Genomic DNA, 72,089 nt, shown 5'->3' on the forward strand with positions numbered 1-72,089 from the left:
AATTATACCAGGCCAGAGCCCTGAATGGCTTTGTGCAGTGAGGCACTTGTCAAGTTCTAGAAAAAATGCTTCCAAAGTATTCATGGTCTTTCCTACCAAACTAAGTAAGTGGTGTTTGGATATTAAGTTTGTTTTTCAATGGTTATTAGACATCTTAAAGTAATCTTTGATTTCTTCCTGCATGAAATAGTCAAAGGAGAAATAAATTTAAGAAACTGAATTATCCAGATTATTGTCTAAGTTTTCCGAATCTGATAGAATACAAATATATTCTTTAAACTTCATCTGTAATGCAATTAAAGGTAGTGACTTGAAACCCCTAAGTATTGAGCATCTACTATACTTTGTGCTTAATATTAATTATCTGATGTAATCCTTGCTATGTGTTTATGAAATAAGGTTTACTTTTATTTTACTCCCATTTACAAATGAGGAAACTGAGATTTTAATTTGTTCAGTCACTATGCTAATAAGTGGATGATTTGGGATTTAAATTCTGATCATTCTTACTCCAAAGTATTTTAAAATATATGTTGTGACATCTTGCTGCTGGGATACTGATCAACCTTTTTTTAAAAAAATAAAATAATTTGCAATAGAACAAGGCAAAGTAGAAAGTATTAGATAGCAACACAGGTAGCGACAGTTTATGAAACTTTTCTTTCTGATGTGTATGTGTACAGCCTGTGCATAATGATCTAAAATTAAAATGTATTTCTTACTGTATCACAGTAAAAAAGAAGTTTGAAAAATATTGCAGTCTATACTCTTGAATCAAAATAATCTGTGACAATTATAATGTGCAAAAAAAGAAAACCCCTAAAATAAAGTACTATAACTGGAAGATTTAATTGATAACTTCCTCAGCTTTAGAGGCTGTGTGGACTATTTTTCATTTTCTCTTTCACTAGATATATAAGCAGATATCTCTCAGATGATTCTCTGGATTCTGCAACTCAGAGCTTGACCAACAACTGTGTGGTACTCAAGTATACAAAAGATCTCATTTGATGCCAAGTAACACTGTGAGTTAGGGCTTATATAAATATTAGAGACAGAAAACTAAACTTAAATATTTTCCCCAAAGTCATCTAAGTAGTACATCATGGAACTAGAAACTAACTGTGGACCCTGTGATGTCATGTCCCCTTCCCACACTGCCTTTAGATGGCATATAGCAGGTTTTGTATGTACACATAGCTGTCAGGTTCAGAGCAGAAAACAGGACACTTAAGAAGTGTGAGACTTTTAATAGGTGAATTGTATGATATGAGCATTATATCTCAATAAAAACTGATAAAAATAATGCACAACTACATCTTAATTTTTTAAAATCTGTTTACATATTAACTCTAACATTTGTAACCTAACATTTGTAAGCCTGTCACAGGAGTAAAATTGTGGTTCCACATGCCACATATCCAAATATTTAAAGGTTATAAATTGAGTGAACAAAACTGTTAGCTAAAATATGTCTTTCTACTTGCTTTGACAAATGTACCTCCAAATTACAAGTATATTTAAAAATAAATAAAACAATAATTTTTGAATGACTGAAAGGCAATAAAATATGAAGGATGCCAAAATTTAAGTATTGTTACATTTATCTGGATTTTCTGATGGAGCAACATTGTTTGTATGAATAATAAAATAAAGTCATAAAATTTATAATTTTTATATATTTATACCATAAAATATATTTTCTTGCCTTCATTGCTGCAAAATCACCAATTACATGATTATAATTAAGACATTCACCTCATTTATGTTCTGATCACAGTAATGATTTAAAGAGTTAAAAAAATAAAATGTGATGATATTAAAAATGTAGAGAATTTACATTTATTGTTGCCAAAAATTATAGTGTCAATATTATTTTTCATTTGTTTTTAAAAATTATTATTTTCTATGATATACAAGATATTAAAAGTCTAAACTACTAAAAAAGTGTGAGTCCTTAGAGTGTCATGAGTGTTGATAAGATGCTATGCTTTTTATACTATATAATCACAAAATTGCTGTTATTTGATCATTTTTATATATAAAAATAGTAATAGGTACACAAACATACATCTTTCTTGATTTGACAGCACCAACAAAATAAATTAGTGCAATCATTCAATTTAAAAAGCATTAAGTAACAGAGCTCTGTAATCCCAAAATTACCAGTTTGTCAGAGAATGAAGACTCTTCCAATGCTCCTGACCTTAGTGGGAGTAGGAAGAAGGAATGAAATTGGGTCTATAGTCAATAAGATAATAACTGATGGAGGAGGAAACTTAATACAATGGCGATATATGATAATGAGGAACTTCAATTGTTTATTGCTTTTTATAAATATTTGCTCCTTCTGAACTATATGAAACATTCTTTGTAATTGGAAGAATAATTTGATTTGAATGTTCATTTAATTGACTCATCTGAATTCACACATAGGAAGATCAGTTTTATTGTAACTATATGGTTATTTACTAATCTAGTCAATTTGTTGAGTAGAGGCAATCCGAAAGGCAATACTATACGTAGGACATCTCTAGAAACATTGCAATGCATAGTTTAGTGCTAAATATGTAATAGGCATGTATATAAAAATGATCCAAATGTATATTTATACATGATGTATCTGTTTAATTGACTAAAACATATTTAGATGCACAAACAAGAAATCAATGTGAAGGAAATACCATATGTATGGTGTTTAGGAAAATACTAGTGAGAGAAGCATGAAATTCTATATTTAACTATAACTCACAAATTTTCACTTGCTTTGGAGATGGCTTTTCTGGAAATACTAATATAGCATTTAGCTACTACTATCTTCATTTCTATTTCTAGGAGCTAGTATCAGGAGATGAAATGCTACAGGGTTATTGTTGGCAAAATACTAGGTGTTTCAGATGTCAGTATTCACTGGTAGCATGTGAATTTTATGAGGATAAAGAGTTGAGAAATTATGTCTCTGTGTTATATATAAAGTTATGTCACGGTTAGAATTATTTATCTGCCACCAATCAATCTCAAAATGCAGCTGTAAATATAAGGGAAGACAATTGGATTTAGAGTTAGAAGACTATACTGAAATAAAAAAAAAAAACTAGAATTTACTAGCTGAGTTGCATTGACAATTAATTAGGCTTCAGTTTCTTCCACTGAAAATTGTAGATGATTCTTCCTTTATACAGGATGTTGTAATAGTAATTTCAAGTTGAATTATAAAATTTCTGATATTTGATCATTTTTATATACAAAAATGGTCATTTCATTTAGATCGACCTAATAGCAATAGCTACACATTTATTGAATCTTCTGTCTTATAGGCACTTTGAATTGTTTTACATGTTCTAGTAGGTTACAATTGTGGCTTCAAATTTTTACTTCTCCCTGTATCTGTGCCCTTTGCAATGTACATTTTTAGTGTCCTCCTGTCAGGAGTGGGCTAACCCAACCTGTCCCTTGTGTCTGGGCTCACCAACTTAACTTACTTTTTGTCAATGGAATGTTAGCATGGGTGAGCAAGCACAGAGGCTTGAAATGAACTTTAGCAATGGGGCTTGACCTCTTGTGTCCTAAAAATATATCCAGGATAGACTGTTAGGGAATGAGACACATCTAGAACAGAGTCAAGGATGCTTAATTATCCCAGACTAGGCTACCTTAGATCAAATGACATCCAGCCAACTCTGAGACTTATTCAGACTAAGTATGATTAGTGTAGCCAAACTCTAGCCAACCTTCAGCTATAAACATTTAGTTGTAAACCAATAAGGATTTCTATCAGTATACATATTATTGTGACAGTAACTAACAGATATAAATGATTATCTCATTCCATTTGTATAACAAATCTATGAACACTATTATCATCCTCACTGAAACTGAGGGTCCTTATGACTTTGATTAAATTTACTTTTAAATCTTGGCTCTAGATATTATATCCCTTTCTCTCCATGCCTGTCAGAGACCTAGCCTTTTCCCGTAGTATTCAGCAGAAGACAGTAGTCCGGACCTGACTAATGGTCACAGGATGCAGATGTGTGACAGGCTAAAGATAACATCTTTACCTAAATTATGTTTCAGCTCCTGAGCTCTAAGGTGGAATGACCCCCTGGCTACTTTCCCATAAGGCCAGACAGAAGGATGCTGGAAAAGACCTCAGAATTGTCCTCAAGATCTGAGGAAATGATTCATTACCCTAACCTCAGCTCCCAGCATGACCCCAACCCCCTAACATGCAGTGTCTTGAAATTTTGCCCAATCTGTAACCCACACACCATCTGCAAGTTTGGGCTTTTGAGCATGAGCTTCCTGTTCTCCTGGAAGGTGCCATTCATCAATAGCCAATATTTCTCTACTGCAATTCTCAGTGTTTAGTGTTTGGCTCTGCTAGCGCTGGGTAGATGAACTCTTTCTGTTCTGTAACATCACGGGACAAAAGAAGGCACTGTGACCCAGAGAAAAGTTTAGCAAATCACCCTGGGCATACTAACAGACAATAAATGACCAAGGAAATGTTTGAGATTAGGAAGCCTGGCTCCAGAGGCCATATTCTAACAAGTACACTAAACAGCTTTGTTCTTATGAAGATGAAATGAGATTTTTTAAAACGTGCTTTGTCAATGTTAAAGCACACTAAAAATATGTTGTTATTATTATGAAGCTTCAACTCCTTTTCAAAGATGCTGTAAAATTCTAGCTAAGTTTTTCCTTTGTCTCATAAAAAAAAGAAACCCTAGGCAAGCATTAGATGATTTAAAATGCACTATTCTTTGATATGCCAGTTATATAGGAAAAACTGATGAATGGCGAAATTTCACATGCCATCTTCCTTCTGAATCAGTGATAGACTGCTGCTATTTTCTAGGCAACTACCAAGTAAACAGAAAAATAAAGCCATGGTTTTCTTGGCAAGTGCCATTAAAAATAAATTAAGTTTACAGTAAATGTAATCTGTAGCATAGATCATACAAGCAAAAAACTTGAAGGGGAAATGAAGGCATTAATAAGATATTTCTTAATTTTATGAAGCGTTATACACATCAGACCACCGAACCAAAATAACCTAGGGGAATAGCAATGAAACAGGGCATTTATTCTTTAGCTTTGAGGAGGCATGCAAATACAAATGGTGCAAAACAAGAAGCTGATTATGCCTATAAACTGGAATAAACATAAAAAAGAAAAGTCAGGAGATGCTAATAGGCATTAGGTTTATGAGATGTGACTTTATTTACATGGGATATTCTATATAGGCTTGAATTTTAAAAATTCCATTAGATTTTTCGTCTTTACATATATTGAACCCCCTCCCCAAATTAATTAATTTCTTCAAAGCATAAAACTAGACAGGGGATTAAGAGGTACAAATTGGTAGTCATGGGATATAGAGTATAGCATGGAGAATATAGTCAGTAGTGTTGTAATAACTACATGTATGGTGTCAGATATGTACTGGATTTATTGGGGTGATCACTTCGTAAGTTATACAAATGTCTAATCACTGTGTTGTACTAATTTAAACTAATATAATATTGCACATCAACTATAATCGAAAATAAAAATATAAAAATTTAAAAAAATAAAATGAATGCTGTAGTAGGTGAAATGAATAATGGGGAGAACTGGAAGGAGACAGGACTCTGTGGAAGTGCTTGCCTAAGTTAAGTAAGGGATGACCAGAAGAAGGACTTTTTAATTTGGGAGGCTTTTGTCTGCAGTATTCTTTTTATTATTTTTAAAGAATACAGAAATGACACTTTTTAGAAAAGAGAAAGAAAAAAAATGAACTTAAAAGAAAAAACAAAAAGGAGCCCAGTAGAAATGGATTAAACAGAATAGGAAAATAGAATTCTGCTTTGGAGAGCATAACTAAGACTTAAATGATTTATGCAAAACCTTTTGTTTCATAAATGTCTCCAAAAAATGCTAGCTTTGATTTAACTGGTTCTTATTTTAATCATTTGCTTCTGCTGTGATAATTGTCACCTATCTGTCCTTCTTTGAATATAAAGGAAATTTAGAGGGAAAGAGAGAGAACACTCAGAAGAGGTTTGCTCTTGTGTGTCTTTACTTTCTTTAATATTCAGCTTTAAACACAACTATTCAACAATTCATTCATTGACAACTATTCAATCATTCACACAAACATCGACTGAGTGAAATAACTTCTCATTAGGGAGTTGGCACACACAAATTCTGTTTAGGGAAAGGTGATGTAGATTTGGATAGCATTTTTCCCCCTGACAACTATACTTTAGTAACATTCCGCCATCTTTTTCATGTGAAGTTCTGTGACACAGCCTCCTCATAGTGTCAGATAATGCAGGTTGGTCAGATAATGTAGCTTTAGATAATTCCTACTGAATTTCGCCTTGTTATCATTGCTTCATTGACCTAGCCTGTCGATAGTTTTGAATCCTAACAGTATACTTCTACAATGCTATTTGCAAATTTTTAGGTATTTTTAAAAGTCATTGAAAAAAATTTCCACAGGCCAGATGACTAAACAAACAACAATAACTGTCACTCTATTACGTGGCCACTGGACACGTAAATTGATATCACTTCTTTGGAGAACTGCTTTGAAATACTTATTAAGTTGAACATGTGAATTCCCTATAACCCATCAATTATATTTCAAGCTATAAATACACAACAGAATTGTGTGTCTGGTTTTAAGCAAGGTACCTGTACAAGAATAATCATACCATCAATGCCTGCAATAATCCAAACTATATGTCCAGCCACCGTAGAATAAATAAATAAATTGTGGCATCTTCATATAATGAAATACTGTACAGCAATGATAATGAACAAACTACAGTTTGTATGCAACCATATGTATAAATCTCAAGAATATAATGTTGAGCAAAATAAGACAGAAACAAAAAATACTGCATAAATCCGTTTTCTTGAGTTCAAAAAACACACTAAAACTATACTGTATAGATAGGGATGGATAGTTACACGGTCAAGCTATTTTTATAAAAAGAAAACAAGGAAATTATTATCTCTAAGGTGGGAGAAGTGGGAGAACAGCGATGGCAAGAGCATGAACAGTCTCTGAAGTGCTGGCAATTTCTATTTCTTGATGTTGGTTATGTTTATATGGATGTTCATTTTATGATTAATTACTGACTTCTATCTATGTATTTGTACACATTGCTGTGTGTTTTATTTTATAGTAAAAATGATTAAAAACAAATGGTACTAATTAGAATGTTACGTACGGAAGCACCCCTATAAGATCATCTGGTTCATCTCCATTCCTTTAGCCTAAGCTACCATTAAACATCATACTTTTTAAAACATATGCTTTTATATAGAGCAAATCTTTTGAATAAACTAGTTAAAGGCTTGCCTGATATCTGTCCCTATTATTATTTTCTGAACAAGTGACATATTACTAGGCTAGAACCATATTTCAGAAGATATATGTATCTATCTATATATGTATATATATACACACATATATATATACACAGATAGATATATATAGATATAGATATCCAAAAATTAAAGACACTGAAAAATAATGACTAAGATATATAAGACAATTAACTCTTCTTAAATCTCAAAAATTTTAATGATAACTAAGAGCTAATTCTGAGGTGAAGGTCTTTTAATCACTTACAAATAGGTAATAACCATATTTCATTAATCCTAAAACATATTTTCTCGCACACGTGAAATCAGGGTGCATCTTATAATCAACTGCATCTTCAATCTTTGTCAGCCCAGATCAAAGTTAAAGTCTTTGAGAGAGAATTTCATTTGCTTTTGCCAGCCAACTTCAAGCACTACCCACCTGAGACCATTTTAAATTAAAGTCTCTGCTTGAGGTTTTTTTGGACCATGCTGGCAGTGTGAATTCAGACCTCAAACCCACATGAGTGCTGTCTAGTTGTTGAAATTCTCCACCCAGTGCCAAGTTTGAGACATTAAGGTTCCCTTGCTGTTCCTTTCTCTGTGGCCACTCTACTGGACACTTAGTTTTATACTGAAATGATTGCTTTTGGTGACTCAGTTTTATTCATAGGGCTCCTGTTAGACCACCCTTCCACTCAGTCTTGATTATGTTTTTTCTTTCTTATTGGTACATAAAATCTTACAGTCAGTGATGTCTTGGATTATACAAAATACAGGTCACAGGTAGATATTTACTCTTTCTCCAAAAGAAAATATTTAGCCTACAATTGGACAGGAACACCCAGACTGATTCTCACATGTATCATTTTTTAACTTTATATTAATTTTGGGCAAAATCTTGCTATGTACTCTATATTGTTAGTAAAAGTGTCAGGTAGCAACAAAATTAGTGAATTTTGAGAACTTTAAGTCATTCCACAATATAAGGCAGAATTACTGTCTCTATATGCATGCTTTGTGTTCCCTACTTGAATTATAAGACAGTGAAGTCTCAAATTATACTTTTAGTAATGTCCCATAGTCTTGTACAGTATTGGGCCTATATTAAAGACTCAATAAAACATACTGAATGTTTGTAGGGCTGAAAAACAAACATATGCATTTTGCAAGAAACAAACAAAACTTGCAAAAATTGTGTGTGTGTATGTATGTGTGTGTGCATACACGTACACAGGAAAGATCAATATGTGGGCACAGAAACAGAGACCTTCTCGGTTGGTCTTCATTGCAAATATAATTTGGCATTGCCAGGATTAGATATTATGAAAGAGTGCTCTGAGAGGGGATTGGGAACCCTATCTACAATCTTGTTCCCACAGATTCAATTCACAACCTTAGCAGGTAATAAAAGAAGCCTCTAGACCATGTAAGGGATTGCCCAGGCATAGCTAGGTACATTGGCCATTTTATGTATTAATGCCCATTGCAAATAAATCACTTTTTCTGGCCCGCTGTGGAAGGAAAGAAGATATTTCTGTCAGGAAGTGAATGGAGGATTACTGACTTCCTGAACTTTCCTGACTGTGATAAAAGATGACTTCTTTCCTTTCAGCAATACTTCAAAAATGGAAATTGCTCTTTTAAACATATGATGTGAGATGAGAATGAAGTAGGGAGCCTGCTATTATTCCTTAAATAGATGGTAGCAGAGGGCACCCCTGGAGAAAGGGAGAAATTCTCATTAGGGCTATTTTTCTAAGAGCTGTCAGTATGCATGTGTTTGCATTTAAAGGCTGAGAAAATAGGAAGTAAGTCCTGACCAGATGTATTTTTAACACTCTATTCTTATTCCTGCAGCATTTAAATATAGTATATAAAATACAGAACCCTTATATGTCTCGTGCTATGTTTGTTATGTGGATTCTTATTTCATTTTTCCTGATGAAGAAATAAGGAATGCAAAATTAATTTGCCTTGCACTGTTAGATCCAAATAAGAATGGAAAATAAGAAGGCATATGCATTTTCCCTTGACTCAGGAAATGTGACAGTTACCTGGTATTTCAAAACAAATGACTTTTGTTGCCCAGGCCACAGGAAAAGAGAATGTGCTAATGATTTTATTTTTTGTTAAATGTGTCCAAGGATCTTTTGAAAGCTTGAGAAAATTAAACAAATGAGAAAATGATGATGTAGAGTATTAGTGATATTAAATACTGAAACAACTAAAATGGCCTGGAAGAAGACCCACCATGTCCTTGAGGTCTTCCATCAATGAAGTCTTAAGGGACCCTTCTTTCAGTAGTACCAGTTGTTAGAACCACTCTTTTGTCTCATGTTCTGGGTGCATGTGGCTTCTCTGGACAATTTGAAGTTATCGTTCACAAAAAGCAGTGATTGTGTATTATAACAGTGGTCGCTTCTGGTGATGAATCAGTTTGTCTTAAGGGCTCAAGGCCATCTGCTGTCATGCAGAATCACAGAAAAATGTCAGTCAAAGCTGAAATTCACATAAGTCAATACAATTTTATTTTGAAATTAAATAGGAAAAAAACCCCAGAAAACCTTTCAAAGTAAGATGACTTAGCCCCTGGATGCAAGCTGTGGAGATAACAGATAATTTGACTGCCTATAATACTTTGCACTAAGAACTAAAAAAAAATCATTGCAGCATGTCATTTCAACATAAATATTTTTGGTCTCATTGCAAGAAAGAACAGTCCTTTTGAAGGTGTTTATGTCATAATGCATCTGATATTGAAATACATATATCAATGGATTATCATGAACAAGTAATGATCTTTACTTAAAACACACACACACACACACACACACACACGAGATTTGCCTTTAGGACACAATAGCAAGAAGGGAAGAGGGTGACTCCTCATCTCTTGTTCAATCCTAGGTTGACTTGGGAACACAAATGTGAGGAAGATTAAATCCTTAATCTTGGGTTCAGTTGTCGGTGCTTGTGTATACTTTTTTTTACTTAAGGAACCACTATGTTAGCCAAAGGATGATCCAAGAATAATAACTGACAGGTTGACTTGCTTAAGCAAGCATGCAGATCAGGTCTCCAGAGGAGTTGGATGAGTAAACTCTTTTACCAAATACAATTAATGGATTTGTTCCAACATACTTAATTCTACTTGGGCTTGATTCCCATAAGGCCAAAACAGCACTACAGTGAAAGCAACGGAAACCTTGGTTGATACTATTGTGTGTGAGGTATTACTCTGAACTCAAGAGAAGCCATAAATGCAAAGAAGAGGCAGGTTTAGCAAGACTAGCATTCTTGGAGAACACATGTGAATGGTGCTTTCTGGAATTGTGCAGTGCATGTAGATTGCTAATGCATTATAGATGTGAGATGGAGGGGAAATTACAATGAGTGGCTTCAGAGATTCCAAGGCAACTTTCACGCCATCTGATAATTATTGATTTTTTCCCCCTTTAGCACATGACTTTGATCTTGGAAAAAACATACACACAGAAGGGTTTACACTAAAATATTTTCACCTAGTTACATTTTTCTGTGAATGAGACAACTGGGAGCAATATTTGACAAGGAAAGAGAGTGTTGGGCACCCTGGTGTGAGATGAGAAGTGTGTCAAGAAATCTTCATGTACTTCCAAATTCTTTTTCTGAGATTTAACACAACCTGAATATTGAACCCTCTAACAAAGGGTGCTTTGTCTGGCAAAAGGTTCTATTGGTTCCAACTAAAACTGGATAATCAAAACAGAAAATTACTGGAAGGACATACAAGTATTTCATGGAACACAAGGCAGCTTGACTTTACTAGGAACTGGGACTACTCATTTTCATTCCGTTTGGGTTTTACATTATCTCTCTTGACTGCTTTTCTCTGAATATCTATTGCATTCCTTTTATTCTCTGCAGTTTTTCTTTGTATCCCTGCATACACCACCAAACCTCATAGTTTATGCATTTTATTACTAGCTACATGTAGAGACCAATTCCAAATTAATGGGCAAGAGAAACAGAGGGAACTAGCCTGAGGCAGGAACCATCTCTGCTGTAATCACCTCTGACCAGGGGTGCAGGGTCATGTGGTGCAAATATGGCTGCCTGCCAAGTTCTCTATTGTTCTCAAAAAAATCACTAAGGGTGGAGCATAGACTCTGAAAGCTAATCAATTACATCAACCTGTCAGGTTTCTACTCTCACACCTGCACAGTCTTATACCACATAGTTTTGACTAGATGGTAAAACTTATAAGATGCAATGGTTTAACCCCCTTTTCCTGTATTTTTCCCCAGTCTTTAAACTTTAACTTTGTATTTCCATAAATTGTAAATAATTCTAAAAATGCTCCAGTTCCAATATAGATAACATGCAAACCATTCCAAGTATATAAATGCATGAAATTTGTACATATTTATACTAATAATTTAAAAGCAGCCTAGCTTTAGGAAAACAGCAAACTACATGGGTTTTCCGCCCATCCAAATAGCATAATAATCAAATAAGTCTTAATTGTTGCCTCAACTTTTAGAGCCTTTCTGATTCAAAGTTGTCATGCAATCAGCAGCAGCAGGAAGAGGTCAGTGTTTAGGATTATATTTAAACTTCCCAAAGCTCAAATGCCTGGCTAAATATGCACTAATGTTTACTGACTTTTTGATACAGTTAGGGGAAAAAAATGTTTATACATGCCTGAAAAAAAATGGGGGAAGGTAACTCAAAGTATTCCATGTCTTGAAAGTTGCTTGGAAAGATGTTAAATAATGAGGTTCGCAAAGAAATATTTTGGTAATGGAATTTTCCAAAATTCTGCTTCATTAAGAAGCATTTAAAAATATCAAGGTCTTCAGAAAATGTAACCAGAAATTTTATGTGAAACATTATGCCTCTATAAGTATTTCTATATTTTGTCAAATTTATGCCAAATTTCTTCCAATAATGAACAGCATTCATTGGAGTTGAATGAGAAACATACTTTTCATGACCATAACTACTAAATGTTTTATTATAATTTCTCATTTTACTTCTTCTGGACACACCACTAGTCAAATAATCAACACAACCATAATAGTTAGATAATGCTTAAGAATCATCTAAAAGTTAAAAATTGGAAAACTTTTTGATGCCATGAGTTGCCACACTGCCACCGAGCAGTGACATGGCCACAAAAGGGAACTTACTCTCCAAACACTGATACAGAAGTTTGCCTGAGAGAGAATGCCAAGCATGTTAGCATTATCTGTCTTTTCAGTTAACACAGTATCAAAGGCCATCAAAGGAGTGTTTCTCCTCATTTACTCCTTAACAACTTAACTCTCCATTCATAATCTTAAATGTCTTTTGTTCAGATTGAAACAATTTCTTTGAATTCTTCCTCGTGAATTATATTTTTATTAAATAATTAAATAGGCTATATGAGGAATAGTCTTCAGTAACATCATTACATATATGTAATGTTTTTCTAAAAAAATATTTTTCAGTTATAGTTGGCATATTTCTCCACCATCTTGAATCTCCTCCATATATGTAATGTTTTAAGTTTAACTCCATACCTGATTGCTTCTCTTCTGTAGTATAAGAAATGTCTTCAAATCATCCAGACACACCCTCAACCATGTCTGATATAGCATATATGTAATAATGAATTTATATTTTATATATTATAAATACATATTTGCATATTATATATAAATCATACTATTTTCTCAATCTTTGTCACATGCACAAATTGAAGTAGTCAAGGTTTTTGCTGGTTTGATGACATGATTTTCCAGTACTTGTTCCAAGCTTCTTTTATAATCATTAGTCCTATGAAGTCATTCAATTCGTAAATAATTGGTTGCCAAAACTGAGTTTCTCTCTGGTGAACCACTCAACACAGCTTCAGTTTTACAAAGAACACCATTCTTTGTGGGCTGTTAATCTTGGCTTAGAAACACCACATATTATCCTTCCTACTTGAACAGTTCAGCTCCTGTTCTCTTAGTTATACTTTGGAACCATTAGACTTACTCCTGGAATATAAATGTGTGAGTCACCTAGTTGGTGACTCTGAAAAGATTTTCCAAGTATAGATACATGAACCTCTCTGCTCGTAGCAACATTTAGTAGTTGTTAAAAATGTGAGGACTTCCCAATCTGGAAATCTGCCTTATCAAAGAAAAATTGTTAGTATTACAATGAAGTTTTGTTATTTACTCTTTTAACTTTGACATTAACTAGCTATACCATGTTCTAACACTTGATATAAAAGTTAAATTATTCAAATTAGTGCTTCCTGTGAAAATACTAAGCACTTAATTTTAATTTTTATTCGCTCTTTTAATCTTACCTCATTTAAGGTTGCACTTCTGAAAAGTGATTAATGTAAGGTCATGACATGAAAATCTGGTAAATTAGAAATCCAGGTATTCTGTGGATTATTCTACAGAATACAAAATAATTTCACTACCAATTTATTTTCTAACCACAATGACTTAAAAACAATGACTTAAACGTGGAACACTGTTGACACGTTATGGGCTTGACATTATAAAACAAACTGCTAACTGGCTACATGGCCATTATGGCAAAGCAAATTGAAATTGCTTTCCTCTTTCATGTTCACGGTGAAATCTTTGAAGGCAAAAGATTTTCTCTGTCAAATCCTAGTGAGGCTATGTCTCCATATCTTCCAAATTCAGAGAAACTGGGTCATGGATAATTACCAGGCAGGACACTTTGTAAAGGTGTTCTGCTTATGAGAATTCTGTATAAGAAAATGGAAGTATTTTTACTGAAAATATAACACATCAAATGAATTATGCTGCTCTATCAAATCACAATAAGGTCATTGAAAAGGAAAATTTCAAAAATGATAGAAAATATGCAAAAATTTCATAATTTATAACTTAAATATGCATATCTTTGAAAGTTTGATATTAAATATATTATAGGGCTTGCAGATGATTTATATTTTTAATAGTAAAATATACTGTGAACCTCTCAAAATTTGAAGGTTTATGAGACATGAAAAGGATATCATGGCAAAAATAAAACTAATTTTATCAATAAGAAAGTTTGCTCAATTACATAGTTTTATTTATAATGAAGACAATTTTCTGACAATCATACAAGTGAATTTTATTACCTAGCTTTCCAAGTATATTCACCATTTTATATACACAAAGGGTGATGGAATATTTTGACTTTAACTTTACAAATTTCTTCACATACATACTCATACACATGTATTGAAAATTTAGCATGTCTAATTAAAAAGTAGAAATAATGTAGGAAAATCTGCTTTAACATATCCCGCAAACGCTGAAAACTAAACAAAAATCAAAAACGGAATATCAAAAACTTTTGCTACTCCTGTTTCTAATTGTGTTATTAGAGAGTAGGAAAAAGGATAGCCCACACTGGTATTTTCTTGCTGTGTATTTTAAAACGCAAGTTTAAAAAGAAGTAATATTATGTTTTTCCTTGTTGTTCATATAACTTGACTACAGAGAATAAAAAGGATCTTGGGAGATAATTTGAAATAAAAGTTTAAAAATATTCACACAAAATGGCCATGTCATATTAAGCTGTGTTTTCTAAATAATATATATATTATAAAGGAGAAAATAAACTGAAGACATGTAATTTAGAAACCTGTTAAAGGCTCTACACAGTAGAGAAGACAAAAGGTCAAACCACATCAGTGAAATCACTTTTATTTTTATTTTTTTCCACATAGATAACTTCATGTCAGCTACAAAAATTATGAAATGAAGAACTGATTGTGAAACTGCAAACTCAAAATCGCTGGAGTGATAAACAGATTTCCCCCAGAGGATTGTTAGAAAAAATGACCAGAATACCATGAATTCATATTTAAGTAGTATTAAACATGTCATATATTTAAAAATAATAAATATAGAACAGCAGTAAACTAATAGCATAAACAGCATGAAGTATATTTCATTTTTTAAGACAGATGAAATTTCTAGGCACAATTTTAGGCTTTAAAGAGGACACAGAGGCATAGGTTAGTGTGCGCTGCTCTGTACAAAAATACAGTCTGAATAAATTACATTGCTAGCCATACAATTAGACGTCACTTACCAGTCAGTTCATTGCATGTTTAATAATATACAGGTACATGCTAATCCATATATATCATTTATATTTCAAACACATATGACTCTCTATATTTGTCTTTAAAATTTACATGTTGAACTTACAAAAAGCTAAATAGTTTTGTGCAATAAATCCAAATAACTAGCCCTGCTGATTATTTTTTGCTATATGTGTGTATGTGTATCTCTAAGATAAACAATGGGTTTACAGTTAACGGTTTTGCTAATAAGAAAACATCACGTAAACCTAAAGATGCAAAGACATGATGTTAATGTAAGTGGAAAATTCACTTGTGTTTATTCTGATAGACAAAACAGTATTTCAGATGAGCAACAACTCATGTTACATTGAGCTGGTTAGCAATGAAACACCTTCAAACAGTAGTGATGGTAAAAATATAGCACAGGGCTCTTCACTGGGAAGGGGGAAAAAGCTATATAAGAAATCTACTTTTCAGTAAACTGCAAATATGTGTGCCTTAGCCGATAACATATTCTGTCACATTCCAGTTTGTCATATTGACAGAATGAAAACTTGGTAAGACTCGAGATGTGATATTTGTCTCACAGCACACTGCATCCTCCAGTAGGACTAAGAAAAGTGCCTCATTGATGTCAGCATCCAAGTACTTTTCTTCCATTTTTTAGGAATAAAGAGATTCTCTCACAATAGAGTGTTTAGTAGCTGAAATCCCTTTCCAACAAATGCCGTTATTTCTCATGCTGCTCTGACAACATGTAATTAACTGCAAGACAGTCTTGCCCATATTTTACTATGTATTTCTTAAGGAAACTGCTTCAAAAGATTCCATAATACTAATATCTTCCTAGAAAATTTCCCCTCAGTTTCTTATGATTCTATATAGAACTATATACTTTTATAACAGTTTCTCTAGGATGCATTTAGTCATTTTTGTCTGTCACTGCTAAAATAATAAGCCTGGTTCTCCATAATTTGTGATTCTATAGAAAAGTCATAAGAGTTTTTTTTAAGCATCTGAATAATAAAATAGTTTTTTTCCTGTTGTTTTGGCAACAGTTCTTAAGACAAGCTGAAAGCACAACTCTGCTTTGGGAGGTAAAGCAAATTATTAAGTACTATTGATGTGGTCCTGCTCTTAACAGATTTTGCAACACAACAGAACATAGGTATGTTTTAAATGATTTTTCCAATGTTTCTTTCTGCAAGAGGGCCAAAACTAGGACATACTGTTTTAGTGTCTTTGTTAACAAAAATAATTATTTATAACTTTTATATTAGAGCTGTATATTTGATATAAAAATATGTTTATAATTAAACTATCCAAATTTGTATATTAAACAGGGTTAACAAGTTTGCAGTGAGATCAGTTGCAAACTTATTCCCTATTGATATTTCCTTCCATTTGAACAGTCAACGAATAACTCCCTTAACATAAATCCATCCTAATTGTATGCACAAATCAGTCCATTAACTTCAGAGGACCAGGTGATAACCAATGAATTCTATTCCTCTACTGAGACATTTAGACATTTATATAAATCTATCACTATTCTTTTATTTTTTAATAAAGACATTTAAAATACTTGAAAAAAAGGCAGCCTTCTATTTTAATAAACCTTAAACAAAATGATCATCCTAATTGCTACTCTCTTTTGAACTACAGTGCTTACAGGAAAATTATTAATTTTCAGAATAACACCATTTCAATTTGTCTTCTTACACAATTCTATTAAAACTGTCCAGTGAAATAGTAGAGAACATAGAGCAAAAGCCTTAAGGTATATGTACTTTTGTATATGGTAAATAAGTGTAAATGAATATCCATCTAAGCCTCTTAACAATGTGTACAAGTTAGTGTTCAAATCACTTCACTAGAGCAAATATTAATGTGTAATAGGCAAATGCAAGTGTAGGGGTAGGGAACAACTTATTGCCATTTATACTAATGGTCCATCTTCTATAAAAATATTTAAGCTTGTCATATATGCACAATTATTTGCTATAATGTTTGGTAAATGATTTAAGGGTACTTAGGACAAAAGCAACTCATGCATATTTCTCTCTAGCTGCCCCAGGGAAAGTAGAGACTCCCAGTTTTCCTCATTCTAAATATGGCTGAGGCACAATTTCTGACCACATAATAAAAAGCACATGTCTCCAAGTCATGACTCCCTTTCCCAGGGAAATGCTGATTGCCAAAGCATAATCTCCCATTAAAAAGAGTACTCTTGAAGGTGGAATATGTACCATTAACCAGTTACATTCATAACTCTCATTAGATACTGATGAGCTGTTCACTTTTCAAGAGCTCACTCAAGCAAATAATCAATGGCCAATGTAAGTTACTGGGTGGGAAAAGCAGGTGATAAGGACTCTAACAGTGGAATCCTTGTCAGAGCAGAGGAACTTCTAAATGTGGCTTATGCCAGCTGCTCCCCTGCAGGCAATAGGAGATTCAGGCATTTCTCATTCCAACTACTTTTTCACAATGATTGCTGTCATACAGACCCTTCACTTGTCAAGAAAAATGACATGAACATATTGGAAGTTTGCAGCATTTGCCTATGTCTAATCAGTTTTCTTAATTTGTGCAGGTCCCTAAAATGGATGTAAAAGCTGGTAATGATGTTGACAGCCAAAAGGCAAAAGATATTAAATCAACTGAGCAAACTGCTTGATGTTCCACAAGTGTTTTAGAAAATAGTGAGTTAAAAAAGATGCAGACATAATCCTTGTTGTATCTTTTTTTTTCCAATTTGAGACTATTGGTTCTAATAGTAGTCTTCGTAGTTCTTAGGGTTCAGGCAATAAAGGATGGCACCCCCAAACGAGAATATAGTTGCACCCCATGCCAGGCCGTAACCCCAGTTGAACTCGTGGTAAATTTTCAAGCTCACAGTTTCAATGAACTTGATTGGGTAAAGGACCAGGCTGCAAACCTGTAAAACAACTGAGAGAAAAGAAAAGGAAAATTAGAAAAAAATGCATTTATAGGAAATAAAATAACATATAAATACACCTGCATATGATTAGTTTTTAAATAGACAAAAAAAATTGAAGTATTGCTTATTTTACCATCTAGAAGCATTCTAGATGGTAAATACTTTAAAATATTAACAAATTCTTTAACACTATTTCATAATATAGTAAGAATTACACTTAATAATTAGTAAATCACTATAATAGTGTGATAATAATTAGTGCATTATAGTAATTTATATAAGCATAGAAAGTAGTAATTCTCATTCTACACACACATATATAATTACCACTATCATGGCAAAAAGTACTAGTTAAGCTAAACTGTTCCACTATACAACACCTATAAAAAGTTCCTGAGAATAGTGACTCCAAATACCAGCTAAAACCCTTATTATATTTATTTATGCTCTCGAAGAATTCAAATTTATTTGTGCTGATGACAAAGATGACTTTTGAGCCTCTTTTTTAAAGATGGAGTTGTTGGGAGGAAAAGATGGACTAGTTGGGAGGAAAAGAATAAAATAGCTTTTGATTGGAATAATATGAGCAAACACATTAAAGTAGGACTTGCTAGAATATTGAGCTGAGTTAGATGATATTGAGAGGCAACAACAACAAAAGCATGTCTTGAGTCACAGCTGACCAGTTTCATCAGCACAAATGAATTCGAATTATACCCTTTCTATTAGATGTAACAGATGACATTTAGATATTTATTCCTCACTTACTTTCAAAAAAGAATTAAGTCAATGAAGGCAGGGGAGATAATGGTAATAGAAAAACTAGGCTATTACAATAGAGCACAAAATGTAGCTGTTAGTTCTTAGTTAAATCTTAGTTCTTAGTCAGGGCTAAAGGGGAAATGTGATGAGTCATATATAATAAAATAAAATAAGTCAATCAGGAAGGAGGTTTTTAAAAATATCTAAATAAAGTGGTATTTATTCTGTTATTTTTATACGGAAGACACTGGATTACACAAGAGATGATGTCTTCCATTCAAAATTGAAACCATACCTTGTTTAGTTTTAAAAACTCAGAAAAAGTTTAAGTCATTGTTAGGACAACTGACAGCAAATTACATAACTCACACTTCATTTATTTCCAGTTGGCAAGTGCTAGCTGTATATTAATTTAAAAAAAAATCAGCTGGCTTTACGCCTTTGTGAAAGGGTGCTTTCATGTTTTAAATGTCTTAGAACTAATAAGAAATCAATTACTATCAACCATGAGCTACAGAAGAAAACATCCAAAGTTACTAAGTGAAAAAAAAAAATGCATTTCTCCTTAAGGTTTCTATACTCTGGTCACTAGTCAAATGATGACTGATCCTGGCAAGATAAGACTGAACTCATTCAACAAATTCATTCATTCAATAAATATCTGAATGTTTCTAAAGTGATACTGTTTAAGGCATTGGTAACAAAAGTTACTACCCTTATGAGTAGCCAGTCCATTGTAAATACAGAATATAGTTAAGTATTGCTAAGAGATGATGAAAATATAAGAAAGCAAGAAAATAAGAGGCAGAGAGATCCAGGATGCCCTTTAGATAGAGAGCTGAAGGACTCTCTGGGGAGGAGTCATTAGAGCATAGACCTGAATGAAGTGAGGGGTGCAGGTCAAAACAGTGGGGGGAGTGAGCAATCTGGGTGGAGGGCACAGAAAGTGCAAAACTGACACAGGATCACACTGAGTGCAGTGGAACATCAGTAAGAATGCTGTGGTTGTGGTACAGAGAACAATAAGGGAATGACATGAGATGAGAGGGAAAAGACAGGCAGGGACCAATTCAGAGATGATCCTGTGAACCATGGCTAGGGGCCTGGATTTTATTCTAAGTGTGTGATGGGCAGCTGCTAAAGGAGTTTGAGCAGAAGTAATAACTGATATGCATTACATTCTAAAGGACTATACTGCTTCTTTTGTGAATCAGTCAGTCCCTGGAGTGATGTGCTTAGCTAGACTGCTTTTAATTTTCATTTCGAAGTGTTTTATTTAGCAACTATTTGGCCTCCATGGTATAATATATAATGACTTAATTTCTCTCTAGTGGAAAAGTGGAAATACAACGTTATGAGGCTCCACTGGCATACTCTCCAGAGCAGCTTTCTTAGAGATAAAACTTTATTATAGTGTAGCCAAATGGAAATTACCCTAAAATGCTTTATGCCTCTGAATTACTTTACTTTTTGGTATCACTGAGAAAACATGCATGTAATAGAAAAATTGAGAAAACAAATATAACTCCATTTAATAAAATCCATATATGCAGGTAAAAAATGCCTTCTTGCCTTGTGTAGATGCTGCAAAGGAAACAAACAAACCTAATGAGTTCAGAACTCAAGAAAATACCACCATACTTTATTCTAGTTTACCACCAACTAATGAAGCATAATAGGCACTGGCTGTGGTAATCACTATGCTCTACCTCAGAAACAACAAAGGTAAAGTTAGGTAGCATTTTAGAATTTGAAGGGTATTTGAATTTCATTTTAATCCTCCTCCCCACTTTTTAAAAAAGAGGCAACAAGACTACCGACCATGAAATTGTGTGGATAAAAGCATGAGAAGAACTTGCAAGTACTAATTCTTGTTACTGCTAGCTTTCTTAGAGGGGATATTTTTCAATGTTTTCAATACTGAAATACTCATAATGTTCAATATTGAAATATTCAACATTTTCTTCTAAGGAAATATTTGAATAATTCAACAAACATTTACTGGATGCCCACTGTGTTTTGGGGGAAGCGGATGATACAAGACCTGGCTCTCGCTCTTTGATATTTCATATTCTATGGTGGAGACACACACACACACACACAGATAATTGCAAATGAATGTGTCCAACAGTAGTAGTAGAGGTATGTTCACTTATAATCCATTCAACACAGGTTTACTGAACTCTAACTATTTCAAGCACTACTTCTGTCTGGAGAAAGGGAGGCTTTCAAAGAGGAAGCACCATTTGAACTGGTTCTTGAAGGACAGACAGGACTTGGTCAGAAGAGAAAGATGAAAAGACCTGTGGTAAGAAGCAGTTTGTCTGCAGCTGAGAGGTAGAAGAGGGTGTGCCTATAGAAAATAAAATTCACATGGGTGGAATGAAGGGTACATTCAGATGGAGATGTTTGGTTCAGACTATTAAATGCTTAGTGTGTCATAAAAATAATAGACTGATTTCTACAGGAGATATCTCAGAGGTTAGTTTAATTGTAGATGCTGTTGGTGCTTTATTCACATACTCTCATCCTCATCACTCCAGTACGTCAGCCTGACAACAATTGTCAGCACCTATACTTCTTTGCCTGACTTTTCCTCTGGTCACTCAAGCTTCCTAGTCTGACCGTAGGGAAGGCCCGGCATTCTGGGAAATTAACACTTCTATCTCCACTCATTACCAACATCCTTTACCAATGATTCTCAGAATTTAGTTCATAAATACTCCATTCCCTATTCCTTCCACTGAGATAACTCTGAGGTGTGTGTTCTACCCTAGTTTCTGGATTTTTTTCCAGGAGGATTAAGCTCCAGCTGCTTACAGTTAACAACTGGTTTGATAACATACTCTTTATTGGCTGCCTGACTCGCTTTCTCTATCACTTCTTTTACCTCCAAGATGAAGTACTTGCACTTGATTCCTTGTCTCGAGATCTCCCTCTGGGGAAATCAATAGGGGCGAGTGACAAGAACAGATTCATGTGTTTGTGTGCAAGACAGATTAAATGGGGAGGTGACTGGAGAAAGACGGGCCCCTAGAAAGTTAGTCTATGCATGGATATCTGTCTGCTGTATTGACTAAGGTGACATCGGAGGGAAAGAAAGATCAGAGAATGTAAAAAAAAAAAAGGCTACAAAAGAAAAACTGAATAACTGAATTCTAGGAAAAGGAAAAGGAAGGAGCCACATAGTCATTTTAAGTCAGATGTTATCATAGAAAAATAAAACAAAGTAGGAGAAGTTTACATTGGGGGACTGAGATGATCTATTTAATGAAGAGTTATGTCCTCAACTAAAGCAGTAATGGTGGTATATGAAAAGAAGCTACAGACTTAGAAGATAATTTAAAGAAAGCATTAATAGGACTTATTAGACAAGTCCCTAAATATAGCATGTACATAGAGGAAGTGATTATTTGGAGAATGAAAACATTTGCACATTAAGGGTTAATTGATATGAAGTTATACATTTCTTTTCTTTTTAAAATATAACCTATAACTACTAAAAGTAGTAGTGCATAAGAAATTATTGGCAATGATACTGTAAATTATTCTAGCCAAAAGATAGTTTGATATTAACAAAGATCCACGAATAGAATTCCTTTTTTAGTTTTAATTTAAGCTGGATTCTGATTTTCCTGTCAAAATCGAGACTCACAATACCTCCAGCCATCTCACTGTGTTATAGGATGGTGAGCAGGGCTACAAAACACAAGCCTCTAATTGGAGATAGCTCAGAGATGGAAAGCAGTTGTAGGAACCTGAAAAAAAACTATCATTCTACATAAACATTCATTTATGGGAGGCTTTTTGCAGAAATAATAAAAAGCAAATATTGCTAATAAAACAATTAGTGGGAATTCTGTTATTTAAAATATGAAGTATAAAAGACTGGGAATTTTCTACAAATTGTAAAGGCCTTGGAATAAAAGCAAACAATCATCCTAAGTCCCAGTGGGACATAAAAAGATCTGTAAAGCCAGACAATAAAAGAAGAAGACCCAGAAAGAGGCAGCTGCTCTAATTTCACCAAATCTTAAGTGAGAACTAGATGCCAGTTATCAGAATTTCATTATGTATTATCATTGTCAGTCAAACAATAAGAAATATGCTCTAGTCAACTCCACTGGAAATGTGCACAGCTTTCATGATGTGCTATGGTTCAGTCATACTGCCCTGATCAGTTTGTGATCTTTATGACATCTCATGTCTACCTTCAGGTGTTGCTCCCAAGAGATGGAGTAACTGTAGTTTACAGGATGGGCTTCAACTGTGGCAGACAGCTGGCAGCTGAACTCACAATTCAACACTACTTCTGCTCTTGTTTTTCTACATGTTACATATACCCAAGTAAAGGTGACTGACTCATGAATCCTCACTTGGATTTTCAAGTCAGACAGATGCCCTGAGATGAAACTCTGGCTCTGGATCTTACTAGTTGGATAACCTTGGGGAATTACTTAACCTTTCTGAACCTATTTCTTCACTGATAAAAATGAGGAAAACAAATACCTAATTTTAAGGTCTAGTAGTATGGAACATGGTAGGTGCTTAATTATTATTATCAACATCATCATCATTATTATATTATTATTATTATTATTATTATTATTATTATAGATAACATCTTACTCTGAAGTCTGGACTTCTAGGACCAGTGAGTAAGAGAGTTGTGGAACATGGGACAGCATTTTGGATGGGCTGCAGTGATGGCTGGCTCTTAGCTCTTCTAACAAGTATTCAAGTAGGCAACAAGCTCACCCTAAATTAAGGACCTCAGAGAAAAAGATAAAAAAACACTTTTAAAATCTCTTTGGCTATCATTATGAGACTTAATCATCACCTTTTAGTAAAAACCCTTAGAGCATACTATCTAACACCAAGTATAGTTACACACTATAGATGTCCAACATATATTTGTTAAATGAATGAAACGTGAATAAATCAAAAAATAATTTTATAACTATTACTTTTTCTGAACTGCTTTGGTCCTACTTTGTGGCTACATAAAGAAACTTGCTGTTTCATAAATTGCAAAGAGAGAAAAGGTTTAAGAAAAACTCAATTACAGTTAGCTAGTTGTTTACATGCTTATTTTCCCCTACCAGATTACTACCCACATACCTTAGTCTTTCCATCAGTCATTCAACTATTTATTGAGTGCCTGAGAGTACCAGGCACAGCACATGGTACTGAATTAAGTAAATATGTAGTCCTGTGCACAGATGTTTCTATGTGGTAGTGCTATGTTTGTTTTTATTTTACGTGCTGCATGTCTCAGCAGAAGAAAAGAGAGAATACTTCTTTGTTGCGATAGATATCATTCTCTTTACGTGTAAACACCAAGATAAGGCCTAATATTATTTGAAGAAGAAAACATTTTGAGAAAAGTGGAGAAATGCAGACCATTTTAAAGTACACCAAGATGAATAAAAAGGGGCAATGTCCCCATATACACATTCCAAAGAATCACTAAACTGAATTACAAATGAGACAAACCAACCACTAGTATAAGTTTGTTTACTAAGAAGCAAGCAAAATAAACCACCATTATCTTAGCTAGCATTGTTTCAAGTACACAGATTTTCCAACTTCGTTAATCTTAGGCCTAAATCAATAATAGATTATTATGTGTAATGAATATCTTTTCTAGAAATCAGCTACAGGCTACTCTTTAATGGCTTTCGCAGATGGGAGAGAAATCTTTTCGTGACATGATTGAAATAACCAGCAAGTTTTACCCTGCTTATATGCAAAGTGAACAATAAACTAAAGGTCATTCCCAAAAGTTTCCATGAACACAGTATCGAAAAAGAATGAGTCAAATTAAATTTCAGCACTAGCACATTTTAAAAATGTAGCAGTATAATGCTCATTTTAGGTCTCACTACATTAGAATAACACTATATTACTATTGCTGTAGAGATTCCTTTCATTATCTTATTATTTACTAATATTTGTGGCAGTAAGAGCTTAATCAAAATCTTCATTTTGACCAAGTCCATTACCTTTAACTTATGCTCATTTATAATGTTTTCTGTTACAACCAGAACTTATTTTCATATTTTCGTACTTGGAAAGACATACAGAACCTTTTTTTAGAAATAAACTGGAAGCTTCCAGTTATTTTTCTAAGCAAGTTTTATAATGGGTTCTCTCTATAAACACCACTTTACAGATGCCACACATGCCATTATAAGGTAAGTTAAAGGCTAAATGGGATAGTAACTAGGTAGCATAATAATATTGGATATTTATAAGAGAATGTCTAGAACACCTCTATATCATCCTAAAAACAGAAATACCTGAGTATTCTAAAAATTATTCAAAACATGTTGTGTCAGAACAATCTATCAAGAAATTCTATAACTGATTACTAATTGCTATGTTAATAAATCCTAGCTACAAAGGCAAACATACTACAGCTAAAATATCTAAGTTATTTCATTTTAAAAATAGAAATAGAGCCATGGTAAATCTATGAACTAAGAAATAAACTATAGAACAGTGTTGGATTCCTTAGGAAAATCTTCATGTTGTACTATATGATTCACAATAGAGACCTTTTATTACACATGAGATCAATGGTCACTGCCTGAGACTTCAAAATATTTTTTGTAATGTTTTCTACTCTATTAGAAGTTGGTAATAGGTACTCAGTAGAGTTGAATAAGCGAGTGAGGGAGTAATGAATGAACCACTAGATCTGCCACTATGTGATCTTGAGCAAGTCACTTAAGAGATTTGAATTAGACGTATTTCTACCTTTCTTCAGCGCTTTGGATCTTCATTTTTATGACACCTACATTCTGACCAGTCTTCATCAGTGTAAGAAGATGAACACAAACAGCAGGGGGCAGCAGAACATTTCTGATTTTACATTTTTAGCTCAAACTACCCTTCAAATCCTAAGAAATTTCATCTAGTCCCATCTTTAAACAGCTTTAAAAAATCCATCTAACAGCCTAGATGGTTCTGTTAGTGTCTTCATTACTGACAGTCACAAGGGCTTATTTTGCAGTCTTCAAATCAGATATGATTGACAGGGTAAATTGAAGGTACCACAAGAATATTTCAGTTTGAGTCAAAAAGAACAATATATTTAAGACTATTCTAAATGAAAATTTAAACACACAAAATAATGTACTGGGCTTTTAGTCTTATAAACTCCTTTTCTTAATAGCTCCCTGACTTTTAGTAAAATCTCCATTATACATTAGTTGATATTTTAAGCCAAGCTGTGCTCCACAGAATAATGGTTGTTAAATTAATTAGTATGCAATTGACCTCAATTCAATGTCTGATGTTTCCAGTTATACATTATGATTTTTCAGTATAACCATGTTTATGTCCAGACTTATACCTTTAAGGGTACATATATTGGATTTTTTTTTCCAGTTTCACATTGGAAAAAAAAATGCTGTTTTAAGACTACCAAGGGGGCAGTAAAAGAAAGGGGGAAAAACTGGATTCGAAGAAAGACTGTTGGCAAATACATCTGCTGTAATTCCTAAGGCAACAGCCCTGTCAAGAATTATTATTTATTCATGTTTTAGAAGTTTAGAAATTGCCACTGTGCTCTGTGAAACACTTAACACACTAAAAACTGATAACATGATAAACCTTTAGCCAGTTTACCTTAAAAAACAACAAATGCCTCTCAACTTGTACATAATGCAGCAACCACATACCGCTTCTGCATGAGAAGGGAGGATGGTAGAAAGGTCCATGCAACTTTAATACCAATTTGAAAGTAATGAATATATTTACCCGCTGCAAAAAGCATGACAGCAACAGGTCTGTAGAAGCGTCTTCTGGATCCCACGCAGATAGAAATCAAACCCACCAGGAATGCAATGAGAATGATGGCAGCACCGCCCAAGAGTAAAGCCAGAGTAGCAATCTGCCAATCTGGAAAGAAAAAAGAAAGATATTGCTTTTAAGCATAAGTCCTCAAGGAATCAACAAAACTATGCTCAGCAGCCTTCACCTTACTGAAGCTAAATAGATGTGAATTTACTGCATGCTAACCATCCTTTGGGATTTGAAGTGTTTTGCAAAAAAATTACTATAAATGTCCTTATTCAGAAAAGTTTCCTAAATTAAACTCGGCAGTTTTTAGACCAAGGGTTTTCCATGTTTTTCTTCCAAGGACTCTATTATAAGCATTCATACTAAATTCGGTGCCCCCTCCATGACCTATTTTCATATTATTATTATTAGATTTTCTATTGAGCTACAAAGTTCACAAACCTTAAGTACAGAAAGTAGAGAACTTGACGGACTTTTAATATATATATATACCCAGGTAACTATAATCCAGATTAAGATATAGAACATCTCCATCACCCAGAAGATTCCCTCGTTGCTCTCCCTAGTCAATAGTCACCCTCCCACCCAGACTACTGATGGACATATATCATCGTGGATTCATTTTCCTGTTCTTAAACTGTATATAAATGGTAAAAAGTTTTTTGTGTCTGGCTTTTATGTCTCTGATATTCATCCGCATTGTGTATGCCAATAGTGTGTGTGTGTGTGTGTGTGTGTGCACGCGTGCGCGCGTGCATTTTTTTTCTCAACTGCTGTCCTTTCTTGGAAAGCGTTCCTTCTCTGCATAAAAAAACAAAAACAAAACTAGTTTTCATTTGCCTTTCTCCTTTCCCACTAGAACAATATCCCCAGCAAATTAGCAAATTAGCATCAGAAGGATTTGTTACTGTTTTTTTCCCCCTCTCATTTCATCCTCATCTTACTACTACTGTCGTATTTACTACCACAGGGATGGTTTCTGAAATTAAATATTCCAAGGGAGCCAGAATGGACTATAACTGGCTGCTCAGCCCATTTCTTCATTCATACACGGAAACAGTAAGTATACATTGACCACATACTATGTGTAGGTCTCTGTATATGCCCTGAGAGAAACATAAACCTCACTGAAATGTGTTTGTCATTTCTTATAAAGAGGTAGAAACAGTATGACAGAAAACTGGCTCATTTTCCATTCTATAAGAAGAGTAGAATGTTCTCTAAGAAGCAGCAAAATGAATATATATGAAAGCACTATCTTGCTCAGGAAGCATCACAGAAAATGATACCGGTAAAAACATTCTTCAGTGGGGTTGTTTAGAAGTCCCAGGATGCCTCTTCTGGCCCTCACTTTAATCTATGTACAGGAAATGAAAAGAGACTTTAATCCACGGTTAAATTACAACATAGTCTATCCAAAGTCAAGAGTTCATGATATTTTGATTCTGCACATTGAAATTATCTCTCCAGAAACCTTCCGAAGTGCACTCTTTGCCACTGTAGGATAAGGAATGAGTGGAGGGAGCTACAATACCCTATATTTTCTTTTATTTATACTTGTATATCCCTGCCTCAAGGGTGCTCTTCCACATCCTCTCCTCCTAATAAATTTTGGATATATGACGCTGAATATGAACTCTCACTGCATTCAGGAAACAAACAAACAAAGGGGAAAACAGAACAAATCCACATTTCTTAAAATATAAAGATGAATCACAAGAAAGTGGAGAGTATTTTTTAATGTTATCTATTTGTAACAAAGCCATATCACTTCAAGCAAAAGAATATCTGGCTTTCAACTAGAGTTTAAAAGGATAGCCATACTATGGCTTTTTACTCCATAACAGCATGTAGCTTTGAGTTAAAAAAAAAAAACCAAAAGAATAATCCTTACATTTGGAAGTCTCTAAATTTCTTCAAAAAAGTTTACACATGACACAATTAGATTGCCCGTTAACATAATAAAAATCCTGAAAAGTTTAAGTTGAAATTTATGAATAAGAAATCAAATTTTCATTATATTAAAGTATTTGGGGTACAAAGAAAATAATAAAATTTATCCATCCATTCATCCATCCAGTTCCTAGAGACTTTAAGACAGCCTACATTGAATACTTTCTAGCTGTACTATCATTTTTATAATATAATTATTACTTTTAGCAACTTCCTATAAGTTACTTTAAATAAATGAGAATTTTTAAGGTATTTTGTTTAAGACATAACTTAATGTTTATTCATTTAAAAATCTTAAAAGTACAACAGATTGCCTTTTTCTGATGAGCTCTTTCACATAGCCCAATATGCATAAAATGCCACACATTTGAGTATTTTCATTTCTGAACTAAAATAAACCAGGAATTAATTTGATCACTTTCTCTACTTTAAACATCCTAGCTAAAATGCATGATTTTTTGCATTGTGTAAAGATAGCCTAAGATAGAAAAAAGCTGGCAAATATTCCCTATAAAGGTTATGTGGGTCATGGTCTTTGCTGCAACTACTCAGCTCTGCCATGTAGTGTGAAAAGGGCCATAGACAATATGTAAATGAAAACACGTGGATGTGTCCCAATAAAACTTTATCTACAAAAACAAGTAGTGAGCTAGATTTGACCCTCTAGGTGTTGTCAGCTGACCCCTGGTCTAGACTTTATGTCTCATTTTAAATGTTGAACTTTTTTTGTAGGTAAAGGCCTCTCAGACAATAATAAATCATAATGAAGTCGATTTGATAAATGAGCGATACAGGAGTACAAAGTGATATTTATCCATTTTAGCAATAGAAAACTGCAAAAAAATCCTAATCTCCCATAATGTTGAACTTCTTTAAAATAGTAATACTTTATTTCATATGGAAAACCAATAAAATACAACAGAAGCCACCAGGTGAATAAGTTATTAAAAGGGATGAGAACCTAATTAGGAAGAGAACCTCTTAACAGCACAGGAAATAGTTGTAAAAAGTAATTTAATACAACCAGTTCTGATTTTCTTCTAAATGTCCTTTTTTTTTTTTTTTTTTACTGAGGGTTGTGGCTGATGAGAAAAGTCACTCTAGACATAAAGTCAAAAAAGGCATGTCACCAGCATCACCACTTTTGTGTTATTGCTATCCTTCCCTTTGGTCCGTAACCATAGATATGCCTGCTCAAATAGAAAAGCCATTTTATTTTCCAAGACGGACTAGAATTGGGCCATGTCTGCCACTGGCCAGAGGCTGGGACTCAAAGTGAAGTATTGAGGCTTTATCTCTGGTGGGTGGTGCCAAGTTTGGAGATTGTTGTCATTATATCCATTTGGAATGATTCACTTGGGCAGGCTGCCCAGGACCAAAGTTTTAACTTGCTGACCAGTTGAACAGCAATCGGGAAGCTGAAAAAATTGTTCAATATGGTTACCATAGTAAAGGGAGCCTAGGGCACTTTTTGAGGTTCAGCATTATGCATCATGGAGCTGAGAAATGCTTATGATGCCATGTCTTTCAGTAGACAGCTAGAATCCATTGCCCAAATATTAGGGCCTGCCTTACAGGTGAGCTAAATTCAAGCACTATGTACATCAGCCTAATACCATTTCCCTCCTTCATATAGAACAAGATTAGAATATGGAGAATTTAAAAGCAATGAAAAATACTTCTACAGATATCTAATAATGGCCATTAAAATAAGTTTGGCTTCATGTTTACACAGAGAGATAATTATTTATCAAGTATAAACTTGACAAGAATACATATAAAACATATTGTTGTGTATTATAGTACTTAGGCAATTTTACAGTAATATGATAATAAATGACCAGAAAACTTGTCTCTACACTAATGATTTTTCCATTAGAAGGTTTGCATGCCACAAATACTTACTATCCCATATTCGGTGTTCGCAAAACAAATTAAAGTGTAATAAAATCCTCAATTTTCAGCCCCATTTCTTCAAAAAAATCACCTAAGTTCTCATAATTGGTTAATTTCTATATCAATCTTAGTTCCCTAATTTTATAGCCCTCACAGTATTTAGTCAGATGAAGTGTTAAAAGTCCTTAGAGATTTATTACTCTGCATTAGTTTTACACATTTCTATAAATGATATACTGATACTGTAGTGCGGCAGTGAACAGAAACCAGCTCTGCAGAACATCAGTGGCCATGGTGCTGTTTTACAAATTGCATTGCTCTGCACAATTAAAGCTGGTCATTGTTCAATGTCAGGCCAGCTGATTTGAAATCTGAGTTTGGTTTCTAAGACCTGAGAGAACAAACGATAATCTATTTTGAGGAAATAATGTACATCCTTGGTCCATAAACCAGTGAGGTCTCAAATGAGCTGGGAGGAATGTTTTAGATCTGGAAATCAAATCGGAAATGAGGCAGAGTATATATCAGGTTCCACTTAAGAGTGTTTTGGCAAAGTTTACACAGTGCCGCACTGGAGCTATTAGAACTGCACCTGGTGAAACCAAGGCTCAAGGTAAGTGTGTATTTCTCGACTAGTGCTTTCTCTCACAGAAAAAAAGAGGAAAAGATAACAGGAATTACACACACACACACACACACACACACACACACACATGCACACGCACACACACATATATAATGTTATACTTCTCCTTTAGTTACAGAACAAAAATTGAGCAGTCCTTACATCATGAGGGGGAGCAGTATTTGCCACTCCAAAATATGACTTTTTGGGGACATTATTTCAAGCTAGTTATTTTTAAGACAAGACTCAGGAAATTATGACCTTCCCCCTAACTGCTTAAAATAATTTAGAGAGGACTTGCTCCAGGAAGGGAGTTATCATCACAGATAACTATATTTTAATATGAACTAGGTGTAGTAGATAGGGAGGAACCTAGCAAGGCCACTTTGATCAAAGTCCTCTCTGTGTCTCATTGTTAAGATGGTCCAGCAAACATTTGTTTACCAAACATTTGCTTTTTCATCTCCATGTAAATTGCCTTCTCCCCACTGAAGTCCAACCACTACTCCTCGCTTCTCCTTAGCTTAAGATGGCATACAAACTTCAATTGCCCAATTTGTCCTCCAGCCCTATTCTTATGGAACCCTTGTATATACATATGTAATAAAATTGGTTACTTTCTCCTGTTAATCTGTCTTATGTCAATTTAAATCTTAGGCCAACCAGAAGAACTAAGAGTGGGGAAAAAGAAGAACTTTAGATTAGCACACGTCCCCCTGGCCCCACAATAATATAAAGTCCACCATTAATATGCAACTCAGGAACTAAATTCAAGTTCTCTTTCAAGGTATTTTTATTAGCTGGTACCAGAATTTCCAATGTCTATAAATGCTTTAGTATTCTGCAGAATTATGCTGACTTACCTTACAGTATAACATGAGACCATTCTGAAATTGCCACATTATGGGAATTCTATAGGCCACATTATAACTGTCAAATTGGGGAATTCACATTCCCTTAGGGAGTTCATGGTCAAAATTGATTTCTGATTTTCATGAAAGGCAAAATCTTAATAATGATACATTTTCCACACTTTTGAGCGAAGGTTAATGTACCACAAGCTTTCCTCCAATCATCTCATTTTAAAACCTTTAACTTGTCAAAGGTTAGATAATTTATTTATCTCTGTAGGTACTGTTTATATATTGAGATTAGTTCTACTGTATGTAAATCCATAAGAACACAATTGCCACTTCTAGGAAATCAGATATAATTAAAATGCAATGATGAAATGTTTTTAATCTTACAAATTAAACTCCTAGAGTTTGGGTGGAGTAGTATTTCCCTAAATGTATGCAATGTTTTAATGACTGATTCTCACGTTTCTATAATTCTCATCACAAATTAAAATATTGATTTTTAATAACTCTTATAATCACATTTAAATTTGCCAGACAGGCATTTATATTTTCACTTCTGAATTCTCCAAAAGAAAATTATGTGAACCAAAATGATATCCACAACTGCCATCTAAATCATTCACTATTCAACCCATCATCTTCACATCATCCCACAAGTCATCCACAACATCTTCTTAATTTACCCACATGAACTTGATTATTTCACTCACCCTTACTAACATCTAGTTCTTCTAAATACCTTTAATCACTTGGACATATTTTTAGTAAAACATTTAAATTTATGTTATATTGGTGATAACTCAGAAAGCGAGTCATTATTATTGCTAATTTCATTTTACCATCAGGAATTATAAACATTGAGATGGTTTCTATTTAAGGGGGAAGAAAAGCTCAGTTATAGAATTACATTTCAAATCCACATTCTGCAAGATATCCATCTCTTCACTGAAGACCATGTCTTTTTCCTGACTAGCTCATGTTGTCAGAATTATGGCATTTAATTATTTTGATCAAACATAATTTAAGAATTTGAGATTAATGCTAAATACTTCTGAGTATGGAGAGTAAGGCCATATTTTCATATATGAAGAACAAACCAAAACAGTGCTGTTATTTTGTGTAACAGGAAGGTAACTCTAGACTTAACAGCTGAAATATTTCCAGCAGTATCAAATGATATACTTAACTTTTCAAAGTTAGTCTGCATGTGGCAAATGAAGTGGGAAACCGAAACCATTACTGATGGAGTTTAAACTTTTTTTTTTTGGTTGAGTTGCATTCTGACTGAAATTCGTCAGTGTTGCATTAATTTTCCACTATTCCATGAAATGTAGATACAAACAAAGGCAATGAAAGAATTCTGATTCTAATATCAATAATTAAAATAACCACCTTTTTCCTCCAACTAATATCAAAAACATTCTTCATGAGCAAACAAATATTTAAGGCAAACGGCCATGTCTTTGATAAAATAATAAACAATATTAAATGCTATGTGTACTGTGCTGCACAGAGTGAAGTGAAACATCAGAGAAGTGCCGAGCCACAACTCTAATGACCACAAGGTAGTTCAATTTTGCCAAAATTTATAAAAATTCTAAGTGTCTAAAAGTGCCAGACAGGTTACTACTTTTCAAACCATGAAAATTTTGTTGAAGACTTTTGAGTTGTTTGGTGTTGTTAGAAGGACATGTATCCTTTTTTTTTTCTTTAACAAATAAAGGGGGCATTTTAGTTGCTTCACAGAATTCTACCTTAGAAAATTTGGTGGAAATGCAATTTGTCATCTAAACACCATAATATATGGTGTTTCTCCCCCAAATAAAACCACTGTATACAGTGGTTTAGCAAAGAACCTTACTATTAAAGCATGTTTCAGTATTTTGACAAAAAGAAAGACACCATCACTGCTAACAACTGCTGTTTCTTACCATGTACTGTATTAGAAAGCTTTCATTAGTATTTGATAGTAACTAATATTATCTAATGTGTACTGGTATTTCTCAATAGTGATTTTTAATCAGTATTTCTATAACATTCTGATGAGTTTGTTATATGGAACACTTTCTTCTCCACTCTTTGGGGGAAAAAAACGTAATGAGGTTACAACTTGGAAAACTTGGCTATTTGGAAAAGCAGGAAGAAGAAAACCCACACCAGGACTAGGAGTGGGTTACCTTTCTCTAAGCAAATAAAAAGATTTTGTGATGGGTTTACGGTAGCTAATAATAATCAAAGAGGAGACGGAAGACAACCAGTCACCCACCATCAGTATTAAGACACCCCCTTAGTAAATATGGAGGAGGGTGAAATTGGCAAGCTAGTGCCCCGCCAGTTCCCTGTTCACAAGACTCTTTAGATGAGATCCCTTCTTCTAACCCCTGCAGAAATCAAACTTATTTTTCCTCTTTTATAGCACTTTGTACATTTATATCATTTCGTTAATTTGCTTAAAATAAACTGTGTCATTCATCATTTACCAGCACGGTGCCTGGCACACTGACTGGCTGACTTTGTACCAGGATAATGCCTTCTCTCTCCTAGGAAATCAATGAGTATGTTTCAATGAAGTTAGCTTCTTGGGTACATGTGAGAAGGTAGGAAAGAGGGGAGAGGCCAGTTTTATCTGTCTTTAAGTCACCCAGAAATAGATTCCAGGTTGCATTCACAAACCACTATGGCAGCATTTAGATGAACATTTGGTTTAGGGACCTTAAAGCACAACAGCAATAAAACCCTCTGTGATGGAAATTTGAGTTCTTCAGTGGGTGTGCCTTTTAATGCATAGAGAATATGTGATTCAGGGGCCCCAGCTTCTATTTTTTAACATCTTTTTGTCTAATAAACATATATTTGAAAAGATAGAATTAAAAAAAAAGACAGAATCAATGTGACATTATCCTGAGGTATGGCTCATTAAACTATCATTTTAAATCTCATAATGAACTGGTAGAGACTAAAATGACCTCCTAGATATTCCTTCCTGGTTCTTTGCCTCATTTCTGTAGGATGTTTGTTTTGTGTTTTAATGTAAATCTTTGGTGCCAAAGGCAAGACTACAACACAAAATCGATGATCTTCTGGTGTTTCAAAATCCTACATAAATATAAGAGCAAAAAAGGGTAAGGAAAGGTGTCCTTGTCTAATTTTTAAGGGAGATGATCCACTACTTTGAAAAGACTGGTAAGATTTAATTGTCAGTGCCTTTGACACGTGAGGACGAAATTTTGCTTAAGGAAAAATCAGTCTCTTTTAATAAACAAATGTATCTTAAAAAAAAAGCCAGAATGCAGAATGTTGATCTAGGGAAATTTATATTCATTTAATCTGTTTAAAAAATTTACATGACCGGCTGCCACATACTTCTGGAATTATTTTTCAACTTAATACTCTACCATGGAGAAACTTTAAAAAGCCTTTGTTGATTCTTAATGACTAGCCATGGTAACAATGCAAATTTGATAATAAACATCTAAAACTTAACTAACTTATGTTTGAAGATTCTTTAAATTCTGGGTGAAATCAAATCTCGTATGATAATCTATAAAAAGTGCACATCTATTATTTCACACGTAATCCTTAACCTCTTCATCCAAAATTCCATATAGTATTCAACAATCCTTCAAACACCAACAGATAGTGATCTAGGACATCATAGGAACTTTTGAAAACCCATCCTGCAAAAAGACAATGGCTAATTACAATCTCTTTATTGAGTCTTTAACATCATGCCTTGCCTCGTTTTTCTTAATCCACACAGAAAATTTGATTTGGGAGGATTATTTAAAAAATCTTTTCCATCCCAAATGTGCTATACTTTTACTATTCAATATATGGGCAGTTATCAATTATATTTTTGAAAAGCACACAAAAAAAACAACTCTAACTCAAATACCTTTTTAGTGCTACAAAACTTGGCTCCTGTCTGGAATTTTAATGTTTTAGTATTCATGTACAAAGCATCTCATCAGACTCACAAAACATTTTCAAAAGACTAAAACTATGTCATGCAACATGAAGTAGCAGATTAACAGTCCAGAATCATAATCAGTTTGAGCCTTGGTCATTTGAGACTATAAACCAAAGATGACCTAAGGTTATATAGAGGGAAAAGTTCTCCACTCACAGATAGGTTAGGTTCTTGAGTTCATTTGATTCCAAATCCAAAGTAACCACTCACAAGTGACCAATCATTAAAGCCGTGTGTTGGTTGAGGGAAGATTTTGCTGTATCCGAACATTGTTTATATAACTGATTCAAAATTCTTAAGAAGCTATGCAGTTCTTGGTTTTTGGAGGCAATAAAGAATGCAGATTTGCAGCTAGACTTCGGTGTCAAACTATATACTGTAAATGTGGCCCAATAGCATGTTCTATCTTACATGCTCTTCTACAATGTGACCTTGCCTCTGATCCGTCAAGATTTTCCTCCCCTGGAATCTGGGTTGGCCATATGGCTCCTCTGAGACTTCCCAGGCTAGTTCGGACAGAGCCTGATTCTCTTAGGACCTCTGGAGAAAACCACTCATCCTGTAAGAAGTCCAACTATCCCTAGACCACCATGCTAGAAAGGCCAGTCCCAGCTGAATCCAGCGTCCTAGCCATTCTCACCAAAGTGTCAAACCCAGTGAAATCATTTGGAAGAGAATCCTGTCGTTTCATATGTTCCAGTCCCCAACCAGTCAGTCACCCTCAGATATGGCCCCAGACATCCTGTAGCTGAAACAAGCCATCTTCATTATGCCCTTTCTGAATTCCTGACCCACAGAAGTCATGAACACAAAAAAAATGATTGTTATTTTACATCACTAACTTTTGGGGTGGTTTGTTTCCAAGCAACTGGAACAGTCTTGGATAAAACCCACCTCTACCACTGATTGAGAACTTGGTACAACTTACAAAAATCTCTAATCTCTTCGAAAATATATAGGGATAACATTAGCTACATTGAAAGTTTATTGTGACATGGGGAATAATTGAGATGTCTGGCCTGTAATAGTACTGAATAAAAGGTAGCTATTAGATAATGGTTTTATGATCATGGCCAAACCAAGAGCATTATTAAATACTAGGTAATACCTATCAAAATTTCAGTTTGAAACTAACAATGCACTTCATTTTTCTGTGCAATGAAAGTTTACCACTTAAGGGGGGAAAAGTCCTCGATTATTGAGAAAAAAAATCACTTTAGGTTTTTCTGAATACACAATAAGAAACACAACCCTAATGAGCAGGTACTTTCATGTATTTAACCTTCATAACAAACCATGTGTAGACATAAAGTTGTACAAGGTCACAAAATTGGTAAATGGCCAAGTTCAGGGCAGTTTGAATCCAAAACTTCATGTATTCTCCAAAACCTACCCTGCCCTGCTACAGGACTATGTTATAATTTAGCATAGTTCATATATAAGTTCACTGCAGTGTTCAGATAAGGTATTCCAGGGACTTATTTTGAAGCAGCTATAATCTTTTTCACGAATACATCTAGTACCACTGGATTTATCTATGGTCTCACTATTAAACAGTAAAGAAATTCCCAAAATGTATTCTTGACAGCATGCCAAATCTATTGCTTAAGATATGTTTTTGTTTGTTTTGAAATGTTTTATGAAAGGCCAAGCTTCTCACACACCCGTCAACTCCCTTAGCTGACAAAGATTGATCTAAATGGCTCCCTGGAGGTTACAATCATTCTATAAATGTGAGCCAAAGAGGAATTATATCTGCCCACAAATTAAAATGTCCTTTCTAAAAGTCAATCTGGGGAGCTTGAAAATCTTAGTAGATGTTAAAAGAAAATCATCATAAAGATCTTGAAATAAGTTATACTTGGTTTTCTCTGGTTTATTACTTGAGAAAGTTTTGGTGCTAAGTGCTACTCTTTGTATAATTTCCCACCCATCTAAACTGTGTAGGTTAAGTACAACAGCATTTGTTCTACTTCTGTTCTTTTTCAGGAAGCCGGATGAGGGTATAATTCCAGATGAAGTGTGACCTCCAGGCTTGCAGAGCTATTTGTAAACATGCATCAATATCAACTCATTTCAAGCAGCAAGCTGAACCATCCCTGGAGTAAACGTCATCGTGAGGTTTCCCAGTGAAATTCTGTTTCCCAATTAAGGTATGGCTTGCAAATAAGCACAGATGATACACGTTTGAATTCAGAATCACTGTATCTCAGATTTTCTAAGATTTGCAGGTGTTTAGGCAGTTCGGTTTAGATAAACTATCAACTAAGACAGGTTTTCTTATGTCCTTTAGAGTGGATTTTTATACTACCATTTAAAAAAGTGAGCTACATATAAGCACTGTTAAAAGAATTGTCAACTGAAAATAATAATATTCACCTGTTATTAGGATACAGTGGTGTGCACTGCCATTTCAAAACTGCCAGTGACTCATGTTACAAACGCAGCTATTTTTAGGATGGTGCATGAATGATGTTAACAATACTCCCTGAAAAAGGCACTATTTGATCAAGTATTTTGTGGACAGAAAGATGGAAAAATACACTTGTCATATCTCCAAATTACTCTCAGTAAAATGTGTTCATTTGGCCATCTTCATGTCCTTGTTTTTTGCTTAGTCAATAAATCACACAGACATCAAAATATCAATCTGCTTTATATGAAATAGCTACATATTTATAAATCTTAAAGAAGAAAGGTACAATCTCCCTAGAGATTATATAGCATGTCTGATGTCAAGTGTAGGGTGGCAGCATTCTGTATACACTTGTGTAATCCTATTTGCACTAAGGATTCTCTCGTGAGTGCTATGGCTGTGAAACTCTAACAACTATATTTAAAAAAAAGTTATCACAACTAAATGTGACTAAGCAAAAGTCTAAAACATTACTACTATTTAAAAAAATAAGATTAAACATGTAGTAAAAAGGATTTATTAAAAGCCAAAATCAGTAATGGGGAAAACTATCCTTAGAAATTCTATGGCCAGCAGCCATGTGATTACTACTGATTCTAAACTTCTTAACAAGCATACTCTATTATTTTTGTTTGTTTTCATCACAAATGAGAGTCAATCAGCCATTTTCCTATTTGTCTTTTTGGAAAATTTAAAGCTTAAGATAAATGCCTAGACTGTTCCCCTTACATTAAATTGGGACACTGGAGAAAAACATTACGCTGACTGACACCAGGATTACTGGTTCGGTCTAGAAGTGCTGACGCAACCTTCAAAACACTAGGACACAAAAGACATGGTTCTGCTTTTGCTTAAAACTATAAATCAGTTTATAAAAGCAGCAAACGACGCATATTTGGTACCAAAATTAAAATGCAGCTTTAAAATAATGGCCTAGGGGAAAGTTTCTGTAGGAACTGGGCCTAAGTAGGACATACTGTCCTCAGTAGAAACATTCCTGAAATTTCCCTTCCGTAAATACAAGCTGGCCTCTTCACAGGCAGTTTTAATTCTAATTAAGACAAAGGTTTTTTAATTAAGCCCTGATGATCCTGGTGAAGGGCCTTCTGTAAAACTGTCCTTGATGGTTACTCCCAAGGTAATTCATTTCGAGAGACAATGAAGTGGATCTCTTAAAATCTTCAGAGAAGACATCTCCCTCCCTGCTTTCTGCTACTCCACACAGCAAACAGACTGAGAAAGAGCTGCTGGCCCTTTGGAACAGGCAGGGAAAGCATTGCTCGTTTCAATTCAAGTCTCCCCCTTCATTTCAAAACACTAGTGGATAGAAGCTTCAAGTCCACGGAACACTGGAAGAACGCCAATTTTGTAAAGTGGGGAGCTAGAACAATTTCTCATATCTTGTTTCCATCTCCCACCACTACCTTGGGGAAGGAAAAATGAACTGCTACTACATAAAGAAAGCCAAGAACTTGTTCCAGATAGCCTCAAACCAACCACTTCTACTCTCTACCCCACCCCCATTTGCTTATGAAGTATACTTTTTCTAGGATGAAAACTAGTTTTGAAGCAAAATAAACTAAAGCTGAGTTTCAGGAATCCAAAGAGAAGTAAATGCTGGGGTATGAGTTTCAGCAACAAGGCAGAATAACTGGTTTAGGGGAAAACATCAGAAACTGTACCAGGCTCTGATTTTTACCTTGCCCAGTCCTATTATCACTATATTTGCATTAAGCTCCTGTCTCCCTATTTTCTAGCCTAGAGAGGGAAAAAACACCAAGATAAATGGGTATGGAGGCAATTAAGGAAAGATTAGCAGGCAATGCATACCGCTCAAAAACACGAACTGGCTTCTCCCCATGCCCCACATTCCTGGCTAAGAGAAAAGGATCAGGGCCTGAAAAGAAAATGGGAGTTGAAGCTGGTTTCTTTAACCTAGCTGAAAAGTCTTTACGCAATCAGGGGGCTATTATTTCAGGAGACAGAAAGGGGCAAAAGATTCACGTTGCTAAGGAGACACTCTGAAGCTGGCATTCCTACATAAATTTCCATTTCTATTGGAGAGAGGAAAGAAAAGATATTTTCTCCAAAGTTTATTTGGATCCCTTGGTTACTGAAGAAAGGCATTTCACCGATTTATTTTATCTTTAGTTGTAAACAACCAACCCTGAAAGAATTAAAAGACCTAAATGTTGACCTCCTGCTGCCAACTAGTCCCCTCCACAGTGAATTAAGCAACAAAGCCGAAAACGTTCAATGGGAATTTTGAAGAAATATCAAAGAAAAAGCCTTTTGTCAACAGAAAATCAAATTTCTGGCAGAAACTTAACAAAGTGAACTAATCTCTCTTATAACAAGAAACCAAAGACAAAAGTCAATCAGATTCTTGGAGATTTCATGCTATTTCAACTTTCATGGAACTTGAAACGTTTCCAGTAGAGCTTTTTATGAATAGTCCCAGGGAAGACATGAAACTGTCACGAAGGAATTTAATGAGTTTCTCTGGAGTGCATGTGTGTAAGTGTGTAAAATCACGGGCAGGTCCTCTCCTTTTATTCCCCTTCCTGTGCACTGATACACCAACAGCTGAAGAATCAAGATTAGCAAGGAAAAAGGTTTGCAGCAAGAAATCATAAGTTGGCAGAATTCTGCTAAGGGAGTAACTGGGGCGCAGGGGAAGGCAACTGGGGGTCAAACGGAGAATAAAGCCCCCTGGGGCTGGTAGCCCCAGTGACTACCTTCTTCCCCATCCTCCATCCCATCCATTTGCAGCTTTCAGGCTGGCTAAGTAAACTATGAAGAGTTCCAGGCTTCCGTGAGTAGTTCATGAAGAGAAAGAAAGGTTTGGAGAAGAGAGGAGGTACTTGGAAAGAGCAACTCACAACCAACGACGGTGTCACCAAAAAAGGAAAGGAAATTAAGACTGTCCCTCTCCCAAGTCCCCAAATCCCTCAGAAATGTAAGGAAATAAAGTCCAGACCGAAACGCACTGGGGAAAACCCAGATAAAGTGGAGTAGAAGACGCAGGGACGTGGGCACTAAGATGTAAACTCAGGGAGATGCCTCCTAAGAGAGGAGGGAGAGCGCGGAAGACCGGGAGAACACAGAGCATCCGGGTGGAGCTGGGGCGTTTTTGCTCTTTTAACGGGGGTGCGGAAGGCGTTGCATTTTAACGAGGCCACAGACTTCTTGCCTTAAATGATAAGTCACCCCAAATAGCATACGTGTTACTCCAGAGCCCCAGGAATGGCCACAAGAGGAGGGAGAGGGGGCGGGACGGGGCGCTGGGTTTGGCAACCAGGACTGCGGAGAGGAAAGGGGTGGACATCAGGGAGGAGGCTGGAGCCCGAGGGTCCGCCAAGGGCCAGGATGGGGCGGACGAGGGTAGGGTAAACACAAGGTGGGGGGAGAGGCGGAGGCGGTCCTGGCAGTGGGCCGCGGGGCAGTCCGGGGCGGGAGGCGGGGGTCGCGGTGCGCCGGACACTCACCGCTGCTGAGCGTGGACTCGCAGTGCCAGATGTCCAAGCTGGCAGGTTTCCGGCAGGACTCCCACAGGGACAGGTAGTACTGGTGGTCGGCCGTGACCCAGGCCGGGCTCAGCACAGCTCCCAGGTCCAGACACAGCGCCAGGAAGATGCACACCAGCCCCACCAGCTTCAGCGGGGTCAGCACCGACACGCGCACCTCCTCCATGCCGCTGCCCGCCGAAGCCATGCCCCGGGAGCCGCAGCCGGCCGGCCAGCCGGAGGCGAGGACGCCAGGCGGGTCCGGAGAGCCAAGCTGTGAGCTCGACCTCTCTAGGAGGGAAAGAGCCGCGCCGCCGCGCGCGTGGACTCGCTCTCTCGGGGCTCCGCGCCTCCGGCCGCGGCGAGGGTGGGTCTGCAGGGGAGGCCGATCGGGGCGGGGGTCGTCTGCAGCTGCAGCGACGCCGATCCCGCCACGGACCTTCGCCACCGGTCCCGCGCCGCGCTCTGCCCGCGCCCGCTCCGCCCCGGCGCAGCCTGGCTAGCTCCGCCCCAGCCCCTCCCCGGGCTGCGGGAGGCGGCACCGAGAGGGGCGGGGCGGCACGCCTCACCTCGGCGGCGTAAGGCTCCGGCGGCCCGGCTCCCTGCGCTAGAAGCTCGGGTCCGCCCCGTCCCTATTCGGTGCGCGCTAAGCGGGTCCCCACTCTCCGCCTCTCGTGCGCGGCTCGCGCAGAGCGGGTCCACTATCCCCGTGCCCGACGCTCCCTCGGAGCCCAGTGCGAGCCCTTCGCCCCCGCCCGGCTGCGTCCCGCAATTCCTCGAAGCTGCCCGGCCCTTGGCCCCGCCCTTGGCTTTGCTCGCTCCGGGGTCGCCTCGTTTCCCGCCCCCACCCCCTGCTGTCACGTGGGTTTCCTTTTCTTAGCAAGCTGGGGTGGGTCCTTTTCTAGAAGGCGTCAGCTGTGAATTCCTAGGTTTCCTGGGCTGTGGCCCTTGGAGCAGTCAGACGTTCTTCAGTCTTTCAGTGATGTAACGCCACCCCCACCCTCTCCGCCCCGTCAATTTCTTATCCTGGGAAATTTGGAGGAAGGAAGAGAAAAGTGACAAAACGTATTTCGTTCTCTCCTTACAAACCCAGGACGAACCCAGTCTCGACCCGAGAAATTCCCTGGTTTTCCCTATTTCCTAACTTTCCACGCCCGCTGCTGCTTCTATTTTCTGGACTCGCCTCCTTTTGTGCCCCGTATGAAGGGCAATTGATTGCTCTGGGAACGCAGGCGCTAAAATGAGAATGAAAGCTCCTGCAAAATGTGAAGTAAAAATTACTTGCTTCCCCGCTGCTGTGTTCTTTGACTGTGACTAAAATTGTTATTCATTTGGCTTTGCATTTTGCCAAGTTGGATCTGAATCCCTTCCTGGGCATTAACTTGTTCTTGTGCCCCGCGAGACCTAGCCCAGGGCCTGGCATAGGAAAAGTGGAATATCGTTAAGAAATCGGTCTACACATATTTATTGAGCTCCTACTACGCGTTCCAGGCTAAGGAGTCAACCAAATACAACCTAGATCCTGTTCTTAAGGAGATGCTCTATTTTTTCTTTATACATGAGGAATAAACACCCCTTGAAACTGAATTTGTAATTCTGTAATTGACTAGTTCAGCTTGTGATTGGTAGGTCATTTGTCTTCTGTATCCCTACTTCACATTTTTTCCTAAATAAGAAATATTTATTGACTAGTAGATCATTGGGGGTAGGGGTGTCTCCAGACCCTTCACCATCTTGAAAATTTGGTGAAAAACCCCAAATAGTGGTTAAGATCTGGAAAATGGAAGAAATGCCTTCTCCCTTTTAATGAAACACTGTCCTGGGCACTGCAGGATTTCAAACTTTTTGTTAATAACCATTTTCCTTCTAATCACGTCTTTCCATGGGCTGACTATTTTTTTGATCCAAGCAAGATTTCTGATGTAAGAAACAATTGAGTTAGTGTCAAATGACTTAAGAATAGGAATTAACTCAATGTGAAATAAAAACCCATGGTTTTCTTATATTTGGAGATTAGAGAACTGGTAATGTTCCCCTACCCCTCAATCATGTTACTTACTGCCATTAATAAAGAATGCCTAGAGCACTCTGAGCTCCTTAACCTCTAACTTCTAACAGGCTCTTTGGCCTCCCAAACTCCCAAGGAGGAAGAAGCCTAAGTGCTTCTCCTTGAAAACAGTTCCTAATGGAACACTGAAAAATTAAAAACCAGGATGATTAATACAGATGACCAGGCTTATGATATTGTTCTTTTACCTGGATTTATGTTCATTGGCTGATAATGTACTTTTGAAAATAATATTTAAGAAAATTTCTTTACTATGCTCTCAAAGTTAAAAGAGACCTTTTTTTTTTTCTTCAATGTCTATCACCTTCCCTTTCATAAGTTTCGTTGCTAGTCAGCCAATGTGTTTTCTTTATCTATGTTGCTTCTAATTTGGGCTTTCTTCCTCTTCCACCCCTACTTTAGCCCCCACCCCCACCCACGTTTTGCTTTATTTTTCTGGCTTGTTCTCAACTGCTTCCTTGAGTGACTCCATCCTTCTTTGTACTACTTACAAACTTGTCTCTGTACTGTCTCCAAAACTAGAAAAATAAGCCATTTTAACAACAAAAAGCCAGCTTCTTGATTCCTTTGTTAATCATTTCTAGAATTTGCACAACATAATACAGATCAACCATCCTTTATCCTAACTTTCAAAATATGAAAAACCCTGACAACACAGAATTCTCTTCTTTTTATAAATTTGTAGTAAACTCATTTGGTGAGAAAAAAAAATCAAACTGATATGAGGTTATTTATGGTTCTGATTTATACCACTTTGTATGAATAAATATGTGGCCACACACCTTGTTGGGTGTTCCCTAATTTAGAGGATGTGCACCATAGCAAGGGTCCCCGACCCCTGGGCTGTGGATGGTCCGTGCCTGGAACAGGGCCGCACAGCAGAAAGTGAGCAGCCCAGGAGCAAGCAAAACTTCATTTGTATTTGCAGCTGCTCCCTAGTGCTGGCATCATCACCTCAGATCCATCTCAGATTATCAGGCATTAAATTCTCATAGGAACGCGGGTCCTCGGTGCCAAAAATGTCGGATATTGCTGTGCCATAGCACCCTTCAAATATCTAAACAAATCTGAATTCCTTAACACAGTTGGCCTCAGGTTTGAAGTAAGAGATAATGGACCTGCATTTACCCTAAAAATTGAAAAACTAGAGTGGGGGATTCTAACAATTAATACACATTGAGCGAAAGCCTATTTATAAAAAAAGATATCTGGCTCTAGTGGAATGGGAAGTGACATTTATGATGTGTGTGTGTGTGTGTGTGTGTGTGTGTGTGTGTGTGTGTGTGTGTAGGTAGAGGAAGGTAGAACCAAGGATTGAAAGAGACCCATATCCTAGAAATGATATGGGCCTACATTGAACTTTGAAGAAAGTTAGAGTCCCTAGCTCAGGAGAATTTACTCCAGACTTCTTAAAAAGCAATTGTTGGCCTTGTACTATAGCATCACACAAAGGCCAGATCTGCGTCCCCTCCCCCGCACTTTTCACCTGAGTCTTGCCTAGGGCACCATGTCACAACGGTTACCCCATCCCTGGGCTTCAGCGAGGCAAAGGCCCTAACTTTATCCCACAGTATAGGAGCTCCATGAAAATTGGGAGTCACAGAACTCTGACTTGTGATTCTGTATGAATTGTGTAGCCAGGGAAAGAAAGGAAGGAGTCCTTCCTGAGACTCTGAAGTGAAAGGAGAGGTCAGTCCCATGCTTGAACCAGTCAGGTCAGAAAAACAGGACAGCAATGTAAGAGGTGAGGTCAGATGGAAGAGATTGGGAAGTTCATCAGAAAAGCAGTAAAGTGTCATGATGAGAGGTAGAGGATGTGGAAGAGTTGGGGAGGAAAAGCATGTTCCAGACTTTCAATGTGTCTTAAGAGAATATAAAGGAGTAAATGTCATGTCTGCTTGCAGTCTGTCAGCAAGGTTACCATCTCTACATTTGTTTAACAGTGGAAATGTGTAACTACTAAGGTTCAGTGGTTTGGGATAAACCAGAGGAGACTTAATCAGTTAGAAAGGGAAAATACTGTTTCAGGAATGAGCCTAGCAAATCTCATTCATTGTTCAAGCCACCAATCTTGTCACTGTCAACAGCAGCCTCTGGTCATTGTCAGACCTGTGCCCCTCCTTCAGGTAGGCACTGGGGAGTTGTCCTCCAGTTTTTCTGAATCCAAGTCACCATTCATAATAGAGTAGGCTCCGTCCATCAGGGGCAGGACCATGTGGCTCTGCTCTTTGAGTTGTGCTTCTGTTCTCAGATCCTAGAAAGGTCTGCCTATACTGTGGACTTTAAGCACTGGGATTTCATCCAGTCATGCACTGGTTAGACTTGTTTGCTCTCAAAGGAGAAAAAATAAAATGGAGAGAAGACAATGAAGCAGTCATTAAAAGATTAGAAATACCCACCAGCTGTTTTTCTAGCATAACAGATAATGTTGGCAAAATACGGCAGAAATTAGAAACAAAGAGTATTTCAATGATTTACTCTCTTGACTAAAATTCCATTCTAGAAGCATTCTGATGCATGAAACCATAATATGATGAGGCCTGCCTGCTATTTATGATAATAATGTCCAAAAGAGTTTCAGGTATGGTGTATTCTGTATGGCATTATTGAAATTTCTTATTGTATTGTGGCAAAGTTCTTGACCTACAGTTATCACAAATAATTTTGACTAGTAATTGCTAATTCTGCTTTAAAAAAATTGATGAAATTGAAAAATTCCACATCCAAAAATCGGAATTCCATCATTTTCTAATGTCTTCTCCAATTTAAAAATGTGTGATTTTGTTGAATCTGTTAGAGTTAAGTCAATAATAGTATACTCATTATTCATACTATGTGTTGATGTTTTGATTTCAAGTTAATTGTTTCACAGTAGTACCTATGACAAGAATAATTTACACTACCACCAAAAAAAGGAAATAAAGCATGAGAATGAAAACACAAGAGGCCACTGGAGTTGAAGGATGATTAGTTTTAAATAAATATGCTTATTGCAGTGAAAGGAGTGTGAGTCAGATGCCCAGGAGGAAGGAATACAGGGAAAATTAGAACATTTCCTGTGGGATTAAATCTAAATGCCTTTTTTCATCTTTTTAAAGCATCTATTTCCTTAACAACAATCACTTAGAGTCACAAATCTTCCTACATATTTATATTTTATTTGTATTCATTTATGGTTTCATGGAGAAAGACCAGGTATAAGCACTTCAAACTTCTCATGACTGCATTATCAAACTTTTGTCTTTTTGTTTCTACAATTATAAATTGAAGCTTTTGGTTGCTCTGAAACAAGTGCTTACCTACCAACATTTTCTGATCTTGGTGGCATTTCAGTTATCCTTGGCCACCATCAGCATGATACATTATTTCTATATCTCTCCTGGTGTGTGATACGGTTGAGGAATGAATTGAAATTGAGCATAGGAAGCCTCAGAAATGGTTACCCTGAGTAGCTGAATACTTTGGTCGATCGAGCGTGTTTAACTTATACCTGGTATAGCTTGAAGGGGATTCGTGTTGAATCATGACTTAGCCGTTGACTTAACACAAACCAAGGGAAGTTAGAGAAGAGATGGAATCATCATCATCAGGAATCACTTCGGGAAATTGTTCACCTTTTCCATCGCTCTCTTTGGAGCTCATTAGCTAAGCTTTCTCTGTGACTTTAGAATTTACTCCAAAGCCATCTTTCGGCACTTCTTGGTGAGTTTTCAGAGACCTTTTACCTTGGACGTTTGAATGAAGACACTTGTGATTAGACAGAAAAATTCTAAGAAAGACCTGCATATACTAGCCCCCTTCCTAAATTAAACTGCAACAATGTCAGTTTCTCTTCTCAAAAACAGTTGCATCCATGATGATTGGCACTGTTGTATTCTCTCCCGTGTTATCATTTTTCGTAATATACAGTCTTAAAATTGTCCTAGCTGGGAACCCTTCCCAAATGTTCTGATAGGAACCGTGTCTGTAGTGTAAGAAAGTTCTCTTTCATTAGAAAGCATGGGTTCCTTCTCTCCTTTGTGACTTGAAGGACTCACATTCTTTATGGGAAAAAAATGAACCTCAAATTTACTCATCTCAAGTATAGTGATGGCTCGAAGTTGATTGAAGGAAAGTCTGAAATTAAAAGAAAAGATTAATAGAAAGGGTACCTGAAGCAATTTATACTCACACTTCCAAGTAGAAGAATGCAGTTAAGCGATTTCTCTCTGGAATTTCTAAAAGGTGGTCTTAAATGTCAGCAATACTAGGGGACTGAGGCTAGTGGAAAAATGATCCTCTTAGGAATTGTATTTCAGTGTAGCACTCACCTCTAGATTTCACCTTTTGAAATTTGTCTGTAAAGTGAGTCAGTAGTACTGCATGATTTGTCAGCAGTCTGTCAAAATTCAAATGTCAGCTCATTCGGGTCCAAACAATATAGGTGGGAATATCAAAATATGAAGATCAGTGCTTTTTGTCATTCACTGAATCATTTTTCTCCAACTTTTCCTTAGCTATCTATTTCACATTTCCCTCCTTCTACTTTCAAGCTTTATGGTCTTTAATAAACAAGAATGAGAATTGCTTTGGATTCTCCTAGACCAAAGTTAAGGTGTTCATTCTAGAACCAGCCGACTATATGGATCTGGATATGCTATTAGCCTCAGTTCTCCCCTTTATAAAATGGGGTGATACCTACATTTTTGGATTTTTGTGAGGATTAATGAGGTAATTTATATAATGTGTAATGTTTGACATATGGTAAGCATTAATCATAATGATTATATTATTATAATACAGATGTCAGCTAGGGCCTTCTAGTCCCTGGGAGGTTTAAGTAAACTTGATTAGAATCTCTAAGTTCATGATCCTTTAGAGTCCAGAATCCTTTCCTAAATCCTTGCTTCTTCTAGTCTTCCCTGTAAGTGGTTCTGCATCTAGTCAAATGCTCAATTCTACCCCTAATCAACCCAGGTGCAGATGTCAGCCCCTTCACCAGTTTTCAGGAAAAACACATCAAATAGCACTATATAGTTTTGAATTTATGACACTTTTCTGACTACTTGAGAAGTTATGAGGAAGAGATTCTACACTATGTAAATTAAAGCCTTCTTCTATGTCTTGCTTGTCTCGTCAGAACCCTCATTTATCCCCTATTTTCTCTCTGTTGGTCTCATCCCTCCCTCCTCTCCCCACCTGCTCATTCAGCAGATTCCATCCCTAGTGCTCTCAACCCTCGCTACCAGAAGTGTGGTCCAAGGATGCCAGCCATACTGGATTCACCTGGGAGTTTGCTAGAAACGCAGATCCTTGACCTCTCCCCAGACCCACTGACCCAGAATCTGTAGTTTAACGGTATCTATAGTGATTCATGTACAAGTTAAAGTTTGAAGAGTGCGGATCTACATCATCCTCTCTGGCCTCTCAGGGATCAACTCCTACTGTAAGTAGCTGTATCAAAGAAGCTGCTAAGAGAATAAAAAAAAATCCATTTTCTTTCTTACTCTTCAGTACATTACGTGGTGACCAAGAAAATGGTGTTTCTTTCATGTCTACTTATCAGGAGGGTCTATTTGCCACTAATTTTGTTCTCATTGGCAATGGTAAGTCAGAGTCATCTACCTTAACTGGCATCGGTGTGTTCTTGACATAATAGTTCTAAACCACCTTGTTTTGTTTTGCTTCCACTTCTGAGAGCTATGATTCTCAGTGTAGTATTAAGTTTCTGGCGATGTGTTTAATTGACTGATGAAGACAAATTATGATATCTCTCCAAGTACACCTTAAAAACCAGCTTTTAAAACTGAGGAACACCAAGTGACTTCTTGTGAATTCACTGGCTTCTTGTGAATTCACTTTGAGACATTTATGCAGCTTCACAATACGTGAATAAACCCCTGGGGATCTAGAAGTAAAAGGCAGAAGTTCAGTTAATCCAAGTCATCTGAAAGAGCATCATGAAACAAAACACAAAAGGGCAGCCTCAATGATAAAAACCATCAAAGACAGAGAGTTACAGGCCTGGAAATTATATCTCTAGGTAAAATAAGAGGATGAAGCTGCAATGCTGTGGTTTTAAACTCTGGCCACTTTGACATTTACTCTCTGGACTCCTTTTAAATTCCTTATTTTTAGCCACCCAGTCATTAGATTTTGGAAATTTATATATGGTCTTCTTAATTGACAAATTCACAAACGAAAAAATAGTGTGCTAGTAAACAGTGTTGAGAATAGAAACTGTCTGTGGAAGTAAAAGTAAGTTAAAGATGGCATCTGAGAAAATTGATCCAGGGGATATGATATATAGAGAGATTGGATACAGGATTTCCAGTATGATGGAGAGAAAACTAAAGTGGAGAACAAGGAAAATTTACTTTAAAAATTATAAAGACTCAATTATATATGAGCAGTTGGCAAGTCAGGAATAAATAAAGGATAAATAAAAGTTATAGATTGCTACAGTTGACAATTAATACTGAAGGACAGGCTAGTAACCCTTGCAGGGACCACTTTTTCATAGATGGCATAGAATCAGGGTGATTGACACCACCATTTTATATTTTGACACCATCACCCTACAGTGAATAAAGTGAAACTGTGATTTCTGATAACCCTTTATTATTTCTTGACAAAATATCACCAATTTTGATAAAGCGAGACAGATAAAGCAGGTTCTTAAACACATTGAGGGAAGTATATTTTCCAATATATTCTTCTATTCATCATCTATTATAATTTTTTCTGAAAATGTTTTGAATCATTTAACCAATTCACTGTCATTTTTAACCTCTGGAAATGTCTTTAGTCATGTTTTAATACTTTGTGTGTACCCAAGAGGGAGAGCACATATTTTGTGTTTGTTGTGCATGCTTTGGGTCTTTTTAGATTTTTAACATATTTTTCATTGATATGTGTTGCTGTTACTCGTGTCTCTCCTGAAGTACATTTCTGTCTTAGAAATAAGCTTCCTTTTAGGAGAGAAACTAAATCTGGTTTTCAATATTTGCTCCAAGTTTCTGGGTGCAGGATCAAATAATATAAGAAAAATAAATACATTAAAGTTGTACTTTGGAGTCGGCAAAATTAAAATAGAAATTATTTTGAAGTGTCATTTTAATTATTGATAGACCTCATGCAAAATAATTTCAGTTATTCCACGTTTCTTTACTTTTCATTTATTATATCCTTTTAAATTCATGATATTTTCCTGATGATTTTCAATGTTTACTCTCATTCCCTAATTCCAGTGAGAAAAACAGAGAAAGGTAAAGACAATTAAAAGGCATTTGTAAAATATATATACATATTTACTTTTTCCAATTTAAAAAAACTTATTCCTTTGTATTCCTTTTCTGCTGTTGTCATATTTATTATTTCACATGATCCACATTCTAACTTCTTTTTGAATAAGCAAATGGTGGATTTAATTATTTGAACACGCACACAGAGCCCATACTGTATTATTTGTATGACATAAAATCCTCATAAATATCCTTATCTCTCCCCAGGAAATATGTAGAACTGTCTTTCCTTGAAGTATAGTCAAATTTCATTTGGATGTGAGCAATTTCACCAAACTGATACCTCTCTGTATATTTTGAGATAATGTTCCCACTGCCATTTTTCTGAATATGTGACTGATTTTGCCATTACCAAGCCAGATTCATGTCAACTAGCATGTCCTTAAACAAAAATTTAGGACAGAAAGACTGACCAACTGTGTGTTCTAAGGGAACAACTAGGCAAAAATACTAAAAATCTAGAGTGTCCTGCAAAATCCAGACATGGGATTGCTGAATTTGTAGTGAAAAATGTTTACTCTGTCCTTGATCTCTGTTCTCAGATGTCTTTACTATTGAAGCCAAGCATTTGAGGAGCTTTGTCAGCACTCCATTTTTCTTTCACTCTTCCAAATGGATTTCCAACCATGCTTGAGTTTTTCGATCTGCTAATGCTGTAATGTTTGGTCTTCTAAGGTATTTCTTGCCTTCTAATCATTTCTTCTGAGAAGTATCGGAACAAATGTAATATAGTAAATTCTGTGCATAAATGAGGATAGGCTGATGGTAATCATTAATAGTGCTTTAAATGGAAAGAGATCAGAAGTTATTAGTCTAGATTAAGTTAGCGTTGACTGTATTCTGAATAATTTTTTGACAATGACTCCATAAGAAGAAAAAGTTCGAAAAAGCATTATGTAGAAAAAAATACATAACACCTGTTTGAAACAATCAAGACAGGGGGATACTAAAGAGTGAAGAATTGGAGATGATTCCACCATTTATTGGTAACACATTTGTTTGAAAAAGACATATTCAAAAGGCAACTTACAGAAAGTAGAATAATGGTTGCTGGAGGCTGCAAGGAGGGGAAATGGGGAGTTATTGCTTAATGAGTTTAGAATTTCAGTTTTATAAGATAAAAAGAGTTTTAGAGATTGATAGTGGTAATGCTGGTACGACATTTTGAATGCATTTTATTTCACTAAACCTTACACTTAGAAATGATTAAAATGGTAAATTTTATGTATAGTTTATTACAAAGGTCTCTTTAAACATTTTTAGTATGGGGTAACCTTCTTCCTCTCTTTGTCGAAATTTCATACAGAGCTCATGGGTGTCTGTTCACTGACTCTCAGGTAATAGAGAGTCCCATGGACTTTACATGGCAAATACAATCTCGATTCAGTGATTAGAATGTCCAGATGCAATATATTAACCAAAACTCTTAACTTCATTTAGCATTAAAACTTCTTTGTAGGTCAGACTTGATTCAGGTTGAATATATAAACCTACTCTTTTTTTAAAGGAGTGTTGCTTCCATTCTTGATCTATTTTTATGTCGTTGATCAGGCTGAGGGGGTTGAGGGATATGGAACTGGTCCTACTTTGTATTCTTTGTAAATTTAGTAATTGGAAGAGGAAATCTTTTTCAGCCTCACTCTGTCATCCCAATGGCTGTTCTATTTGGTATCTCATTTAAATTTGAGACAAGGGGACTTCCATTATAAGACCTTATTATAGTGTGCTTTCAAGTTTGGCCAGAAGATTGAGAAAGAGAGAAGATACTGTGGATACTACTCAGATGACTGGTCGAGGACTTTCTGAGACTTAAGTGTTTAGATACATGAGCTAGTGTGTGAAAGATGTAAGTAGCTCCAAATTAGATTTCATTGCACATTATTTTATTAATGTTATTACTAGCTATAATTTATTGAGGACCTACCAGCTCTAGCATTTTCTAGATGTTTAACACATACATTTTAAATTATTAAATGAATATAACCACACAAAGAAGTAGGTGTCAGAACTGCTTCTCAGGTGAGGTAACTTGGTTGCATAAAGTTTGAGTCACTTACCTAAGGCCACACAATTAAGTTAAAAAGCTGATATTTCTGTCTTATGTCATCCGAAACTGATAGAACATCAAGATCACTTCATTATTCCCAACTAATTTTTTTTACAAAGATGCCTAAAGCTATGTTATACCCAGAGAATAAGATCACTTAATGTAAAGCATGATCTGCATAATAATAAAAACCAAAAATCTGTAAGACTGCTGTATTAACCAGGGATGAGTGAAAGCATCTTAAATGAAAGATAGTAAATGTAAGGACAGACACCTGTGTTTCCTAGTTCAGATTTTTCTTGTACTGTCATACTTTATATGTCATTTTAATGTAACATGATCTCATGTAAGAAACCTATTTCTACTTGACCAAATAACCAAATTAACTAACACCCTCCGCTGTTTCTGTAAAGCAAGCCAACCGATGCCCAAGGCATACTCAAGACTCAGGGCTAGTAGGTTGCTCTACTGTAAGCCCACTTCCACATGGAGATAAATATTAACTAACAACTATTTGTGTTTGTTATGGTAGCTGTTGATGGTGTTAGCACATGTTCTGGTAATTGTCAAAAACAATGATAAAAATTTGGAAATATTCAGACAAAAATCTGGATGCAGTCCAAATCCAGAATGACTCCTAAGTGTCTAAGTGCATTTTGCATTTAAAAAAATCAGATAATCATTTATTCATGAAAGATATTAGGAGAGTTCCATCAGTGGACTCATTCGGAGGAGGCATCTGAAGCCTATATCACAAGATTGGTAAATAAGAGCTCAGTCTTTGAGGAGGGCTCATTTTACTTTGAAGAACAACTACTGGGAATATGAGTGAGACATTAAGAACACACATATGCGAGCACACACATACAACCATAAAGTTGGAACTCTAGACCAGGATCCTCCTGTGTCCCTTAAAGCAGGGGTCCCCAATCCCCGGACCACAGACTGGTACCGGTCTGGGTCTGGGATGCACAGCAGGAGGTGAGTGGCAGGTGAGCCAGCAAAGCTTCGTCTGTATTTGCAGCCACTCCCCAGTGCTAGCTAGCATCACTCCCTCAGCTCCTTCTCAGATCATCAGGCATTAGATTTCATAGGAGCACCGGTCCCTTGTGCCAAAAATGTTGAGGACTGCTGCATTAAAGGATCCAAACCACCAAAGGCTTCACCTCAGCAGTGGACAAGCAACCATCAGACGTCAGAGAACCAGAGTCCAGCTTTGACGTTATATGGCAACAACATAATGGCATTAGAACGAGCCTCTCTAGCTCTCTGTGGGGATAGATTTTGGAAGAAGAGTTGACTTTTTTTTGCACCAATAAACTCTTCTTTTCTTGGTTAATGCATGCTAAAGCCCTCAAAAAGGAGAAATTGAACATATTGCTAATAAGAACATGAGGTTTTGAATAATCAATTTGAAAAATAAAAAAGATACGACCTTGTTTACATCCCAACTGATTGAAAAAAGATCATAAATATGAAATCCCATTTTAGGAAATATTGTTTGATTAAATATGAAATGATCTGGTAATCTTTCTAAGACCAGAAATAAATTTATTTAATATCCATTTATTTGCAAATATAAAAAGCTAGGATTTAAAGAAACTGTGATTTGTATAAAAAGACATTATAATATCTACATTTATTTTAAGGTTATTTTCTCGCTTTTGGTTTATCTGATAATTTCACTTATAGGTAAATATCCTAGAAAAATTATTTATAGTTTTAATAATAACTTTGTTGTTTTGATATTGCAGTTGGACCGATATTTGTAGTCAACTCCATCCAGGTTAGTTGTTTCTGCATCACAAAAATCATGTGAATGTGCAGTTAGAGATGCTAAGCTAAAGTAGGTGCATATACTCATTCTGACCTTGGGTCAGGGCATTACTTGTCCATGGGCATTGCAATGAGTGCAGATAAAGGGGGAATATAAGAAACTACATCCTGGGGAGAAGCCAGATAGACCATGCAAACAGATTTTCAACCCTAAGGTGCCAGTCCAAGAAGTAAAAGAAATAAAATCCAGGTAAACGGCAGCCAGATGGAACTGAGGAAATGAGACAGAAGGTAGAATGGAGAAAAATTCTCTGAGAAAAAGCAGTAGCTGCCATGATCTGTAGAAAGTGTCCAAGACCTCACACTGTTTGGAGCGATGCTTTCATAGGCTCTCCAATGGCCTAAAAGGCAGTGGGTAATTTCTCGGCTAAAGACATATATTTCAGTTTCTATCATATTTGTATACACTATTCTAACTTTGTGAAAACACCACTGGGCATGGGTGAGGTGGAAATGAGTATTGTAGCATGGCATAGTTAAGTCCTTAGAGGGAGTTATGTCCAAATCATAGTAAATATTGTAAATAAGTTCTACTCTAGAGAAGCAAGTCTGCATCTGACACCTCTGAGCAAACTGCCAATCCTAAAACCATTTTTCTTCAAATCACATTTTTATTATGAAATATAGCATATTTACAAAAGAGATTTATATCAATTTAACCAATAACAATTAAATGAGTGCTTGTGCATCCAACACCAAATTTAGGATAGAATATTAGCACCTTGGAGCCTCCTGTATCAAATATATTTTATTGATCTATTTATATGATCATGTATTTTCCTTCCTATGGTCTATTAATGTAGTGAATTTTATTAAAATTTTTATTAATATTAAAATGTTTCCTGGGATAATAACAATTTAACGATGATGACTATTTTTTTTTTCAATAAGACCGTATACACAGATTGGTAGTAGTTTGTTTATGAGTAGTGCATCTGCATTCATGAAATGTTCCTAGAACTTTCCATACTATGCTCTTTGGAAGGAAGTCACTATACACGGTCCACAATGAAGGAGCAGAGACTTATGTTCCTTGTCCTTGAGGGAGGAGTATTTACATAAATTATTTGCAATTCTTCTGCATAGGAGACTAGTTTTTCCTCCATTTGTTTATTTAATCATTTATTTATATCACTGTGGACTCCTGGATATTTATTTTATACTTTGAGTTGCAATTCAATACTATGTTATTTATTTTGTTACTCAAGTGTTATCTCCTATGTTCCTTTGAGTACCTAAATCATTGTGCAATTTTGTTTTGCTTTTTTTCTTTTTTTTCAAAAACGTCCTTTCTTTTTGGCACTACAAGATAGATGTTCCAGGCTCACTGTTTATATTTTAGCTCCAGTCCTATAATCAATGTCATCCCCAAGGAATCCAGTCCTATAACTTCTTAATATACTATTAAGAAAAAATTTTTTACAAGGTTATTCTGTCATCATCGAATGAGTTGGAGACAGTCCTTTTTCTCTATTAGAAAATTTGTTGAAATTCTTTGTTATTTCATGTCTTCTGGAATTTCCCTACAAAGCCATCTGATTGTAGTTTGTTTTTTTGGTAGGATTATTTAAACTATTGATTCTGGGTTTTAATGTTTTTCTATTTTTCCTAATTGAACCAGTTTAGGCAGGTAGCATTTTTCTAGAAAATGTTCTCATTTCATCTAATATTTGTAATTGATTAACAAATTATTTATAACTTGTTTATCTTTTTAATCACTGGAGTATATGTAGTTATGTCATCTCTTTCACTCCTAATATTGTCTATTTTTCCTTCACCATTGTATTTGTTAATATTACTAGAGATTTGTACAAGTTATTGGTCTCTTACCTTTTGCTTCTATTTTATTTATTTATGATCTTTATTATTTACTCCCTATGATTGTGGGTAGGTTTATTATACTTTTTAAAAAATATTCTTAAGTCGGATGCCCAGTTAATTATTTTTAAATGATTCTTCTTTTCTAAATATCACTTTAGTTATATCGCATGGTTTTGATATGTATGATTTTAGTCAGTTTGAAATATTTTATAATTTCATTATGATTTTCTTCTCTGTCTCAAGGGTTATATAAAAATGTGCTTTTAAATTTACAAATTCATGCATTCGTTATTTATTCAACCGGTATTTATTATACACAGACAAAACACCATGAACTGCTCTAGTCACTAATGATATAACAATAAATAAAACTATAGGCTCTAGGAGTTTACATTCTAGTGAAGGGAGACATGATAAAATAGTAATATTTTAGATGATGTGAAATGATTTAGAGAAAAATGAAGTTGGAAAGAGGGATAGAGAATGAGTTATGGGTAGGGATCGAAGGCCTCGGTAACAAGTAATATTTGTAAAATGGCCTAAAGGAGATGAAGGAGTGAATGAGTGTTCAGAAATCTGCCGGAAGGATCCTGGCAGAAGAAACAGTAAACGAAAAGTAAATCAGGCTTACTGTGTTAATGAGACTTCAGAGACCAGTGAGCCTGAAGCACAGAGTGAGAAAAAGGGGAGGATATGAGTAAGGTTGGAGAGACAAAATTGGCTGGAGCAATAGGTGAGAGGCCTTGTGGGCTACTGTAATGACATGGATTATTTGGGCTTTCACTTGTAGCGTGATGTGAAGCCATTGGAGAAATCTGAAGAGAGGTATGACATAGATTTCCCCAGGATCACTCTTGTTGTGAAGTTGAGAATAGATGGAATATACACAAAGGGGAAGCAAGAAGACAAAATATTATTGCCATTTCCTTTGTATATTAGAATATGGTCAGTTTTCATAATGTTCGTCAAGTTCTTGTAGAAAACATATATTCTTTAGTCATTGTATGCAATATTACATATACATTCCTTAGATCAAACTTTATTGTGGTGTTCACATATTCTGTATTCTTGCTAAGCTTTTGTCTGTTTATGCACTGGTCACTATAGATATATGTTAAAGTCTCCCAATATGATAGAGTTTTTTTAAAAATTTTCCATTAATTCTGTCATTTTGTGCTTTATATAGTTTGAAGCTTATCTTATTAATCTCATATGAGTTAAGAATAATTATTTTCTTCTGGCAATTGTAATGTTTGATCACTATGTAGGACTCTCTTTTTATCTTCAATAATACAATACTAGGGAATTGGACAGGTGCTATGACAGAGAAATGGATAAAGCACAATTCTTGATGTTCTTCCTGATTTCTTCCTAGTCATTAATCTTCACTCTGACAACCATAGAATATCATAGACTATATACTAAAAAACTTATGGAATACGATCATCAAAAATCAAAATCTTTTATAAAATACCAACAATATAAACTCTTTGATAAAAGAAGTTTATTTTCTATAAAGAGTTTAGATTTCTAAAAAAGCAAAATATTATTTCTATATTCAAGGGGCTCACTGGAAGGTAGTCTGACCAACCAAAAACATAAATTAGATTGGCACAATGGATAGAGACTTATAAAAAGCACTCTGAGATCACATAGGCAACACCTTTGATCCAGTATCATGCTGCAGAGGTGTTGAACCATAAATGACTTTGTAGAAAAATGGGATATTAGGTAGAGGAGAAACAGTTGGTGCTCACCAATTCTGTCTTCTGTATTTTACAACTTGCTTTGCAGTTAGGTTATGCTGTGTGTTGAGTTATGGCCAACAATGAGTGAAAGTAGCATAAGTCACTTCTTAGCTAAGGCAGTTAAGAGTGAGAGTTCCTCTTTCATCCCATTCTGCCTGCAGACATGAACTAAGACACTATGTGTTCAAGATGGTATGGCAGCAATATGGAGTAAGACTGATTAGTCTGCATTAGACTTAACAAAAGTGAGAAAAAAAACACCGATTGTGTTTAGTTATGAGATGGGCTATAGTTGCAGGTAATGTTAACTATCTAGATTGATTAGTTTGGGATTCTCCTCCTATCCCCCTAACAAACCCCAACACTGGGATTTGAGAGCAAGTAGTTTATTTTTGGGGTGACACCAGGCTACATCCATCAGTGAAGAAGAAAGGTGATCAAGACATGATGGTGAATAACAGGTTTGTTTTTAAACAGATGCTGCGGATAACTTGAATTTGATCCTGCTGGGGAATTCTGAGGGACAGTGTAGAATATACACTTCAGAGTTATTCGTAAGTGATTTCTAAGGGGTGAGGGAGTGGGAGTTTTTTTTTTTAAACTAGCTCCTATTAGTTATTGCTTGAGGGTTTCTTGTGGGAGGTGTGGTTTCCGCAGCACTTTTTGCCTGCCCTACAGGTGAGAAAATGGACCGTGGCAGCCTGAGAGAGCTCTCAGTCACAGAAAGGCAGGTGGACACAGCATATTTTCACAATACAACATGACATAGCCAAAGAACCATAGATAGTTGGCGGCTATTGAAGTGTTATGTGAAAGGCTGGATGGCATGAGATAGGGCTGAAAATATAATATAGTGTCTTGTCATTAGAGTTGCTTGTTTGCTATATTAGGATCTGTTATATTTTGTCTAATGAGTAGCAGGAAGCTGTGGATGGACTATAAGTGTAAGAGTGTTGTGGTCAGATTTGTACTCTAGATTGGTCACTTCGAAGGTGTTTGGAGGATGGAATTGAAGTGGACCAAGTCAGTGATTGTTACAGCTCTCCAGTGATGAGACCACAGGACTTAAAACTATGACAATGATAAAGAGACAATACTGAGAAAAGCTAATATTATTTATCAGTCAGTATGCGCCAAATACACTATTAGTTTTTTACATAATAAATCCTTTAATACAACAACCGTATCAATAGGAATTTTTATTAGATGTATTTTTGAGGAAACCATAGCCAATAAAATTTAAGTAATTTGCTGAAGATCAGAGTTAAGAGGTGGGTGACCTTGGACACAAACCCAGGATTTGTTGTTTCAGAGTCTATAGTCTTAATATACTCAATAACAGCTGTAGGTCAAAAAGAATGGATTTGCCAACATTATCTGGTAAAATGAGCACATTGTGGTGATTTCTTCTAAGGGAGAGGATAATGGTATAGATGACTTCCAGCATTTCTACCACAGGACAAGTTTAGATGCATGTTTATAAACAATATTTTTAAAAGAAGAGAAAATTATTTTTTGGCTTAAAATGCTGCTAAGAGGTATTTATTTTAACAGCACAAAGCTTCTGAAGTTTATTTTATCCCTGCAGTCATAATAAAATAAATGAGTCCTGAATTGCACCAATTTCTTCCCAAAAAAACCTAATCCACTAATCTGTGGCTTAACAGCTAAAATATGAACTAGCTCAACGGCAGGTAGTATAGTATTTTTTTTACTGGCAATTTGGCAGATAAGCGTCTTTTGACCTAGTAATAAATGGCCCTTTAGGCAGGAGGGACTTATTTTTGTCATGATGTGAAAAGCAAACATAACTATGGATAAGACTAGTAGCCTATTTTTTAGTTTCTTTTTTTTCGAAGATTTTTTATTAAAGCATAACTAACGTATGATATTATATCAGTTTTAGGTATATACAATAGTTAGCATTTATATACCTAAAGATATGATTACCATGATAAATCCAGCAACCCTCTGATATCAAACAATACTACCACAGTATTATTGACTATATTCCCTGCGCTGTACACCACATCCCCATGACTTATTTATTTTATGACTAGAAAATTAAACCTAGTAGCCTTATTTATAGCAGTCATTTCACATAGATTTAAACTATCAAATATTTTTCTTAGAGACAAAAATGTGCTACACTTCAAGTATTCTTTCTCTAAAGATGGCTGAAAGTCTATGGAAAGTGAGCTTGATTGTTATTTTTGGTAGTACTGATAGCCAATTAATCACCGTGAGTGGTGGTGTGGTTCTACCGTATTGACTGAGAATGATAGTCATTCATTCTTCATTTGTAAGTACATATCCTGAGATCAATGTTCTAGAAATATATTTCACAGGCTATATAAATGCTATTGGTGAAACTCATTAAATGGTGTTAGGAACTAACATTCTCTTCTAAGAGAATAGTTAGAATTGACAATATTTTTGGGGGGGCCAATCTAGGTATAATATATATTTTTTTTCATTGTGAAAAAAACATACCATGAAATTTGTCATCTTAATCATTTTTAAGAGTACAATTCAGAAATGTTAAATATATTCACATTGTTGTGAAACAGATCTCCAGCACTTTTTCATCTTGCAATTCTAAAACTGCATACCCATTAAACAGTAGGTCCTTTTTCCCCTCTTTCCCCAGACCCTGGAAACCACCATTCTATTTTCTGTTTCTATGATACTTTAGATACATTAGGTAAGTGAAACAATACAGTATTTAGGTGTTTGTGTCTGGATCAGTTAACTTAGCATTATGTCCTCAAAATTCATCAATGTTGTAGCATGTAATAAGATTTCATTCCTTTTTAAGAGTGAATAATATTCCATTGTATGTATATACCATATTTTGTTTTTCTATTCATTTGTCAATGAACATTTAGTTTGCTTCCACATTTGCTTTAGCTATTGTAAATAATGCCACAATGAACATGTGGGCGCAAACATCTTTTTGATACCCTGCTATCAATTCTTTTGGATATATACCCCAAAGTGATATCACTGGATCATATTTTAGTTCTATTTTTAATTTTTCAAGGACTACCCTACTGTTTTCCATAGTTGTTGTACCATTTTACAATCCCACAAAAATGCACAAGGATTCCAATTTTTCCACATTCTTGCCTGCACATGTTGTCATTTTTATGATGGGAGCCTTCCTAATGGGCGTGAGGTGATATCTTATTGTACTTTTAATTTGCATTTCTTTGATGTTCAACATCCTTTCATATGTTTGTGGGCCATTTATATATCATCTTTGGAGAAATATCTATTAAAATCCTTTGTCTATTTTTTAATTGGGTTATTTTTGTTGTTGTCAAGTTGTAGTTCTTTATATTCATGATATCAATCTTTTATCAGATACATGGTGTGTAAATATTTTTTCTCATTTGGTAGGTTGTCTATTTATTTTGTTGATATTTTCCTTTGAGGAACAAAAGTTTTTAAATTTGTTGTAGTCCTATTTGTTTATTTTTCTTTTGTTGTTTGTGTTTTTGGTGTCATATCCAAGAAATCATTGCCAAGCCTAATGTCACAAAGCTTTTCCCCTACATTTTTTAGGGTTTTTTAAAAAAAATTTTAAGTACATTTAGTTATTTAATTGATTCAATTCAATTTTTGTATGTGATGTAAAAGAAGGAACTATTTTTCTTTTTTACATGTTGATATCCAGTTGTCCCAATACCATTTGTTGAAGAGACTGTCTTTTCCCCATTGAGTGGTCTTGGCACTCTTTCGAAATATCATTTGACAATACATATGAGGTTTATTTCTGGGATCTCTATTTTATTCCATTTGTCTATTAGTCTGTCTTTATGCCAGCACCACACTATTTTTTATTAGTATAGCTTTGTAATATGTATTGAAATCAAGAAGTGTGATGCTTCCAACTTTGTTTTTCTTTCTTAAGATTGTTTTGGCAATTTAGGGTCCTTTGAGATTCCATATAAGTTTTATAAATTAAAATAATTTCTGCAAAAAAAAACACTGTTGAGATTTTGATAGAGATTGCACTGCTTTGTAAATCACTTTCGATAGTATGGGTGTCTTAACAATATTAAATCTTCTAATCCATGAACACTGGATGTCTTTCCATTTATTTATGTCTTCTCTAATTCCCTTAAGCTGTGTTTTATAATTTTCAGTATACAAATCTTTCATCTCCTTGGTCAGGTTTATTCGTAAGTATTTTATTCTTTTTGATGCTATTATGAATGAAATTATTTTTTTAATTTCCTTTTTGAATTGTTTTTTTGTTAGTGTATAAAACACAACTCCTTTGTGTGTCTTGTGTCCTGCAACTTTGTTGAATTCATTTATTAGTTTTAACAATTTGTGTGTGTGTGTGTGTGTGTGTGTGTGTGTGTGTGTGTGTGTGTAACCTTTAGGGTTTCTTACATATAAGATCATGTCATCTGAGAAAGTAGACACGAAGTTTTGAAATGCCTAATTGTCAGGGGGCCTGACACCACAGCATTGGTTGTATAAGTTTATTATGATTAACTATAGTAAATTTTTGTCTATTGCTCTGTCTAGAAAAAGAAGTACATCGAGCTTTAATTTCAATGTCAGAAGAGCTGGCATCAGAGCGAATCTAAAGTGAAGTGATGATTTATCTATTTACTGATTCTAATTACTGTGATTTCTATTTACTGACACTTTTATATCAATAAATCAAAGTGAAGTTCATGTTCTATATCCCCCCAAATTATTTTTTACAGCACTCTACATAGATACGCGTTGTATAGTAAAAGAGAAATGCTATTACTGCTTCAGAAAGACATTTCTTTTAAACTTTATAAAAGAGACTAATAGTTAACCAAGAGCAATATTATTTTGCATTTAAAAAAAGTTTTGTCAATACCATTCCTTTCACCCTCACAATACTGCCACGGAAGTGGCTATTGTCATATACTTTTACTATATATATATATATATATATATATATATATATATATATTAAAATTTGAAGTATTCATTTCACACTTTATATATTTCCTAGTATTCTCTACTTATAAAACAATTAAAAACATTCCTAGCTTGTGAATCTTTCTGAAACTTCCACAGTAGTAATTTTAGAGTCGCTGGTGTGATGTAAATCTTAAGAAACTGTGATGATCTATTCAGAAATCAATGTACTAACTATAAAAATAAATATGTAAGTAATGATTTTCAAATTATGAGGCAAATATCCATTGAATTCCACAAGCACCCGAAAGCACCCAAGAGGCACAGCAGGAAAATAGGCAGCTGGTACAATGCTCTTGGGATTTGCTTAGAGTAAAACAATCCCTGGTTCCATTGAGACAGAAAGAGGGTGTTCTTTCTTGTGCCTATTATTCTGTTCCCTAGAAATGCAGAGTTAAATTTACAGGTTTTAAATAATCGAGTTAAAAATATCTTCAAATTTCTTAACTGACATATTTTGAATACCTATCAGTATTTTAAATTTGTTAAAATTGTTGCTTATTTATTTACTGGTCGACTGCTTGTGAAATTTTACTTTTTAAAAAAGTCATTTAGCCTTCTAGCATATTTTGGGAACTCATCATAAATATAAGGTAACATTTAGTGAATTATAAGATTTGAATTCAAAAATGACTTTTTTAAGCTATGACTCTTCCAGTAATTACCTGTAAGATCTTGAGTTAGAGATGTAACCTCATAGTTTTGCTTAATATCTGCAAAATAGGATTGCTTTGATTATTAAATGCACATGGCTCAACTATAACTGCTAACTATACATTAGGTACTATTATGCTAAAAATACCTTAGAAATATAAAGAGAAAATAAATCTGAAGGGTTCCTTAAGGATAATCTATCCCAACTGTACTTTTAACTGGTGAGGAAATTAAGTGAGTAGTTGGTAATTACAAAATTAGTTAGTGGCAGAATTAAGATTTGGATCTAGATTTCTTATTGGTGCTCTAATTTTCATGAATATTTCTTAATTCTAGTCCTTAAAGAGAATTATTCTTGGTTAAAAAAAGAAAAGAAACAGTTAAAAGCAATTGCTGACTATTCATGGCAATTTATAGTTGCAATATCACTTTCATGAATAAAGAATTCAATAAATAAATATTATAGTAACTCTGGATGTTAGATGTAGAACAGGATAAAGTGGCCAGATGGTTCATTTCAATGTAAAAATATTTTTCTTGCCTATTTCAGAGCTTTTCAAAATCTAAAAGAAAGCATTTCTTCTCTGATTTAGGAAGAGAAAAACCAGCACAGCAAAAGTGTGTTGAGAGTGGGAAGGGCTGGACTGGGTTGGGATAAAGTGGAAAGTACAACCTCACAAAATTTTTTGTTGTAGCAGAAAGAGGGATGGATGCATCCTGATTTTTTCTATAGAGAAATTAAATGCAAACAAAATAAAATGTAGAAAATATTTCAAATTATTTTGAAAAGTAATGATTTCTACATTGCTATAGCAAATGTGTGCAGTGCTTGCTATATTGATTACACATTTAAAGTACCAATTCAAATACATGTGTACACATGTCCTTTTGCCTCATTTAGATCATATATAGGTTACTCCCTACCATCCTTAAACTAGGTCCCATTCACAATACTGAGCATATTAACATTCTGTGTTCATTTACCTTTAGAGTTATTTCATGAGATATGTACCATCTCCACTTTCATTTGAAGAAATTGAGGCTCAAAGTAGTTATTTATTGAAATTACAGAATCAAAGTTTTATTCTAGTTTTCTTCTAAAAAAATCATTGGGTTATAATTCTGTGAGCTCAGAGTGCCTCATTTAGGCAATGGGATAGTCTAGCTGAACCCTCGCACTTGCTCCCACAGGCAGGCTGTGGAATAGAGCAGAACTAGGGCTGATGTTCAGCCGGGAAGGACCAATTTAGCTAAAATGATTATCAGTATTTGTAAATACTACTGTACTGTTTGATAATTTGCTGCTGCATGAACTTCCATGTGGATCTACTACCTGCCTTGAAGCAGGCTGACTGACCCATCCTTAAGTGGGAATGCTTACATTTCTTCACAAACTCATAAGGCAGAAAGCATAGCTGGAATAGGAGACTGTTCCTATACTCTGCTCAGGGCTTTGCCAAGCATCAAAGGAGTGAGGGGTGGGGAAATGACTACTGCCTGCTTTCTCATTCCATTGACCAAACCCACTCAGAAGCCAGAGAACAGGAGTCTTGGATATACAGTCTGTAGAGGTCAGCCTCCTGAGGTGCAGAACTAAGCAGGGGAGTGGTGAGAATGGATCTAATGGGGGAAAATGGAATATAACTAGCATGGCGATAGAATAAAAGATCATTATAGAAATTCAAATGAGTTCTAAAGCAATAACTAAATTTGCAGTTCTAGCACAGCTGAGTTTATTGCTCTATGTTCATTTATGACATAGAAACCCTAAATTAAGGAAAGCAGATTTGAGTTTCAGCTCTTCGAAGGGCTGGTAGGTTTATACTGTAGTTGTTTCCCCTTTTGATCTAGAGGTTTCCATAATAACCCCTTGGAGTCTGTGTAGATGCACGGCCCTAAATTTGTCTGTCATTCCACAACTGTTGAAAACTGTTGAATCTTACCTCACATTTACTACTAGTCACATTGCTGAAGTGGAAACATCTGCTGAAGAGATGGATTTACGATAATAATCTGTGAGGTTGGATTGTGGGGCTACTGACTTTCTAGAACTCTGGAATGCTGAGGCATAGGCACTTTTTAGGAAGACCTGTTTAGGAAGACCTTATGTTGTCTTGCTGAATAAGTAATGTGAGCATGCCCTTGTTCAGTTTTGTTCAAGAGACAAAAATATCTAGTATTTATAAACATCTTTTAAATAGAAACATGTAGATTCTTATGTTAAGTCTTCTAGGAAGATGGTATAAGCATCATATAAAAGAGCAGTAATATAAAAGCCTGAGTATATAAAGGAGTAGGAATTTGAATGTTTTTCAACTCCGACAGCAATTTACTTGCAAGAGAGTATCACAGGAAGCTGTAGAGGAATCCAGAGTCAAGTGAAAAGCCATGTAAAGGTGTGATACCTCTCCAGTCTCACTGCACTTCCACCTAGTTCTGTATAATTGGCTAGTTGATTTGGAAATTACATTGTGTCCATGTATTAGTTTTCTAGGGCTGCTATAACAAAATTCCAGACCGGGTGACTGAAATAACAGAAATGAATTTTCCCACGGTTCTAGAAGGTAGAACCAGTTAAGATGTAGGCAGTTTTGGTTTCTTCTGAGATCCCTCTGTTTGGCTTGCAGATGGCCACCTTTTTGCTCTGAACTCACATGGTCTTCCCTCTGTCTGTATTATTTGTGTCCTAATCCCCTCTTCTTATAAGGAAACTAGTCATATAGGAATAGAGCCCACCCTAGTGGCTCCATTTTAACTTAATTACCTTTTTAAACACTAACTCCAAAATACAGTCGCATTCTTAGTTATTGAAAATGAGGGCTTCAACATACGGATTTTGGGGGAACAGTTCAGTCCTTAATATTCCATGAGGTCTCTTATCACTGATCTGTAACCCTTGATGTGCTATACCTCAATATACCTCAACACTACTACACTGTAATATAACATTAGTATGGCACATTTTAGTTGAATGTCTGTTCAATATCCATTTATCTCTTCCCTTTCTTCAGATTACCAAAATATTTCCTCAGGTATCCACCTATTTATGAGATCATTAGCACCAAGAATTAAAACTGGATTTATTAAATTAATCATTATATTTCCTTTTCTTAGGCTACAGTTACTGGTACAATGCTGGGCATATCATCTATGTCGGCCCAGTTACTGTGAGTCTGTAGATTTCTTTCTTTCACAGTGGCAAATATTTTTCCCATGAATATGGACAAAAAATCAGGTAAGTTTTGGAGTTTGGGGCAGTCATCTTGTAACCATGGAGGGGAGCCAGGTCTAAGATGATGTTGCAAAAGGAGAGAGAAGAAAAGGATCAGAGTTCTTGTAGACCCATCCCATTGATCTTTTGAATCAAACTATCCTTTATATTCACACCACACCTGGACTTTCTACCTATATAAACCAATATGTTTTCTTTATTTTTTGAGCCATATTCAGCTTGTCTTTTTGTAGCTGAATACATTCTGATACAAGGCACTGATGCTTTGTGCTTTCTGATCTTTCAGAGATAACCTTTCATCAAATCAACAAATATTTATTGTTCATCTACTATGTATTTGCCAGTCACTCTAATAGATGCAAAGGAGATAATATTGTAGAAACTAGATAACTCTTCTTCACTTACAGCCTAGTGCAGGAGACAACCTTTCATTAAATAATTACACAAATAAATATCCAATTGCAACCTTTGATGAGTACAATAAAAGAAATACGCTCAAGATTACAAAAGACTATAAAAGGAGGAGCTCACTTAGTAATGGTCCCAGTTAAGGTTTCCCTAAGGAGGGGACATTTATCCTGGAATTTGGGAAAAAATGTACCATTTAACTAGGAGACAGAAAGGAGCAACATGAGCAAAGGGTCTGAATCAGGAAAGAAGATGGTACAGCATTTAAGGAACAAAATGAATGCCAGTGTAAGTGGCTCACTTGGATTAAATAGGAGAGGGTATGGGATAGTGCCCTTTTAAAACAATACTTGTTACATAATCTGAGGTCTGGGGTTTCTTTAATCCTATTTAAAAACAAATTTAGTGTCATTAGTTTTTGTGCTCCTTATCTCCATAGTGAGACGATAGAAATTTCTCATTATAAATTTTATGCTGAAAATACCATGAACATTTCTTTCTTCATTTTACCTGGAAGATCTGGCATATTTAAGATATATAAAGATTAGTGCAGGATTTCTGGGTGTATATGAATGTGTGTTTGCATTTATAGATATGTGTGTGTTTATGAATGTGTGCCATTCTAATGTGTGTGCATGTCTTTATTTATAAATATCTATGTATCTATGTGTGCATATTTATGAATTTCACTGTGTATGTGTGTGTGTTGGGTATGTGTATATATATATGAAAGTGTGTGTAGCAAAGGCACTAAGTAGAGGCTTGGCTTTGTCCCTGCTATGGGGTCAGGCCTAAGCAAACATATATAGTTACCTTCAGAATCCATATTATAAAGAGATTTTCTTCTGAGAATGTCAAAAGGTTATCTTACATAAATGGAACGTTTACCAAATTCTTTAAAGTTTATTGCAAACATCAGCATCAGTCCTTTTTGATTCCTTCTCTTTGGATTCCTAAAAGAACATTTCAAGCCTGTCTATCCTTCTTCTAAGAGTCGAGTCCTAAGAGCAGAGAGAAGTTATTGTTTGAACAAATAGCAACTCTGAACTGACCCTTTGAGTACCAGACACTTAGGTTTGTGTCTCGAAAAAATCAATCTATAGACTAAGTCTTCCTTAGAAAATATCTGCAATGTTTTGCTTCCAAGTTCATTATGCAGTAGGAAGTCAGCAACACAGTCTGATGGATGTAGCAGAAGATTCAGCAAAAAAAACTATTTGAGAAGACAATATTAAACAACATCTTTACAGATAATTACAAACCTCAATTTTAATAACATAATGAACATGTTTTGATAAAATATTTTAGCATTATGTGCTATGAAGTAGAAGAAAATATAAGAAACCATACTTTCTCTTAAGTATGTTATTTTTATGAGTCATATAATACAATTATGTTATGTTTAGTTATATACATAAATATGAAAGTATTTAAGGCACAGAAAATATTAAAATAACAGTTTAAGAGTATAAGAAATGCTGCCTGGCAGGGCAGGTTTAATTGATAAATTAATTCTAGCAATCAGTCATTATGCCAATTCAGAGAAGCAAAATCCTTTTCCAGCTACAGAAAGCAATGTCTGATTATTGAGAACTGGTGAAACTTGAATTTAACAAATGGAAGAGATTTATTAATCAGAATTACACTTGGCTGCTAGCTGAAGAAAGCCCTATAAACAGTGACTTGAACACAAAAGGTCTAAGAATAGGCAATCCATAGTATTATCAAGCACTCAAGCTCCTTTGATCTTCCTGCCTTACCACATGTGGTATGTATGGCTTTCATCTTTATGGACACAAGCCGGCTATTGCACTTCGAGCTATTATGTCTCCCTGTTTTCTAGGTAGGAAGACAAGAAAAGTGTAAAATAAAAAGGAAAATATTCTTCTCATGATGTTTGGTATTTTTACTTATTGATGACAACCTTCCCCAAGAACTTTTGTCACATGGCCACTTCTAGCTGTAAGGGTGACAGGGAAATCAAGTATTTCCCTTTCTAGCTTCAATAGTAGAGGAAAGTGAGGGAGAAAGAGTTGATATAGTTGTTGAATGAGCCAACATATAGGATCTGCCTCAAGGATAACTCATCCCAGTGCATAATCTGTAAGACCGAATGGCATAGGAGGAAAAGCATGGTAACTAAAACTTATTGGTTGAAATAGAGGAAACAGTAAAAGAATAGTGAGTGAAAATACTACAAAGATGGTCGGGGTCTATATTAGGTTGAATAGTGTCATCCCAAATTCATGAACACCTGGAACCTCAGAATGTGACTTATTTGGAAATAAGGTATTTTAGATATAATAAGTTAAGATGAAGTTGTACTGCATTAGAATGGACCCTAATACAATGACTGGTGTCCTTATAAGAATGGCAAACTTTGGACACAGAGATCACATACTGGGAAGTTTGATGGAAGACAGACACAGAGGAAAGAAGGCCATGTGATGATGGACACAGTGATTGGAATTATGCAGCTGCAAGGCGAGGAATGCCAAGGATTGTTGGCAACCACCAGAAACCGGGAAGAGGTATAGAAGGAATTGTCCCTTAGAGACTTCAGAAAGAGCAACGCCCTGGTGACACCTTGATTTTGGACTTCAAACATTCAGAGCTATGTGAGAATACATTTCTATTGTTTTAATCCACCCAGTTTGTGGTACTTTGTTGTGGCAGCCCTAGGAAACTAACACAGGGTCCTATTGTGAAGTTAATACACTATCGGATTTAGAATTGAGTCATTAAACTGTGGACTACTATCCCAAAAGTGTTCTTAAGTGTCCTTCAAGATGTTGGAAAATGTTTTGCAAAAAATGATTTTGATGAACCAATAAATTTGGGCAGTACTTCATATCTTAGCTCTAACTTGGAAATTCGTATTCAGTTTTTGGGATACCAAAGGTTATGAGAAGTAGAGAAACTGAATTACTCTGTTTATCCTGTATTTTCCAAGTATATTTGATCACAGATTACTTTTTTTTTCTTTATCGACCACTATGTAACATCCCTAGAGGCATATGTGGTCTGAGGATCATGGGTGAGCAATGTTAATGTAAGGAATGACAAGTCCCTGAAGGAAGGCTATGGCCTGTGTTATATTTAGAAAAAGGAATCCTGCTGAAGTGTGTAAGATAAAGTAGAGAGAGGAAGGAAGTCTGAGTTGGGGGGGGTGGAAATTGGGGTGGTGATGACAAGATTCAAAGTAAAGAGATAACCAAGTGAGAACTCACAAGGCTTAAAGACATTGGCTAGACAACTCTCTCCTATTTGAAAAATAACTATAGTATTAAATAGATCTTTTTACATGTGAAATTGTTTTTGTCAAATTTTGGATTAGTGTTCTCTATAGCACTGTAGGATTTTCATTATTTATTTTCTTTGGTTTGATTATTTTACCAAATGCATATGAAATGTATTTTCCTATTTTACCTAAATGTGGTATTTCTGATAGTACATGCTCACAAATTTAGCCAATGGTTTTGTCCCAACAAAAAGCAGATGACAGGCATGAAAGAGAAGAGGATCTACAATGAACATGCATTCTTAAATTCCTCAAATTTAATTTCTGACCAGTGGCTTAGGCAGTATCAACCCCTACCCCTCCTTATTCCTCCATTCTACCCCATCTGCCCAAAGCGAGATAGGATACTGACTCCTTATCTGCAGGAGAGACGGGTGAGAATTTTTCTCCTCATCACAGTTTCCGGAAGTAGTTATTGTATTCCATGGATCTGTAATGGCAGAATTAAGATGAAATTTCCATCTAGGCACCAGAAAAGAGAAAATCGCCACATACCGTTGGAAATTTCCCAATGATAGGTGACACTCATTTTTA

At 35.5% G+C, this 72,089-nt stretch overlaps 1 protein-coding gene across 1 annotated transcript; it reads right to left on the minus strand.

Moving 5' to 3' along the window:
- Positions 1-15,040: 15,040 nt before the first annotated feature.
- LOC107511415 (transmembrane protein 47) lies at positions 15,041-42,516 on the minus strand. The gene is made up of 3 exons (XM_016145742.2): positions 42,166-42,516; positions 26,916-27,056; positions 15,041-18,394 (listed from the first exon to the last, which is right to left on the minus strand). Exons 1-3 carry the CDS (start codon positions 42,389-42,391, stop codon positions 18,216-18,218), a joined length of 546 nt encoding a protein of 181 aa, XP_016001228.1. The 5' UTR covers positions 42,392-42,516; the 3' UTR covers positions 15,041-18,215.
- Between the last annotated feature and the right edge of the window lie 29,573 nt (positions 42,517-72,089).

The sequence above is a fragment of the Rousettus aegyptiacus genome, unplaced genomic scaffold (assembly GCF_014176215.1).
Source record: "Rousettus aegyptiacus isolate mRouAeg1 unplaced genomic scaffold, mRouAeg1.p scaffold_m13_p_9, whole genome shotgun sequence".
NCBI lineage: Eukaryota > Metazoa > Chordata > Mammalia > Chiroptera > Pteropodidae > Rousettus > Rousettus aegyptiacus.

Bases quoted from the DNA above. Each gene is read 5' to 3' on its own strand.
- LOC107511415 (XM_016145742.2), bottom strand. From the start codon at position 42,391: ATGGCTTCGGCGGGCAGCGGCATGGAGGAGGTGCGCGTGTCGGTGCTG. The intron at 27,057-42,165 runs GTGAGTGTCCGG...TTTTCTTTCCAG, and splicing joins CGAGTCCACGCTCAGCAGCG to ATTGGCAGATTGCTACTCTG. The intron at 18,395-26,915 runs GTAAATATATTC...CTTTTCTCTCAG, and splicing joins TGTCATGCTTTTTGCAGCGG to TTGTTTTACAGGTTTGCAGC.